We start from the raw sequence: 69234 nt of genomic DNA, 5'->3' as shown, positions 1-69234 counted from the left end.
AGCAGTTTCCCTTTCCATGGGACTCGGAGCCACGTGGAAAGTCACACAGCCGACCGCAAAGCCTCCAAGCTCCCACAAGAAAGGGCTGTTTCGAGCCGGGCGGTGGTGACGCACGCCTTTAATCCCAGCACTCGGGAGGCAGAGGCAGGCAGATCTCTGTGAGTTTGAGGACAGCCTGGTCTATAAGAGCTAGTTCCAGGACAGGCTCTAAAACTATGGATGAAACCTGTCTCGAAAACAAAAACAAAACAAAAAAGAAAGGGCTGTTTCACTGAAGGACTCCCCAGGTCAACTTGAGCCAGTGCACTGAGGCTTTTAGAACTTGTCTGTTTTCTGATCTCAAGAAAGCCAGGAAAATAAAGGGCCTTTTGGGTCTTCCTACCTAAGTCACACCACATGGCTTCCCTCATGGTTCACTGTGGAAATTCTGGTCAGGGCTGTGTGTGGATGAGGAGTCCCCACTCAGCGCCTCCCAGGGCCTGTCTTACCTCATCTTCTTGCACCTGCTCTGGAGGTTCCTCCAGTTGTGGCCGCTCCACCACAGAGGGCTCTGTCCCCGTCCTCCATTCATACACTGTTGAGTTCCCGTGCTTCTTCACGTAGCGCAGCATGGGCAACACCTGCTCTGTGGGGCTTCAACAGAACATGTTAACTGAGCCCTCCTCCCACGAGCACTTGGGAAGTGGGCACAGGCTCCATCCTGCACCACATGGTCCAAGGGGCACATTCTGCACCGCTCCAAGGGTGTGGGACACAGCTGACATGTTATGTGGGAACAATTCGAATGGAAAAGAGAAGAGGGACCAGGGAAAGCAACCCCAGCTCAGGCACTGGAAGTCCTCCTTACCTGTCACACACAAACTCCACACAGGCCTGGTACAGGTCGATGGCCTCCCCCAGGGCCTGAGCTCCTGCTCCTATCTCAGCCAGCTGACTCGGCAGGTCCTTCACCAGGGCCAGGAGCTCTCTCCGGACATTGTCGCCCTAGCATTGAGAGAGGGAAAGGGTTAGGTCACACAAAGAGGGAAGTGGGAATCAGCAGGTCAAAGAAAACATTAAAAGACTGCAGGAAGGTGAGCCAGTGACCCGGGTCGGGCAGAGTCCAGCTGCCCAGGAGCTGCCGGGCCCAGAGACTCTCCCACGGTGATGGCGCACCCACTCACCGTGATGCCGTACTGCTTGCACGAGTGGTAGAACTGCTCACGCATCTCAGCAGCCCCGGCCTGGCCCTCTTCCTCCTTGCGGCTGTATTCCTGCTGCAGCTGCTGGCACTTGGCAATCTGCTTCTTCAGCGAGGGGATCTCATAATTGACATTCCGAACCAGGAGGCTAGAAAGTTCCACTGAGGAGGACCCAGGAAGTTTACTATAGGACACCCTTGCCCTGAGGTACAGACATCACAGCGTGGTGGAGAAGAGGGGGCTGGCTTCTCTACCTCTCCATGCCTAGCTCTGGGACCTGAGACAAGTTACATACCCTCTCCTCTTCCATCCTCAGCTCCCAAACAGGGACTGCAGTGTTTACCATGCAGATCCATATAAAACACCAACCAGAACCCTTTGCACTTGGGTGCTTGGTATAAATCACTTATCACCATTATTTACTACTCAGAGTCACAGTCCAAACTACTACCAGCCATTAGCTGTTCTCTCAGGCTCCCAACATGGCCTCCAGGGCGACCCGCAGCTCTTCTGCCTACTGTGGAAGGAGTGCAGAGAGAGTGGGGCAGTACACGCTACCTCCCCAAGGAAGACAGACAGGCTGGACACCTGCTCGGCTGATCATACCCTGATCATACCCCGACACTTGAGGAGCTGCTCCTCACACCTACAACAGGCAGCACCTGTACTGCGCTCCATTTCCTTCTAGGTGCCCCGTAAGCTCGGTATTTCAGGATCCCAGGAGTGGGCTTCCCTGCGGATGCTAGGGCCACTTTACCTAAGTAGGTGTTGTCCTTTTCATACAGGCCTATGATCTCCTGCCAATCCTGAGAACAGCAGAGAAGGGATGAGTCAGAGGAGCACTCAGCAGCTCCTCACAGCCAATCCCTGCGGAGGAGGCTGCCCCAGGCTTTGTACCAAGCACAAACTCCTCACCTTCCTCCAGCTTTAATGCTGGCTGGACCACCCACGTGATTCTGGGACTGTGAACCTAACAGTGATTCCCAAGAGTCATGTAAGCCCAGGGGACAGGACCACCCACGAGATTCTGGGACTATGATTCCTAACGGTGATTCTGAAAGGCTAAAGGTGAGGACATGTAAGCCCAAGGCACAGGTCTACTTTTGTATACATTTTTGTTTGGTTTTTGTTTTTTTGAGACAGGGTTTTCCTGTGTAACAGTCCTAGCTGTCCTGGAACTAGCTCTTGTAGACCAGGCTGGCCTCGAACTCACAGGGATTCGCCTGCCTCTGCCTCCTGAGTGCTGGGATTAAAGGTGTGCACCACCACCACCTGGCCTACTTTGGTATAAATTATAGGGACAAAGATAGATCAGGAAATATACTATGCAGGCATTTTGACTTGCCTAGGCATTTCGTGAGCCTAGAGGGGCTATAGACTGATGTCCGGAACCGTGCGTTACCAGTCCTCAACCACGCTTACCTTCATCCGCTGTGAAGAGTACCGGCCAAAGATATTTTTGGTGGAGGCCTCAGTACCTTTAAGAAGGTCCACTATTCGTAGGCAATGGAAGTAATGAATGTCTAGAAAGCAAGAATGGGGACTTTCAGACTTCTACCATCCTTCCTCTCTTCCTCTGGCTACTGCACGTGGCTGACCCACTTATTTTAGCATGGAAGAAACCAGCATCTACAAGCCAGGAAACAACCTCTCTCTCTGGGGTCAGCCCTGGTAGCTCAACAAGGGAATGGCTGGGTAGACACACAGGACTCCTGAAAGGAAGGGGCTCCAGGAACATGGCTGCAGATCACTCACAGGATCCAGAGAGCAGCTGGGCAATCTCTTGGCTCTCTGGCATGTCCTGGATGGCTGTGTTGATCTTCTCCCGGATGGTCAGCACCAGACTTTGCCATTTCAGGTTGCAGTGTCGTCTGTCCACTAGCCAATCTGCGTGAGAATCAGCCAGTCGCCACAGCCTGCCCCACCCCCGACCCCCACCGGGAATCCAGTAGTTCAAGCGTCCCACGCTCGATATTGAACAGCAGCTGTTGCCGCATTGGCTAAGGTACCAACCACAGAGAAATGGGAAGATGAAAAGGCAGACGGACTCAGAGAGGTGCTTGGGCTAAACAAGCTCCGGCGCCCTGACTTTATCCCCAGTGTGGGTTTTACAGAGCAATGCCTCAACACCGGGATAAAGAAAACCTTTAAATTGGTCCTGACATGAAAGTGCCACTTTTGACCATTCTAAATTCTCCATAATATTTTGCTTCTGTGGGTAATTATATCTTTCTTGTTGACAGAGGGTGTTGCTCAACTTCCACTTCCTCGGGGCTGGGATTAACCGCAACAATGGCAAACACAAGGTGGCTATGCCAACTACCGGATGAACGAAAACTGCAAAGCCCCTCACACCTACAGAGCCCCAAGGACTGGAGGATGCGAGTTGATGAGCTTGTTTTCATAGAGCCCCAGCTATCCTGGAACTCACTATGTAGATCACACTGCCCTTGAACTCATGGAAAGCCTGCCTCTGCCTCTCCAGTGCTGTGATTAAGGCTGCTGGTCTCTTCTTAATACTGAAGTGCCACTCTGCCACATGACTGCCAATGTAACTGACCCGGTTTTGAAGTCTAAAAGCCATGCTCATTTCTTAAGAAGAGAACTAAGGTGTTACAGTTAGATGGTCCTGGGATCTAATTATCAAGTTTATTTAAAATATAGCTTTTTAAAGACTGTGTATTTGTTATATACACAATGGTCTGTCTGCATGTATGCTGCAGACTAGGAGAGGGCGCCAGACCTCATTACAGAAGGCTATGACCCACCATGTGGTTGCTGGGAACTGAACTCAGGACCTCTGGAAAAGCACTCAATCTGAGCCATCTCTCCAGCCTTTAAAATATTTTATTGCCGGACAGTGGTGGCGCACACCTTTAATCCCAGCACTCGGGAGGCAGAGGCAGGTGGATCTCTGTGAGTTCGAGGCCAGCCTGGGGTACAGAGCAAGTTCCAGGACAGCCAGGGCTATACAAAGAAACCCTGTCTTAAAAATAAAAAGAAAATAAGACAAGTATAAATGGCACCTTGTATGGGGCAAGTGCTCAGGGAACGGTGTGCTGCCGGTTCTTCCATGACTGGAGGACAAGCTCTCACACCAGGGTGGGCACAAGGGTGTTCACACACCATGAATACACAGTGGCTCCTGTCTGTAACCCCAGCACTTAGGACGCTAAGCAGAAGCCTCACTGTTGCCCATCAAAGGACTGAGTGCCCCCCTCATAGTGGTAAATTTACAAAGGTGGCCTTGTTGACAAATCTGTCAACTGGTCAAGTGTCTCAAGCTTCACAGTGTCACCCTCTTGGGGACATGATTAACATTGGGCTGAGGAATCCGAGGCACATTTAAAGTGTTGGGAGCTGTGCACATGTCCAGAGTGACAGAACGAGGAACAAAACAAGACACAGAGATGGCCTGGCCACGAAAAGGTCTTCTTGTCTTTAGGGTCTCTCCGTGTAATCCGGCCGAGCTAGAGTTTGCTATGTAGACAGGCTGGTCTTGCCTCCTGAGTGGTGACACTAATGGCTTTTTTGTCTTTTAGGTGGGGCACTGCTATTACTGCTAAGTGTTCCTGACTAGCCTGGTATCTGCTGCCAGCAATCCTCCTGCCTCAGCCTTCTCAAGTGTCATGGTTACCAGCATGAGCCACCATGCCTGGCATAAAGGGTCTGTATCCGAATCTTAGGTCCCTCTTCTCCATAAATTCAAAGGGGCATTGAAACGTTTCAAATAAGTTGGGAGGGGTTTCCCCATCCCCAAATAATGCAAAAAGCCAGGAAGCCAGAAACAAAGAGCCTGCAGTCCAAATGGACAGACCATCTGGTAACTGGCCATCTTTAACACCAGCCACTTGTCCTGTGTGCCAGAAAAGGACTTGATACTACGTTATCAATGTTAAAAGTAGGAAACAAGGAGCCAGGACAGACTTGCAAATGCAAAGGAAGCAAATGGTTCCCTCAAACAGGCCGGGCCAGAGTAAGGCACCTCGAGCCGGGCTTTCCCAGCTCCTGGCTGCTGGTGACAGTGGGCAATTATCAGGCCTCCCCCGACAGGCGACCGCGCGGGGGCGCCTCTCCTACCGAGCAGCTTGCTGGTCTGGATGTCGATGGGCACGTGCTGATGGTCCTGGTGGGAAATGCGACAGGGAGGGGGGCGTGAACGCGGGAAGGCGGTGTGCCTCGCGCGCGCTCGTCTCGCGAGCCCAACCGCCACCCTGCAGGGCCAGAGCGCCCGGATGAGGGCAGGAAGGATAGAGGAGACAGGACAAGGGTCGCAAAGCAGACCCCAGGTTTTCCAGCACAAGTCCCCACACCTGCATCCTTTCTCCACTTCCGCTTCCGGCCAAGACCCGGCCTAGCACCAATCGTGAGCCGGGGTGCGTGAGCCTCAGTTGAGAAACAAACAGGCCTCCTTAAGCCACGTCGTCGTCTTCCGCCGAGCCAATCCGAGCCCACGCCCCGCCCCCTCTGAAAGCCCCGCCCACCAGGAGGTGCTGAATGGCTGAGTACCGGATGGGCGGGAGAATAGCGGACAGCCAATGGGAGACGAGAGGCGGGCTCGGGCCCCGTGAGCGGCTGGAAGGGCTGTAGCGCTTGCGCAATGGCGGTAGGGGGCGCCCAAGAGCCGGCGTAGGCGGCTTTCTTCCCGGCGGGGCGCAGAGCCCCCTGCTGGAGAACGAACACGTTCGCGGACAGGGTCCTAGCGCCGTCCAGATGGCATTTTCGAAAGTAGTTGAAATTATTTTCTTCCCGTTTTTCCTCCCTTTACCGCCTGTAGAAGATCGTTGCGCTTGTCACACTTTGTCCTCCCCGTTCGTTTATCTGATAGACATGTGTTTTAAGCACCCGATTCTTGTTGGCAGATTAGGGTAGGGAGAGGAAGCAACACCTGGGCATTGAGTGTTAGAAGAAAAGCTGCAGAAGGAAGACATGTGGAAGGGTGTTCCCCTTGGAAGAGACTAGACAAACTTTACAGGCTACAAACTGCAAGAGGAGTTCAGAGCAAAGACAGGCAGGGCAGACTGGCAACAGATGCAGGATTCCTTGTTTAAACATTACCAAAGACTTTAAGAGACACTCCAGGCCTCCTACCTGTGGCTGACCCTTAGGCCCACCTCTGTGCAGTAAAAGGTTTAAGGCATGGAACGATCTGAGAGGAGATTGTAAAATGTAAGGGTCATGTCACAGGGTCATATTAAATAAAGAACTTGGACTTCACCCCTGAAAGGTTTGGGACAAGGAAGGACATGCACATATTGGCTATAAGGATGGGTTATATGGGAGATAAGACTGGAGACAGGTTAACTAGAAGGAGGCTGAAACACAGAGCTTGGGGCCTGACCTAGGGCAGGAGGTGTGGGAGGAAATGGGCAGAGCTTGAAAGATGTTTAGGAAGAAAATGGGCAGAACTTGGCAATAGATTGGCAGAATGGGTGAGGAGAGAGACACCAACAATGACACTCAAGCTGGGCGGTGGTGGCACACGCCTTTAATCCCAGCATTTGAGAGGCAGAGACAGGCGAATCTCCGTGAGTTCAGGACCAGCCTGTCTACAGAGCTAGTCCCAGGACAGCCAGGGCTACACAGAGAAACCTTGTCTCAAAAAAACAGACAAAACAAGATGACGGTCAAGTGTTGAGTGGGGTGCCACCCCCTGACACCGTGATGCAGGAGGCTGAACAAATATTGCAGAGGGGCTTTGAACTCGTGGAGTTGGCACTGATGGGAATCCGTCAAGTGGGAAGTGTGCAGAAGGCATTCGGGTCCGCATCAGGCTGGGAAGGCCACAAACTGAGCTTCAGGCAAGGACATGCTTCAGATTTGGACAAGAAGTGAAGAGAGAGAGGGTGAGGGGATGGTCCCAGGGACACCACAGGTCTGGGTATGGCGTTCCTAAGTGCTATCTTCCTTCTTCACCCACCCCAACACAGCGTGACACCCAGGGCTTCCTAGATTCTGGACTGAACTGCCTGGTCTGGTACAGTAGTGGGTAGACCTAGATTCTGGCCCTGGGAGGTGTTGGACAGTTTCCACACTTCTCCGGTAGCCACAGTTCTCTCAATGGAGAGATAACACTTAGCCTATCTCAGGGTATTTGTGTAGAGGCTTAAATAAATAAACACACTAAAGGTGCAGGACTCAGGGCGAGGGGTGGAGCTTAGTTGGTGGAGTGGTTACCTAGGACACAGGAACTCCTGGGTTCCATCTCCAGCACCACATAGCACCAGAAATGGTGGCACACATCTGTAATCCCAGCACTTGGAAGGTGGAGGCCGGAGGCTCTGACGTTCAAGGTCATCCTGGACTATATAGCAATCTTGAAGCCATACTGGGATATGCAGATTCAGTCTCAAAAAGGGGAGAAAGGAAACGAAAAAAGAAAAAAAATTGGGGGTTGGGGAGATGATTCAGTAGTTAAGAGCACTGGCTGCTCTTCCAAGGACCTGAGTTCAATTCCCAGTAGCCACACTGCCACTCACACCACCTGTAGCCAGTTCCAGGGGTACCTGACACCCTCTTCTGCCCTCCGTGAGCATCACACACACACACACACACACACACGGCACACAGACATACACACAGGCAAACATTCATACATCTAAAATAAAAACAATAAAATATTTTTAGATGTTCATAACTTTTTATGGTTGGAAATATAGTATAGATATGCAATCTCATATTTTGTGAGCTATACATAAATAAAACATTATTCATATATAATCATTATTATTATAGAATAAATCAGCAGGCTTCTCTGGAAGCGGTCCACGGGGGAGAACTAAGGGCCTCTTCAGGGTTCTCACCGGTACTTGGCTCCCATCTCAGACTCCTGACTCAGGCATTGCTAGGACTCCCCTATGACTAAATACACACTTAGCGAGTTCTAATCGTGTGCTGCAAGCTCCCTGGGACATCCCCCAAGAAACCTGGCACTGCCACACCTTCCAAGTATATCTTTCCTCCTTGAACCAACAGGCAGGGCACAGCAGGGCAAGGCCAGTCTGGCAGACCCAGCCCTGGTGAGTTCGTGAAACAGAGCCCACCAGGCCTTCACCCTCACCCACAACTCCCAGAATGACTCATGGGGAGCGCAGGGTGTTGAAGAATGGTTTTGCTTAGTTACTAACCCTGGGGACAACTAGCCCAGAGAACACAGGCAGGCAGTGGGATGTTGGTGCCATTCTGCACTTTTCCAAGATCACAAGGCGCTTGTGGCCTTTGGCAGACTTATTATGACCAGGTTATCCAAGTCAGAGTTAATACTCTGCCAGCTTGGGGGAGGGGGGAGATTTTGGTTGTTTGGATCCCAGCAAGGAGAGGATACGGGAGGTTTCTGATCATGAATCTCTGAGTCCCTGCTTGGCGGAAGCCGTGCAGTCACCCCTGGGAATGACACATAAACGTTTCGCAACGGGGAAGCGCAGAGCCCCACAGTACACCTGCCACGCATGCAGGCTGCCCTGCCCTCCGTTATTGTCAGCCTGATTATGAAGTGATAACCACCTGCCAGTGGAGAGCTAACGTGTCTTGCAAACTGTGCCTAACTTGACCCTTGTAACAACTCATGGTGTGGGTGCTGTTATTAGATCATTACTTATCAACATTGATACAACTGGAGCCGGTGGGGTCGGGATTCAAACCCAGGTCATGTCAGGCTCCTCAGTTTCACTCTTATTCTCTGTGTGACACGCCTGTGCCCTTGCCTGCCCCCCTGGCTCTGTCACCACCACCCTCTAGCTATCCTTCACTGGTCTGCAGACAGATGTCCACTCCCTAGTTGCTGTGTCGGACTCAGTGCTCTCGCTCCTGAAGTCCCTTCTCCCTTACAAAGTCCTTTCTTACCACACCAAGTTTTGGACCAGTGCCCATGGCCTATCTTGAAATCCCATAAAATGAGGCCTTGCCTTTGACACCCAGATGACCTTTATATGATCCTATGTATATTACTTTATTGTTTGGACATTGGGGTGTGGATGAGTGGGAGAGAAAGAGGAGAGAGAGAGAGAGAGAGAGAATGAGAATCTCCTTGGAAACCCTGACTGGACGTCTTACTGGTACTAGTTGGGTGTATCGATCTCTGTGTTGCCATTTTGTTTTCAGTTTACCCCTCAGATGATTTGTGAGCACCCTGCAGAAGATTACAGACTCGTTCATCTCTATAACCCAGCACCCGGCAGGATACCTGCCACGCAGTGACAGTGAGAGTTATACAAAAAGGAAGGATGGACAACGTGCTGTTTACAGGGAGGTGTTTAATGGTGGTTGTGATTCATGTTCTAGGGGAAAGGACTTCAAGGTCGCCAGCTCCATTTCCCCTCCCTTCACAGGTCAGGGTATGGAGCCAACTCCCTGCTGAGGCTGTTGGGGGTCAGCACAGGGGAAATTGGAAAGAAACTTGGCTGTCGGCTTCCCAGGTTAAGCACAGGTCCACGAAGGTCCATAGGCCACACAGCCCCTGTCATCTGTGTTGTGCTCAGAGCTACTGATTACACCCTTGTCTTGGTTGGCCATGCCCTCCATCCCTTCACTTTTTAGCTCTGGGTGGCCTCATGAACTTGGCCCTGTGTATCATCTCTCAGGTAAAACACTGAGTTTACTTCTGCACCTTTGCTGCGGCAGGGGAATGACTCTAATCTACCAAGAGAAAGAAAACTAACTCCATTACTGGGGCATCCTCTGTCAGCCTCCATTCCCATGCAGTCCCATGTCTGCCGAAGATGGTACTGGGGCCCTTGACTCAAAGACACAGTTCTGATGTTAGAAAAAATACGGCGTACGGTGTGATGGGTCTGCCACACCCTGCATCCCATGAAACCTGTCTGGAGACCAGGGCCGTGTTCATCCATCAAAAGTGCTTAAATAACCCCATACAAACCAAGTGGGGTGCATTCTCAGAGCACAAGGGGAGTAGACAACCGAACTCTCACCCAGAGGGCATGATTGTTCATATGCAGAGTGGAGAGAAATGAGGTCGAAGAAGTTGGCAAAGATGGATCCTGAGGAGGAACTGCCAGGCCAGTGGTTGGGCTGAAATTGAATCCTATAGGCAAGTGATCCCACCTAGAGGGCAGCGAGTCCCTGGAAGGCTGTAGATGGTCCAAAAGATCTAACGGTCTCTAAATGAATTTCCCCTCCACCCCCGACACAGTAAGGATTTTCCACATCCAAAAGAGATCACTTCCTTGACGGGTGGTGGTGGTGCACACCTTTAATCCCAGCACTCGGGAGACAGAGGCAGGTGGACCTCTGTGAGTTTGAAGCCAGCCTGGTCTACAGAGTGAGTTCCAGCAGGACAGCTAGGGCTGTTACACAGAGAAAAACTCTGTTAAAAAACAAAAAAAAAAAAAAAAGAAAAAGAAAAGAAAGAAAAGAAAAAGGAAAAAAAGAATCCCTTCCATGAAAACGAAGCCCAAACCAAATGGCCAATAAGTACTCGAGTGAGTTATCCAACCTGACAATAACTGAGAGTATAGTTTTTTTAGATTACCGTAAATCTGAACCCTGAAATCCAGGCAGGTTCTTGGGTAACAATCTGTCAGAGCCTCCCCTGTTTCTGGCAGTGGCCAGAGGGCCTTGCTCCTGGCCTTGAAGAACTGTCAATTCAGGCTCTGTCTTCGTTGTCACACGTGGCAGACTTTCTGTGTCCCTCTGGGTCTCATTTCCCCACAAGGAGCCCAGGCCTTGGATTTAGGGCCTCTCTAATATGCTGTGACTGCATCTTAACTAAAGACACCTGCAAAACCCTGTTTCCAAACAGACTCGCATTCTGGGGTTTGAACACCTGCAAACCCTGTTTCCAAACAGACTCACATTCTGGGGTTCAAGATGAGAGCTCTGGGGACAGGCTTCAATACAAGACCCCTGGGAGATCAAATACCGAAGACACAAAGATGAGTCTTCACTTCCATCATACTGAGAATCAGGTTGTGGCTGTGACACCAATTGTACTCGTCAGAAGCAGGTAGCGTTTTCTCAGGTCATTTTCTGTAAGGGGAGGCAGACAGAAACAGGAATGGACAGAGGGAGAGGTTTTCTTTTTTCACTAATTTTTTTCTCTTTCAGAATTTCTTTTATTTTATTTTATTTTATTTTGGTTTTTGAGACAGGGTTTCCCTGAGTAGTTCCGGTTGTCCTCAAACTCACTCTGCAGACCCTGCTTCCCAGCCCCCCCCCCCCCCCCCCCCGTGTGGCCCATCAGGTATTGATCTTTGTCCTCTGTGCTTGTGACAAGGGCTAGGCTAAGCGACCTCAGGATCCAGTCTTTTCCGCCTTTCTCTGTTGGCCACAGTGGGCCAGGTGCTGCACGACCTCAGAAGCTCCAGTGTCCCAGAAGGGCAATGCTAGGGATATTCCAGCTCCCCGTGTCTCTCTAGCTTATAAAATAGCCCTGGAAACAATTTCTGGCCCCTGGGCAGAGCTCAGGACAGTGGGAAGCCTATGTCTGACTAGGCTAAATTTGCTATCTAATGAGGATCTGTAGCTGTGCCCCCAAAGGATGCTGAGGTCCTCGGTTTTCTCACTGGTGAACCTCAGCCAGCAAGCACACATTTCTGAAAACACACACTGTTATCTGTGAATGGTGCATCGTACTTTAACCTAGTTTTTGAAGACGTGTTTTTAAAGCACCATTTTTTTTTTAACAGAGCAATAAGAGTGCAGTGATGTTTAGAGCTCCAAGACTGAACCTCCCAGTATAAATTTGCTGAAGGCCACAAGTTGGGCCTGACTTTCACGCAGACCTTTCCAGAAGGAAGTGCCTGCCCCTCTCCTCGTGGCATTCAGTAGGGGAGGGCTATAGGCAGGCGGCCACTGCGGTGAGGGTTCTCACGAGGGACTTCGCTGTGGAGCCAAAAGAACAGGGTGCCTGCTGTGCCTCAAACACCACAGCAGAGGCAGGGGGTGAAGACCTTCAGGACAAACCCCCTCTTGTGTGGATGAGAAGTTGTGGGGTGGCTCTGGGAACTGTCCACCGGCCAAAGCACACCTCACCATGGCCCCTCTGGCTTCCCGACTGAACTGTTGTCAGGTTTTAGCCTTGGTTGTCTTCTGGCCCAGGTGACAGCCTGGGAATTCTGAAATTCCATTTAGGAAGCTGTGGTAAGATAATTGAATTGTGTGTGCCTTGCAGTAGAGACAGGGAGGCCTTGCAAAATGCTATCCTTAAACTCCCAACACACACACACATGCACACAGAAGCTAAGCCAAGAGCAAGGCAGCTGGAGCAGCAGAGGTCAATACAGGGACTCTCCTCCGCACATATCCAGATGGTCCAGGGAGAGCAGTGCTGAGCACAGGGCTGCTGGAGATAACAGCCATGATGCTTCCTTTCCCACTACATTACCAGGCCTAGTGGTGCACCTTTAGCCCCAGCACTCGGGAGGCAGAGGCTGGCGGATCTCTGCAAGTTCAAGGCCAGGCTGGTCTGTAGAATGAGTTCCAGGACAATCAAGGCAACACAAATAAATCCTGTCTTGAAAAACCAATAAATAGGGGCTGGAGAGATGGCTCAGTGGTTAAGAGCACTGTCTGCTCTTCCAGAGGTCCTGAGTTCAATTCCCAGCAACCACATGGTGGCTCAAACCATCTGTAAAGAGATCTGGTGCCCTCCGCTGGCGTGTGGGTATAAATGGAGGCAGAAAGTTGTATACATAATAAATAAATCTTTAAAAAAAACAATAAATAAATGAATAATAATAATAACAAGAAAGTCCTACTATGTAGCAGCTGTATTGGTGATATTGGTGATATGTCTTTCTGGGTAAATATCTGATATGTGACCCCCCAAAGGGGTTGTGACTCACGGGCCGAGAGTCACTGCTATAGAGGTTCCCCCCTAAGAGAACCAGGGGTGAGGGGCTCCAGTGTGGGCCATGGCATGGGAAGTCTTCGAAGTCCATCCAAGGGCTGTTTAGGAGTGGCATGGGCTGGGGTATTTAGGTTACAAAGGAATAGGATCCAAGGCAGAAGAAGAAGAAGAAGAAGAAGAAGAAGAAGAAGAAGAAGAAGAAGAAGAAGATATGGGTAAGGCGAGAGTTGGCTAGTTAGAGTCAAACATACCCTGGAGGGAGTCAGGGAAATGGGAACTTTCATGCCTTTTTCTGCCCCAGTACCTTGCTTTGTGTCGAGCACACATACCCAGCCCAGAGAGGAAGGAAGGCAGCTGTGAGTATGTTGGGTAGAGAAGCTTCGAGAACCCTGGACACGCAGCAGCGGTTTCTTACTCTGGAGAGATGCCCATCTGAAGGTCAAGAGCATGCCTCAGGCCTCAGGGCAGCTACCCAACAGCATTCCCCAAGGCCAGCAGCCAGGCAGAGGTGGGTTTGTGGGAGGTGACAGTGTGCCCACATGTTTTGCCTTTCTCCTTGCCTATACCTACCACTTTCTCCTCCTCCTTCCTTCCCTCCCCCTCCTCCTCCACCTCTACCTTTCTCTTTGGGAGTCTGAGAAAAGTTGAGGCTTATGCAGAAACCCTCTGCACACAGGGGATTCTTTGTGTAATTTCCCTAAAGGAGTTCTCTATGTAGCCCAGGCTAGCCACCAACTCATGATTTTTCTGCTTCAGCTTCCTGAGTGCTAGGGTTCCACTGCACCTGGCTTTGGCATATTATCTAAAGCCCCTCCCCCATAACTACCTCTGAGCAAGAGGAGGCTATGCGACCAGTCTAAAGAGACTTGCTCACACACCAGGCTGCCCCTGTTTCCTCTAGTGAGATCTTCGGGAATGGGGGGTCCTCGGGTCAGGAGGGAATCCCAGTCCCCCTGCCCACAGAGGAGCTCTGGGTAGAGGAGAGCTGACAGCCTGGGAACCGGTCTGCCAACCAGTTCAACCAGAGACTGGTTTCAAGTCAGGTAGTTCAAAGGGAGCAGGGATGCCCAGCCTGCTCTGGGAGCAGCGGACCCTTAACCCTTTCTCTGTAGTGCCCTGGCAACATCCGGGTGGCAGCCCATGCTGGAGAGAGGGGTTTAAGCTCCTTGGAAGATAAAATGGGTGTGGGTGGCTTTGGCGATGGTTTCAGAGTGCAACCAGACACTGGGGAGTGGGGGCGGGAGGAAACTAAGGAGGGAGGCTCCCGTGCTCCCCATCCCAGATGTCCCTCGAGATTCGGTCCTCTAGCGTGGTGATCCCAAGAGGATCCTGGCTTCTGGGTGGCTGCAGGGGCCCTGGGATTGGATTTCTGGGCTAATGAATATTCATCAGTTTGAGCCAGCCTCTGCTGCTGTTTACTTAGCTGGGAGGGGCTGGGTTTCAGGTTCACCTTGACTCCAGGAGCGGCTGCGAAGCAAGCTGGTACCTGCTTCTGCACCTGTTTCCCTCACACCTGCCCCGCAGCTGCTCCTACCCACCTCTCCAGGCTGAGTCTGGCCAGCACCCTGGAGACACCCTCGGCTCCTCCAATCTCACCTGCCTGGGCAGCTCCTCCAGTCAGCTCTTCTAGGGAAAGTCTCACCTCCAGCCCAGAGCAGTCCGGATTACAGGTACAGGCAGCAGGGACTGGTGGGTGGAGAAACTCTGACGCAGGCCCCGACCAGGGTACCCACTGCTGCCTCCGTGGGAGACAAGCCCCGCAGACTCTGTCTTCATCCAGTCTCACCCCACTGGCCTCTGGGAGAATGCCCAGGGCTCCAACAGAATTCCCGCTGAGAAAGTTTCACTATTAAACTCTTCTTTTGCTCAAGACTATCCCCTCCGGCCCGCAACCTGGAACGTGTACGTGTCTAGCCGTCTGGTAGAAACATTTCCCGCTAGCTGTCCGGTCTTCTTCAGGGTGGTCAAAGGCCTTCCGGGGCCCTGCAGAAGAAGGGGAGCAGGTTCTACCATGCGGAACCGACACCCTCCTTCCCCTGCCCCTCCACGTCTCACGCAGTCAATGGTTAGCTTGTCCCGTTCAGAAGGAGCTTGGCCCCCCTGGGCAAAGCCCTTCAGATAGTGCTCTAGTTGGGGTGACAGAACTTGTCTTGGATGTTTATGTGCATGCGATGGGGCTAGCCACCCGAGGCAGGAGGTGGCAAGTTGTCCTAATACGGCCTTTCATGGGCCCTGAAGCTACAGAAACAGCGGAGGTGGAGCTGGCATCCTTGGGGCCTGATTTTCTTCATCCCACGATTGCAAGGCCCAGGGCAAGGGCCCAGCCCTTAACCTGACATCTCAGGGTCCTGGGTAAGCAGACAGCTGGTCTCACCGAGTGCTAGATCTGTGTGTCTACCACCCGGTCCCCTTGACTTTCAGGGATCCTGCAAGGCATGTGACTGGAAACATTTTAACGTTTTCCTCTTTACTACTCCTGCCACCTTTTTCTTTCTTTTTCTTTTTGTTTGTTTGTTTCTTTTCTTCTTCTTTTTTTGCTGTTGTTTGGTTGTTCATTTTGTTTATTTTTAAGACAGGGTCTCTCATTCTGGAGACCAGGCTGAAGTAGAACCCTGTTGGGTAGATTAGGCTGGCTTTGGAGTCACTGGGCTGTCTTTCCCGAGTGTGGAGATTGCAAATGTGCATCACCACACCTGCTTCACACCGCCTGCTCTTTGCTGTGGTTTTTTTCTTTTGTTTTTAGACAGTTTCTTTTTTTTCTTTTTCTTTTTTCCTGTTTTTTTGTTTGTTTGTTTTTTGGTTTTCAAGACAGGATTTCTTTGTGTAGCCCTGGGGTCTTGGAACTTACTCTGTAGACTAGGCTAGCCTCAAATTCACAGACTCACCTGCCTCTGTCTCCTGAGTGCTGGGATTAAAGGCGCGCGCCACTACTGCCCAGCTAGACAAGAATATCTTTATGTAGTCCTGACTTTCTGGAGCTCCCGATGTAGAGTAGTCTAACCTTAAACTCACCTCCTGTCTCTGCCTCCTGATGGCTAGGATTAAAAGTGGGTGCCACCATGCTGGACCAGATTCTATATCGTCTTTTATGTGCACTAAAGACTCTCCAGGTTGAGTTATGCAAAACAGAGAATAGTCCATCTCTTTATCTGCTTTAGATATTCAGATTTCCATGTGTTAGGCTTGCCTCAAGGGGCAAACACCTTGTTTGGGTGTTTAGGTGTCTTGGGCAGAGAGGACAGGAAGGCCAGCAAACGTATCCTCAAGAGTCCAGGAGCCGGGCGGTGGTGGCGCACGCCTTTAATCCCAGCACTCGGGAGGCAGAGGCAGGCGGATCTCTGGGAGTTCGAGGCCAGCCTGGTCTACAAGAGCTAGTTCCGGGACGGGCACCAAAGCTACAGAGAAACCTTGTCTCGAAAAAAAAAAAAGAGTCCAGGGTACAAGTCCAGGACACGGGGCACCAACGCAGGCATTAAGAGTCTTCCGAGCATTTCCTCATGACCTGTGCCTGCCTCCTTCAACTTCAAGGCAAAGTAGGCTCCGGAAATGCCGCCCTGATACATAGTACTCGTTGAAATGGGTACATTTTAACTGGCATCAGCAGAAGACTCTCTCCCGCATAGAGCAAGGAAACCAGGTGCCCACGTCTCTGGCAGCTCCAGATGGGCAGTGGTGGGTCGACAAGGCAGCCACTGAGCGGGCACCCTGTCCTTCCTTCCTTGCCCTCCCACAGCTCCTTCCAGTAACCCGTTCTGGAACGCTAAGTTCTGTGCAAGGCTGTGCTAAGCCCAGGAGGGGCACGCTGCCAAGGCAAACCTCTCAGGCTTTCCCGCGGTGCACTCGACTCTCCAGGTGCCTGGAAGTACCCATCCGGCCCTCATCCCCGCTCCCCCTGCACCCCCATGCTCTAAGTGGGGCTGTATAAGATCTTTAACTTTAGTCACTTGGACCCAGCTGAAGGGGTAGAGTCAGCAATATGGGTCTGCTTTGTGGATACAAGAATGGGAAAGAGTATCCTGGGCTGGGTGGCGGCGGGGGAGATATATCTAGAGGGGCAGAAGACACCACTCAAGGGACAGCAGCAAGAGGTGTTCAGCTTGTTTCCGGCCTAGGCCAGGGTCTTGCTTTTGTTTTTCCTGAATCTGATATGCTCCCCTCACCTCAAATACCCATATGCATTATGGAAATTAGAAAGCCAGAAGGGGAGAAAGCAATACCCTATATTTCTTCTACTAAAAAAAAAAAAATCCGCCTGTGCTCGATTTGGATTTTTTTTCTTTCTGGTGATTTTAGAAAATGTAACAAAGTCCATCAAGATTTGGGGGTTTGGGTGCTATGGATTAAACTCAGAGTTTTGGGTATATTAGGCAAAGGATCTACCACCTAGCTATGCTCCCAGCCCCCTCTATCATCAGCTTTTTAAAAATTACATTTCTGGCGCCTTTAATCCCAGCACTCGGGAGGCAGAAGGCAGGCAGATCTCTGTGAGTTGGAGGCCAGCCTGGTCTACAGAGTGGGTTCCAGGACAGCTGGGGCGACACAGAGAAACCCTGTCTTGAAAAACAAAAACAAAAAACTATTTTGGGTGTACATAAGGAGGGTATGCCATGGTTCATTTTTGGAAGTCAGTGGACTTCTGAGCATCAATTTTCTTCTTCTACCACGTAGGCCCTAGAGGTGGAACTCAGGTCATCAGGTTTGGTGGCAGGTGCATTGCCTGCGGCCCATCTCACAAGTCCCTCCGTCGGCTTTAAGGGAGGTGACAAACGCAGGTCTGGGCCGCCTGGCCATCTCTCTTCCTGGCGTCTGTTAGCTTCTGCCCCCTGCTTCCCCAGGATTCTTCCAGTCTATGCCCAGGGTCATAAGACCAGACCTCCAGCCTCTCTGGGCCCAGAGATGATCTTGACTACGTCGTTCAGCTCCCTCATAAAATTTAATTCCTCCAGGCTTCTGTCCCCTCCAGACTGCAAGCATCAGCCATGGCCAGAGAGCTTCATTCCCAGGCCTTCCTCTAGCTCATATGCATCTTTGTGGAAATTAATAAAAGGTCAGGTCTGGGCAGAGGCGGCTCCGTGTCAGGGCACACAGCTTGCGAGCTGTGAAGCTCGGATTTCAACCCAAATCCCACCCAAGACCCTTATAGATGGGTCCGTACAGAACAGCCCGTGATCATGGCACCTCCCAGGCTCCAGCTGACTGCCTTGCAAATTTTTAACTCTCCTTCAAACACCCGTCCTGTGGCAGCTTGCTGGGGAAAAGAACAGTCTGCTAATGATTACTCCGTCTCCTGAGTTTTACTCCGTAAAGCTGATGTAACCATATAGACAGGCCGTCATGGTGGGGCTGAGTGTTAGGCCTGGATGGGACAGATAAGGACCCTGAGGCCCAGAGAAGTAACTTGGTCGAAGTCAGATCTTCTCAAGACTGCGGCTCCCGGGCTTCTCCTCAGGAAAGGCGTATGCTCGTCACTGTTGGGAATGACAAACGGCTAGAACTATCACAAATTCTATTTAATTTTGTCCTGAGTTCCAAGCAAATCACAGGGTGTTTCTGCAAGCGTGGCCTGTCAGTGGTCTGCCAACACTGGGCAGGGTGGGAAGGACTTGGTCATGGTGCCACAGACCAAGATATGCGTGTCTAGGTAAGGGGTTTCCCTAGCCTGTAGCCTGAAGGCTTGGAAGGAAGGACCTCAGAGCTCTCTCCACAGCTTTGTGAGGCGGTGGGGTAGGGTTGTCCCTCTGTCCCATCGCCTGGCTCAGTGTCTTTCCCATTGATGGCGGCCCTGGAGGCTCTTTTCCCAACCCTTCAGTCCTACCTTCAACCCTTCAATTCTTTCTTTCTTTCTTTTTTTTTTTTTTTGAGTCAGGGCCTCACTATGTAGCCCAGGTTGGCCTCCAATTTCCAGCCCTTCCAGCTCAGCCTCTGTGCTACAGTTCTAGGCATTAACCAGAACACCTGACAGTTCTTGACAGCCAATAACTGTGTATGAACCCTAGTCCAAGTGCCCATCCCCTCCATCCAGTGACCTTTGTCTCTCCTGCTTGGTCCTGCAGAAAACCCTGCCTGGGCCCCGGGACCGCCATGACTGAAGTCGGTTGGTGGAAGCTGACTTTCCTCCGGAAGAAGAAGTCCACGCCCAAAGTGCTCTATGAAATCCCTGACTCCTACGCCCAAACGGAGGGAGGTGCGGAGCCCCCGAGCCCTGACGCCGGAAGTCCTCACAGCGACTTTAACACCCGCCTGGAGAAGATTGTGGACAAGAACACCAAAGGCAAGCACGTCAAAGTCTCCAACTCAGGCCGCTTTAAGGAAAAGAAGAAAGTCCGGGCCATGTTGGCAGAGAACCCCAACCTCTTTGACGACAGGGAGGACAAAGGACAATGAAGGCAGCCGAGGAGGACACTAGCGCCTCCCTGCCCCCTGCCACTGGTGGGGTCTGAGGCAGGAGCTTGCCACGCTGGCCTCTTTGGTCATAGCTGATGCCATGGTGGCAGGTGATACCTGCTGGCAGGAGCACCTGGTTCTTAGGTTTGTATTTATGTGCCCCAGATTTACGAAGGGCCTGGGAGATCCCAAGGCCCTGCTCCCCGTGATCACAAACAAAGGCACTCCGGTCTAGGATGAAAAATGGCCGCCTACAAGTACAGCTGTCCTTGGCAAAGCAGCTTGGCTCACAGGGAGGCGGCAAGGCAGAGAGTAGACAGGGAGCCTGGCAGACTCCACCCCCTCCCTGGGCACAGGGTCAGGGGTGAGTTTGGATCGCCGCTCCCTCTACTTTCTCTACCTGTGACTTGTTCCCCCCCGGACCAATCCTAGAAGAGCAGAGTTTCCAGAAGTCACGTGATAAGAGGTTTCCTTGGTGCCAGAGGCGGAGCTGTTGAACTTGAGATCACCTCTGAATTCAAGGAGTAAACCTCCTGGAACTTCGCTCCTCAGAGTGGAGCAGCACTCCCTGGGGTGCTACAGAAGGCCAAATCAGAAAAAATCCCCGAGTTATTGCCTTGACCAGCACGTGTGTGGGTGCTGAATTAACTACCCCGAAAGAGAAGCCTCACTGGTCCAAGGGTCCAAACTAGAGGAATGGATGGGTTTCCTCTACTCCTTCCCCGATAGTATTTAAGATGGATCCGCCCCAGAACTCAATCCTGGAGCCTTGAATTTTGTTGGAAAAGTCGTGGTAGGCTTTACCTAGTAATAAACAGTGCTGAGAAACCAGAGGTATCTATGCTTTTATCTCACGTGTCTGGGGATGGCCACGTCCCTACTTTCATGTGGGCTCTTCAAACTTCAGGAAGGGACCCCAAGTGTGACAGTGTAGAAGCTGTGTCAGTAATTCCACCATCAAGCTAGGCTTCATATGCCAGGGGAGAAAGGAAGGAGACAGACACCCCCTGGACAACGAGAAGTTGTGGGGGCTCTAAGAGAGTGGGTTTGAACTTCAGCAACCAGCCCCAAGACTCTGTAGTTCTCAGTGGTTCAGCTTGGGACCAAGGTTTAAATTCTGGTGCCACCGAGTAGCCTGCTGAGTCTGGGGACATTTTATAGAGAGACTTATCTGTAAAGCCAGGTGTGAGGGCAAATCTCAACTCTTGCTGAGGCAGGGGGATTGCAGTTCAAAGGTCAGCCTGGGTTATACTGGAAGGCCCCATCTCAGGAAATGCGACAAAGCCTCCTCAGAGTCTCAGGTGGTTTCCTTCCTCTTCCTTCTCTTACAGAATGCCACCATCCCCACTGCTTTAGTTAAAGAAGCAGGGGAGAGTTCTCACCCTGTCATGTCAAGTCTGGTTCTTACCCAAGCCACGGGACCTGAGAACTAAAGAAAAAAAAAATCAGTCAAATCCCTGGAGCTCACGGTGGGAAAGACCAAGGTGGCCACTCAGCTATGTGGTTCAACAGCTTCGAGGTCAGTGCCTCAAAGTCTGCAGGGCCACCCCACCCTAGGGAGCTGTTGCTGAGGAAGTCTATTGCCAAAACAAACAGACCTATACAAGGAGACCTTTGTCAGGTGCCTCGCCCAGGCCAGGGGAACTCAGGGGATAAGGGAGGCAGAGCAGGAGCTGAACAGAAAATAGACTGAGGGGCCCTGCCTTTACCTCAGCCTTTTGTACCCCCCTTCTTCCCAGAACTTTCTAGGTCTGTTACTCAATTCATAAAGTCTCCCACAAAGAGCTGAGATGCCCTCCAACCTTGCAACCTTGCTGTTAGCTTACCACACACACTGCTCATAGCAGGCTGTCTCCCTAGTCCTCCCTGCCCCCATCATGTAGACGGGTACTGCTGTCAGCTCCATTTTCTGATGGAGTTATCGGAGGGTGAGAGAGGTTAGTTAAGCTACCAGCCCTTGGCCAGGCACTTGGTTAAAGGGAGAGCTGGTCTGTCTGTGTGACCCATGATGCCCCACACCCCAGCACCTTCCATTCTTGAACCTCTTCTAATTGTGTGCTGGGGTGGCAGGGGCAGGAACAGCTGCCCTCTGCAGAATGCCATGGGAGATGAGACAGGACAGCGTTTAGGTCTTAGGCCACTGGGAGGTGACAGCCGCCAAGGGGAATGTAAAAGCTCTGGAACCCATGGGAGAGTCAACCCGTGAGCCTAGAGTCCGGGTAGCCTCTAAGAGCCATCCTGAAGGGAGTACCTAATTCCAGACAGGAAATGAAGATGAGTACTGGGTATAGACTCGTGTTTGGTTTTGCTTTTTAGAGACAGGCGCTCACAGTGCAGCCCAAGTTGGCTTGGAACTCACTATGCAGCCCAGGCTGACCTCAAACTCATTACAATCCTCCTGTCCTAGCCTCCCAAGAACTGGGATTAGAGGCATGAACTTGGTTTATGCCCCCTCCTCTCTGCCAGACACAATGCTGAGGATTGAATGTACACATGCTAGACAAACATGCTACTGCTGAACTTCCTTCCATGGGGTCTCTGTGTTTCACATGCCCTAGAATGATCTCTGCAGGAATCCTCCAAGGAGACAGTACATGTCACCCTAAGCTGAAGGCCTGGTTGGCTCCAGAGACCCAGCTGCCCCAGGGAGTCCCAAGCAAGGCAGCTGCAAGCTTGCAGGAGCTGTTAGGAGGAGGAGGAAGAGGAGGAGGAGGAGGAGGAGGAGGAACCGAGAGTGCAAACACGTGCAGCACCCGGGAGAGGCCATGGTTATCAACCACAGTTTCACTGGGAAGCCACCCAAGCGGAGGAAGGGGGAGGAAGAAGAGGCCGCCTGGAACTGGCCTCCACTGCCCAGTAAGGGTCAACTCTAGCCAGTGGGCTCCCCCTGCTGGACCCAATCTGTCTGGCCAGAAGCTAGGAGGGAGGAAAGTCTTGTACATCCATTTGCTCCCCAGCTTTCCTGTCTGCTGAGGTACCTCCTCCTGGGACCGACAAAAGGCAGGGAACCCTGATTGCTCTTTGAGCTGATGAGGGAGGGGGACTTGATTGGGGGAGGGGGAGGTAAATGGGAGGCGGTGGCGGGGAAGAGACAGAAATCTTTAATAAATAAATAAATTAATTAATTAAAAAAATGTCAGGTCAAGCATTAATGTCACGCACGGCCGACAAGTTTTTATTATACACTTGCATGTTGGAAATGACAGCTGAGATCAGGCTAAAAACTGGGGACATATACAACCCCCTAAAAGAGGTGGGGTACAGCAAGGTGTTCTCTGCAACAACTCATGTGCACGTACTAACAAAGTCACAGTTCACGGCACAACAGCAAAAGGGGTGAGGGAGGGGAGGGTACCTGGTGGGCAGCCACAGGGTCAATGTCCTTCTGGACCCAGGTTTAAGTAGGGGGATCAACGCAGAAGAGGAACCCTTGTCAGTGACAGAGGCTGACGCACACACCCATAAACGTCAAAAGAAGTACAGCGTCCAGAGTAACAAGTTCATGGCCAGCCAGAACAAATCGTAGTTCTCTGATCCTGGCTGAGCCACAGAAAACACGGATTGGCCCAGTCTCCTTTCTGTGGTCAGTGAGCCATGCACGTTGGCAGCCTGATGATTCTGTTGCTGGAAACGGAGTCATACCAGCTGCTGCCCCCTCGATGGGCTTTTCCAAAACCCACAAACAAAGCCAAGGGAGATAATTATGAGATTCTTTGCCATTCGTGACTCTCTATGACAGGATCACTCTCTGCTCCGGCTGAGTTCGAAGGAGCTCAGGAGTTCGAGTCCTAGAGAGACTTTTGACATAAAGGATGGATAGGAAGGGAAATGGACTTAGTTTAAAAACAAGGACTAGAGCTGGGCCTGGTGGCACTGGCCTGTAATCACTGCTCCTCAAAAGACTGCGGCAAGAGGAACTTAAGGCCAAGACTTGACTGGGGTACACACACAGTGAGTTCAAGGCCAGCCGAGGCGACTTAGTCTCCAAATAAAAGGTTAAGAAAAAAATATTGGGACTATAGCTCAGCGGTAGTGTTACCTAGAATGAGCAAGGTCCTAGGGTTTAAGCCCAAGCGCCCCCCAAAACAGAGAGAAATGTAGACCTGGCTCCCAGTCCTTCGCCCTCTTAGCAGCTCTCCCCCACTCTCTTTCAGCTGATTTCAGACGATTCCCCAACATTCTGAGTCCCGAGTCACGGTGCAAGTCTCTCATACACCCAGTCTTCTTCCCCGTGGTGGGTCATGGGTCCCAAGGGGGCATCTCCTGCTGTCAGGCCTCGCCGGAAGACAATGCGGTCATGCAGGCGGTTGGTTTGGCCTTGCCAGAACTCTATCACCTGGGGGTACAGGATGTAGCCACCCCTACGGGAGAAGCAGAGTTTTATTGTGCCCGCCTCCTCTCTCATCCTAAACTCTCTTGCAGGAAGCTCCTGGGATGAGCTGGCGAGGGTTTCCCAGAGAAGGAGATCTGCCCAACCCCCACCCCCCTGCCCCACCACCGTGTCCCTTTTGGATGTCCATCAGGACAGGTGTCAATTACCAGTATTCCGGCTTAGGCACCTCTTGTTCCTGGTAGAGCTGCCCCAATTCCTCATTTTTCTTTCTCAGGTACTGTTCAGGGAAGACAGAGTAGGAGCCAGGCATGGGTGATGATCCACTTAAGGACTTATGAACATAGGTTCTGGGGCAGGACCCCGGCCAGGTACGGGAGACAGAGGGGAGCGAGGGGTTCTGGGGCAGTGGTCAACAGGAGAGCCAGACAGAGGAGGCCTGTTTTCAGTCTTCCCACTCTTCTCCCCAGGGACAGCATCGTCTTTTTCTCTCTGCTAGATTGACAGGGCCCTGGCATCTCCTGGAGACAGTCCCTGAGGATGTGCCCAGAGCCTCAGGAATCAAGAGGATCATGCTGAAACCCCACTCACCTCCCGATCGGGGATCACAGAACTTTGCCGACTGACCACAGCCCCAATCTGGCTGCTCTTGGGGCGGGAATGGAAGTAGTTCTCGGCGTCCTTCTCAGGCAGCTTCTTCACAGGGCCCTCCACACGTACCTGCATGTGGATGACCCTGGCTAGGCGATGCTGGGTCCTACCAATCCCTCTCACCGGTACACGCCCTGTTGCTGTTTTCTCTATCTGCTGCCCCACCACTCAGCTCCAACCAGACCGTCTGAGAGTGCGTGAGAGGCAGAATAATGTGCCTGGTCTGGGGACCCTCCCTGCAATCGTTTATAAATTGACCCCTGCCCACACAGTCCACAGGAAGTTGTCTTGGAGATGCTCACTCACCTGCCTGTTCAGGGGCTCCCAGTAGAAGACAAGAGAGGCAAAGGGATTCGAGTCCTGAAACAAGAGGGAAGTCATAGATACCACTGACACAGGAAAGCGATGCTCCCTGCGCGGAGGAGGAAGGCAGGAGATGGAGGAGACTTTCGACAGATGCATTCACTGTTCCATCTCATTTAAACTCTCAAAGGCGAGCCTCCTGTTTCAGTTCTGAAGACAGGCTCTCAGGGCAGAGTGACATGAAGTTCACACAGCCGGTGCTAGAGCCGGGTTTAAGCCGGCTTAACTCCGGAGTGAGGCTTGGCCTCTCCAACCACCAGAGTTGTGGCGTTAGATATGTTTGTTATTGTTTGTTTTGTTCTCATTGTTGTTTTTGAGATAGAGCCCTACTCTGTGGCCTGTGCCAATCCTCCTGCCTCAGCCTCCACACCCAGCTCACCCATAGAGCTTTGGGAGGTGCCGTGAAATGAACCCCAAGGTGGGCATGACTAAATACAAATGAAACGCCAACTCCTGCGCCCCTTAGAGCAGGTGCTGGAGACAAAACAGATTATATAAAAAGCGGCAAGCTCTACTCCACAGAGATTACTGGGGAGCAAATATCCATCGTGTAACCACATAAACAAATGCACATCAGAGGCTGAAAAGAAATGACAAAGTAAAGCTGCAAGGTGCCCTGTGGGCAAACAGTGCCATGTGCCAGGGGCTGACTCAGTGTTGGGCAAGGAAGGGTTCCCTAATGAGGGACCATGTGGCTGAGACCCACAGGAATGGCAGCTGATTGGGTAGTGGTGATGGAGTGGGGGGTGTGGGTCATTCATTCAGAGTACCAAGGTCCTGAAGCAGGAGGGAGCCTGAGCAGAGACAGGATGAAGTAGGGGAGTGGCAAGAAGACCTTGTAAACAGGGTGGAGGCTGGCCCTGCCAGCCCTGACCCTCACCAGCTCTTTTCCCTTCCGGCTCTCGTAGTTAGTGAAGAAGCGGAAGCCATCCTTGCCAAAGCCCTTCAGCAGCAGCATGCGGGCAGAGGGTTTTCCATCTCTAGGGCACACAGCAGAGCATCAGGTCAGAAACCAGTCCAGCGTTCTCACCCCTGAGCAACCCCTTCAGCTACGCCCCTTAGGGAGGCAAATATCAATCGTGTAATACATAGCCACAAACTGGGGGGTGGGGGGGGGAGAGGGGTCAGAAAGCCAAGCTGTGGGGTCCAGTGCCATCAAACAATGCCCTTGGGAATTTTGCTGGAGGTACAAGTGTGATTCCACTGTCTGGGGCTCCTCGTGGAGCAAACAGCGTCTCCCTAAGGGATGTATGGCATACAGCATCCCTGACAGCCACTTGCTCTTGAACTTCTAGCCTCCAGAAGTGTAAAAAGTAAACTTTTATTGCCTAAGCTACCCAGTCCATGGCACCTTCCTGTGAGACTGGAAGAGAAAGGATCAACACCAAAGCGTGGAGCCAACTGAGCACTCAAAAAGTGGCAGTGATGGACGGACCTCTGCTCAGAGCTCTGGGTGATAACCCAGAGGGTGGTGTCAAAGCCCTGCCTCCAAGCCTGGTGCTTTAGTGAGAAGGGAAAAGAGCAACTGAGTAGGAGGCTAACAGAGATCTCTCGCCTGGTGATGGTGGCACAAGCCTTTGATCCCAGCACTTGGGAGGCAGAGGGAGGAAATAATCTCTGAGTCTGAGGCCAGTCTGGTCTACACAGAGAAATCCTGTCTCAAAAAACCAGAGACAGCCGGGCGGTGGTGGCGCACGCCTTTAATCCCAGCACTCGGGAGGCAGAGGCAGGCGGATCTCTGTGAGTCGAGACCAGCCTGGTCTACGAGAGCTAGTTCCAGGACAGGCTCCAAAACCACAGAGAAACCCTGTCTCGAAAAACCAAAAAAAAAAAAAAAAAAAAAAAAAAAACAGAGACAGACAGACAGATTTCTCACAGGGTAGGACTGATTGGCAAGTCCTATGCCAGGTTTCAGGAGAGGGAAAGGGCCTCGGAAGCAGTCCCAGGAGATGAAGGGCGATAGGGCTTGGGCAGATACGAGCATAAGGGAAGTCAAGAGCGTGAGTAGACACATCAAGGATCAAGATGTATAAGGAGCTGCATTTTATCGCTGAAGAGCATTTAATGATCTGGCTTTTTGGTTTACCAGCTAAGGACTGGTTTCCTGGGGCTCAGAGAAGATCGGTAACTCAGCTGGGGCTCTTTTAGTAGAACTGCAGACATACAGTCGAGTGCCCTTAGTTTAGGCCTTCCTAAGTCTCAGCCATCTGGACCCACCCACACAGGGGCCCACGGCTGTACCTACCTGGTGCAGGTAGCCAGACACATAGCATTGGCTTCCCCTATGTCCGGACACTGAATGGCCTCCTCAAACCAGGAAGCGAACTGCTTCATGGGGTCCAGAGAGGTCAGATGAGACTCCTCAAATGCCTAGAAAGAGAGACTGACTCATTTAGTGAACACATAATGCTTTTTTGTGTGCCTGGTATGAAGTACTTTTCTTTTTTTTTTAATATTTTTATGCTTTATTTAACTTTATTTTATGTGCATTGGTGTGAAGGTGTCAGATCCCCTGCAACTGGATCTTCAGACAGTTGTGAGCTGCCATGTGGGTGCTGGGAATTGAACCCAGGTCCTCTGGAAGAGCAGTCAGTGCTCTTAACCACTGAGCCATATCTCCAGCCCCTGAAGTACTTTTCAAGTGTAAATGCATTTAGTTTTCTAAACAACCTTGAAACAAACTGGGCATGGGGGGGGCACATGCCTTTAATCCCAGTACTCAGGAGGCAGAGAAAGGGGGATCTCTGTGAGTTCGAGGCCAGCCTGGTCTACAGAGTGAGTTCCATCCAGGACAGGCTCCAAAGCTACAGAGAAACGCTGTCTTGAAAAACCAAACCAAACAAACAAAAACACCTTGAAATAAAAGTACTACCAGGAAGTAGATTCTGTGCCCATTTATAGGAGATGAAACAGGTATAAAATGACCCAGTAAGTTTCTAAGTCTCCTAACCAGGAAGGGATGAACCAGGGTTTGAGAGTGCCGAAGTTCCCGCAGGCCACCTCATCATTTCTCATGGGTTAGCTCTAAGCTTCACGAAGACCTATGTTTTAGACAAGCACTTCTGGAAATGTTCACACACAGTCACGCTTAGCAGATGCAGCTCTAGATCTCACATCCAAAATTGACCTCTTGGTCCCTGAGCTAAGGAGGGAAAAGGAAACCCAGCAGGTACTGAGGGAGGTAAAAACTAAGCTACCATGTTAGCCTTGAACTCATTGTGCAGCAGACAGATGACCCTGAACTTTGGAGCCACCACGCCTAGTTTATTTGGCTATAAGGACAAAATCCAGAACCTTTGTGCACACACACTGGGCGAGAACTCCACCAACTGAGCTACAGACCCACCCTCCACCCCTTTCTTGTTTTATACCGTGTTTTGTGACTTGTTTTGTTTTGTCTTTGTTTTTCGAGACAGGGTTTTTCTGTGTTACTGTCCCAGCTGTCCTGGAACTAGCTCTTGTAGACCAGGCTGGCCTCAGACTCACAGAGATCCACCTGCGTCTGCGTGCTGGGATTAAAGGCGTGCGCCACCACGGGCCAGGGTTTTGGGACTGTATAGGTACTTTGCAAATGCCTGAATACAGGTTGGTGAGATGGCTCAGCCAGTAAAGGAATCTGCCACCAAGCCTGATGACTTGAGCTCAATCCTGGGTGACCTACATGATGGAAGAAAAAAACCAATTCTTGAAAAACTGTCCTCTGGCCTATACACCACACACACACTAAATGAATAAAAACGTAAAAATTAGAAAAACCCTAGACCCACAGACCCTTGTAAAGTCGGTATTATCACTTTATGGATTAGTAAACTGAGGCCCAGATAGGATAAATTGCCCAAGGTGATATGGTGGGGGAAAAAAAGCTGGGTTCCAACCCAGGTGGTTTCTGAAGTCAGTACCCTTCACAACGGCCTATGACACATCTTTTTCCCACGTTTTCCTCCCTAGTTGTCTCTGAAACAACCTTCTGCCATCAGAGTGATCCCTAAATCCTGTTGCCCCATGAGTGGTCCCTGAAGCCCCAAGGCGCTCCTCCAACCCCTTGGAAGATGACTCAGGAACACCCCCTTTTCGTGCCCCGGCGTCAGCGGCTGCACCTCTCGGTCCCCGCGGTAACTCTTGCGCATCGGTCCCAGGTCCATGACAGCACCCCGACAGCACAGGTGACGGAGGTAGCCTGGCCACTTCGAAGGTCTCCTGAACGTCACGCTGACGCTCAGCAGCCCGTACGTCATGTAGGCAGCCGGCCACGTGACCCGGCCTCGCCTGATCCTGGGTTCCTCTGGGTTCGGAACCAATTGCTTAGCCTGGGTGTCTAGCCTGGGAAGAATTAGCTAGCAGCCCAGACAAGCTAACAAGTTCTAAATTCTCGGAACCAAGGTGCCAGGACAGCCAATAGCTGTCCAGGATCAGAGCTTGGAGACGGAAGCGGAGAACTCATTGGTTTGAGTTTCCTGAAGCGAGACCAATTAGAACGAGAACAGAGGAAGTCAGCAGCCAATGGAAAGCGCCTCCAGGGAAGGGAGCAGAGACAAGGAAATGCTGTCACTGCCGTTAACACGCACGTGGAGGGTTGTTAAAGGTATAGGGACCGCTGCAGCAGAGGCGGGGGCGGGGCGGAGTCTCGGGAGCTGGAGAGGAGTGGTCTGCATTAAGAGCCTAGGGCAGGAAGCACCTCCTGGAAGCCGAGGTTGGTAGACTGGGGAAGGAAACAAGGCATTAGGGCCGGACTCTGAAGCAAGGTGATGGGACATGGAGAAAAACGGGGTAGTCTGGTGGAGGGAAAAGACTGTGGCTTGAGAGTAGCAAAGGTAGAAATGGATTGTGGACCATATAGGACAAGTGTTGAGGGCCTTGAGGGTGGGGTGGTACTCTGGGGATTGGGAAGATGCTCTGGTGTCATGGGGAAGACTGCGAGGTGAGAAGGGAGGCAGCTGAATAGAAAGAAGAGGGAAAATTGCGATCAGGCTACCCCTGACCGGAGTGGTATTCCCCTATGCCTTGGAATCCACTCCTGCCTCGTTTCCCTTAGGGGTGGGCTGGGCTCAGCGCATCCTATCCCTGGGCAGTGGATAAAACATACTAGCCGCTGCGCTAACAGATGGAAGGGCTGCCCCTCTCCCAGGCCTCTTGCATCTTGGTTATTTCCCCCTTTTCACATTTTTTTCCTTCCTAGGTAGTGGGGAGGCATAGTTCATGGTCAGTGCCAGCAATAGCCAGCTGAGGATACAGAGGACGGGAGCCTGCAAAATGATTTCAGGCTGTAGATGTAGGACTGAGAAGCAGGTGTGGTGGAGATGACTGTAGCCCTGGTGTCTGTCAGCATCTGGAATGGGAACCACAGGAACAAGCCATCTAGACAGGCACCTAGACCTGTGTCAGGTAAGGAACTTCTTGGCAGGCTTACGTCATCCAATGTTCAGAGCTTGAATCAACGGAATCTGCTGCCCAGAAACAAGACGAAGCTTGCTGGGCATAGTGGTGTGTGTCTATACATAATCTCTGCACTCAGTTGAAGGCCAGCCTTGGCTACATAGCAAGTGTGAGGCTAGCTTGGACCCCATAAAATCCCGTCTCGAAAAAGACAAAGCTCAGTTGTATGAGTCTGTGGGTTCTCCACCGGTTGGCATTTTGGGGGCTATCATTGTTTCTCCCGTGAACATGATGGAGACTGCAGTTGACCTAAGTAGTCGTTAGTGTTCCTTGGACAGCTCCACTCTGGGCTACATGTTCATTGGCGCTAGAGTTTTATAGGCTAAGACCGTAAAGTCGAGAGTGTGAGCTGCCTGTGGTGCCACACACCTGTGACTCCAGCCCTTGGGAGACTGAGGTGAAAGGATCATGAGATCCAACTTGACTACATAGTGACCCCTGCCTTTAAAAAAAAATCTCGTGAAGCCTGTGGTGGTGGCGCACACCTTTAATCCCAGCACTCGGAAGGCAGAGGCAGGCGTGTCTCTGTGAGTTCGAGGCCAGCCTGGTCTACAAAGCATCTCAAAAACCAAAAAATCCCACGAGATGTGTATTTTTGTATCCTACCCATCTGATAACCCTGTGCTATAGACTATCTTTGGGCCAGACGTTGAGTGAGGTCTTCCTGTTACCAAAGTGACGGCAACAGCATGGTTCCTGTCCACAGTGGGGCAGACCTATGAGCCAAAGAGAATCGCAGGTGGTAACATGTTTCTGTTAGGCAAAGGGAAACGGAATCAGTGGGGACAGCCAGTCCAGACAGGCTTCAGCGGAGGCACTGACAATAGATTTGTCTCAAGGAGTATTTGTCAGATGGGCCTTGGGACAGGTGTCAGGAAGAGGGAAAGTGGCCGGTAGTAGAAGAAGATATACCTGGGGAGGCAGAGGCAGGCAGATCTCTGAGTATAATGCCAGCCTGGTCTACAGAAAAAACAGAAAAAAAGGAAGAAAGACTTCATTCAGGGCTGGATAGGTAGCTCAGTGGCAAAATGCTTTCCTTCCACCACCATAAAAACAAATGCAAACCGGGAGTGGGGGGATCGCTGGGTTTGCCAGCCTCTCCCTTCCTTGGCATTTATCTAGGAAGTTTGCTGTGAGCTCCTCTGTTTTCCCTTTGTCTCGAGTTAACAAACAGGCCTGTGTTGTGCGTTTCTGCTTGGTGGGATTTGGGGTCTGAACCACAAAGCTGCCCTGCGGTTGTGTAACCAGCAGCAGAACAGCCATGACTGGCGCTTCCTTTAGTCTTTTTTGGAACGGGCACTGCATTTTCGTATTGGTACTGCGTGCAACTTTTTAGTGTTCTTCTTTTCTTGAGAGAGGCCTAACTCAAGCCAAGCAATGTCTTGCAAAATTGCATTGCGTTTCACAGAGAACTACGCTGCTCTCTCAGGATGAAACTGAGAAGTTTGGGGTTCAGGGGCTGTTTCCTGACTGTTTGCTTCCAAAGTCCACCCCCCCCTTTTTTTTTTTTTTTTTTGGTTTTTTCGAGACAAGGTTTCTCTGTGGTTTTGGAGCCTGTCCTGGAACTAGCTCTTGTAGACCAGGCTGGTCTCGAACTCACAGAGATCCGCCTGCCTCTGCCTCCCGAGTGCTGGGATTACAGGCGTGCGCCACCACCGCCCGGCTTCCCCCTTTTTTTTTTTAAGATTTATTTATTTATTATGTATACAACATTCTGCCTCCATGTATGCCCACATGCCAGAAGAGGGCGCCAGATTTCATTACAGATGTGGTTGCCGGGAATTGAACTCATGACCTCTGGAAGAGCAGTCAGTGCTCTTAACCACTGAGCCATCTCTCCAGCCCCACCCCCCTTTTTTTAAAGGCAAGACAGTTTATCACTATGTAACTCTGACTATTCTGGAACTTGCTGTCTTGCTGTGTAAATCAGGCTGACTACAAACTCCTGCCTCTTGTCTCTTTAGTACTGGATTAAAGTCATGCATCACTTTTATTTGTTTTTTAAACTACTTTTTCATTCAATTGTCTGATGAGATTATTGCTTCTTTCTTTCATTTTCTTTTTTCCTTCAAGACTGAGTCTCACTATTTTACTCTTGTTTGTTGTTGTCCTGGGACTCATTCTGTAAACCAGGCTGGTCTTGAACTCACAAAGATCCTCTTGCCTCTGCCTTCCAAATGCTGATATTAAAGGTATGCACCACTATACCTGCTGTTTTGGTTTTTTTTTTTTTTTTTTTTTTTTTTTTTTTTTTTTGCTTTTTGAGACTACATTTCTCTTTGTAACCCTGGCTATCCTGGAACTGCCCCAGTAAACTAGGCTGGCCTCAAACTCAGAGATTCTCTCCTGCCTCTGCCTCCCTTAAATCCTGAGTGCTGGGATTAAAGGTGTGCGCCACCACTGCATGATACTGGTTTTTCTTTTTAATTTTAGCGATCGGATTTGTATTTTGGAACCCTGCTCTGGTGACCAAGTGGATGACAAGGAAGGGAGGGTAAGACCAGTGGCAGGAAGCGTCTGGGAACAGCTGTAGTATTTAGTGTTATTCAAATGGAAGCTGGAGGGGAGGGGTGGGGGAGCAGTGTGGCTAATGCATAAGTATTGAGAGGGAGTGTGGAGAGGGGATCAGCTCACCAGGACTGACTCTAGGCTGTATGTGGGTGCTGCTGCTACTTATCAGTGGTAGAAGTTTGGGGGGCAGATGAATCCATCAGCAGAGCTGTCGAGGGTTTATGGGACACTTGTGTTTGGCCCGGATGGAAAATGGAAGCTGGAGCCTAGAAGGTCATGAGCCTCCAAAATGACACGCTGAATGAACGCTGAAGCTGTATGAGAAGAGTGGCTTGGAATTTGGGACGATTGTGAAATGAGGCTGTCATGGTACCACCTCTAGCGCTGCAGGAGGGAGCAGGGCAGGGTCTGTTCCCGAACAGTGGGGTGGGCTGGGGACTGAGCTCAGGAATTCTCAGCCTAGGTGAATTCAGCCTAGAGCCACAAGGCAGACAGAAAAGTGAAGGTTGGCTTCCCGCCAGAGCAGTTTATCACCCCTGCTGCGCCTGAGCTCTTAGGGGCTTGCTGTGGGTGGAACTTGGGGAGGCCCCACCTTATCAGTGCCCTGCCTGTGGGGCTGTGTGGCTAAGCCCTTCCTCCTGCCCCGAGATGGCTTCCCTACCTGGTCTGTGGTCTTCATCCAGTGTGGCTGGTGTTGTCCATGAGCCTGGGAGCTTCTCTGAGGTGGGGTGAGGGAGATTACGTGGCTTCTGTGGCTCCATCTAAAAATCTTAGCCCACAGACATGCTCAGGAAATGCTCATCTGTAGTGAAAAAGGACGCGTCCAGGTTTAGTGAGAGACCCTGTCTCAAGGGAAGAGGACATCCGGTGTTCTCTGACCTCTGTGTGCAGTTGCCACCTGTCCTGTGATTGCTACCGTTCCTTTAACCCCAAAGATTTTCCGCCAAGGGCTAGAGAGGTAGCCCAGCCCTGAGGGCTCCTTGGGCTGGTGAAGGAAACCATCCTGTCCTTGGAGGACAATGTATAAGTTGCGCAGCCTGAGAGGAACTGGAGTGGGCACTGCAGTGAGTACCTCCAAGACCTTTTGCTTGAGGGAGGATGGATGGAGCCCTTCTGACCCTGCAGCCTTCAAGATTAGGAATGAAGAAGCACAATGAGACCGGGAACAGAATGGTGCCCAACATGTGGACAAGTACATCCACAGAAAGCCTGAGAGAGCCTGGGAGCAGAGTTAAGCATGGCTTCTTGGTAGCAGCGATTTCTCAAGATTTGCTCTGCTTGCTAGAGGCAAGCACATCTCATTTAAGAGAGGCTTCCTGACTCAGCTTCAGCTGCAAAACCTTGAAGCTTTTTTAAGAAGTCCTGCCACAAAACACTTAAATGGTGTTGATGAAAAGCTGACTGCATGCTTTTTGGTGGTGGCAGGGACCTTGAAACACCATAGAGTTGTGGCAATAAACATGACTCCACCATGAGGCTGGAATCTCAGAAAGCTAAAGAATGGGCTGGATCCAGCCATCAAACCCAGCCATATTGCTTGACAAATTAAAGACTTGTGTGGTCAGAAGAAAGAGAGATAAATAGTAAAGATAGATTCAGATGAAGAAAACCTCTAAATGGTTTCAGTGTGTTTAAAAAAAAAATATAAGCTTGGGAGAAAAAAGAAAATAGGATAAAGTCCTTAAAGAAAGAGAGTAGTTGGGTGTGGTGGCACACACCTTTAATCCCTGCACTCTGGAGGCAGAGGCAGGCAGATCTCTGTGAGTTTGAGGCCAGCCTGGTCTACAGAGTGAGCTCCAGGGCAGCCAGGTCTACACAGAGAAACCCTGGCTCAAAATAAATAAATAAATAAATATATATATATATATATATATATATATATATATATATATAACCAACCCCCCCCCACACACACACAAAAGATATTTGGCAGAGGAAATTTTAAGATAAACATAACATACTACTCTTGGTCAGAAATATATGAAAAAAATGTTCAGTTTCTTGAAAAAAAGGAGATGTTTAAAATTGTGAATGGGGCAGATGCAGAGAAAGGAGAAAGCAGTTGTTCCATGAACTAGATAAACTGATGATTTGAATCAGAATGGTCTCTATAAGCTTATATATTTGAATGTTTGGGCCCCAGTTAGTGGAAGTGTTTGGGAAGGATTGTGGGTGTGACCTTGTTAGGGGAAGTGTGCCACTAGGGTGGGATTCGAAAGCCCAGTGTCTCTCTCTGCCTGTTGCAGATCAGGCAGATGAGGATGGCAAGCTCTTTGCTACTACTCCAAAGACATGCTTGTCTGCTTCCTGCTGTGATGGACTAATCCCTCTCCAAGCATAAACCAGCCCCCAGCTAAATGCTTTCTGTTCTGGCTTTTGTGGGCACTGCATGCATGTGGTGCAGATACATATATGTAGACAGAATGCTCATGCACATAAAAATAAAAAATTTGTTTTTTTTTTTAAAAAAAAGAGGAGGCTGAGCAGTGGTAGCATATGCCCTTAATCCCAGCACTCGGGGTGTAGAGGCAGGAGGATCTCTGTGAGTTCAAGGCCAATGTGGTCTACAGAGCAAGTTCCAGGACAGCCAGGGGCTGTTACACAGAGAAACCCTGTCTAAGAAAACAAAAAGAAAGAAAAAGGGGGGGGGGTGGGCCAAAACAAATCCCCTATGTGTAGTGGTACATGCCTAGAGAACCCACACTCAGGAGGCTGAGGTTGGAGAATCTTGAGTTCAGGGCTCCCTTGAGTGCTATGTAGTAAGATTGTCTCAGAAAGTCAAAAGAAAATGAAGCAGTTCATTGCTTGGGTTTGCCTTCAAGAAGTGGGTCTTTCCTACCCTTGTCCAGGAAGTAAGCCTGGAGTCTGGGCTGAAGAGCTGCAGTGTTGCCTGCGAGGGGAGTGGAGAGGCAAGGAGGAGCTCCGGTACAGATGACCTAAGAAAGGAACTCGCAAAGCAGCAACCACACTCAGGTTGTAGGGGCCCCTAAACCTCTGAGCGTGGCTGTACCTAGTCGTCAAGAGCCCCTTCAAGTGTCTGGTGGAGGTCCCTTGCTCAGAGAATGGGCACCAACAGCCTTGGCCACTGCAGCTCTCAGATACAGGATGGCTTAAAGCCAGACAAGGCCCCTTTGCCAGTGAACCCTTGGTTTGTGTGTGTGTGCTCATGTGCTTGCACGTGTGTGCCCATGTGCTTGCACAAGTGTGTGCTCATGTGCTTGCACAAGTGCAAAAATACTCAGGTCAGGGGTCACCTTTGGATGTTTTTACTTAGGAGACATCCACCTTGGTTTTTGAGACAGGTTCTCTTTCTTGGACCGATTAGGCTAGACTGGGTTGGCTGATTAGCCAGTCCCAGAGACCTGCCTATCTCTGAATCTCCCAGGACTGAGATGATAAACATACCACCAGGATTTGCTTTTTTTAAAATGATTTATTTTTTATTTATGTGCATTGGTGTCTTGCCTATATGTGTGTCTGCGTGAGGGTATGTCTGAACTGGAGTTATAGACAGTTGTGAGCTGCCATGTGGGTGCTGGGAATTGAAAGGGGGTCCTCTGTAAGAGCAACCAATACAAGTTAACCACTGAACCCTCCTGGGCTGGCTTTTTATGTAGGCTCGAACTCAGGTCAGGTCCTTATGCTAGCATAGCAAACACTTTACCCACTGAGCCATCTTCCCAGGTAGGAGCCTTTCTACTCCTTGATCTCGTGCTAGGTAGGACATGTTCTCTTCCTTTTAAAACTCGGGCATCCAGGGGCTGGAGAGTTGGCCCAATGGTTTAGAGCTCTCCCAGAGGACACGGGTTCGGTTTACGTGTGGACTCAACTTGTCTGCGCCTCAAGCTCCAGGGGATGCGAGGCCTCTGGCCTCTGAGGACACCTACCCACATGGGTGCATGCTCTCATGCACACACACACACCACCCCCCCATGGATAATTTAAATAATAAATTTTTAACAAACAAAACATTCCAGGCATCCCACAAGAGACGGGGTAGAATGCCACAGCCTGTATATCTGCATTGTCTCCCCGAGAAGGGAACTCCCATATACCAGCCTGCTCCTTCCAGCTGTGCGGTGACATCATTTGTTTGGTTTTTGGTTTTTGTTTGTTTTTTTGAGGCAGGGTTTCTCAGTGTAGCCTTGGCTACACTCGGTAGACCAGGCTGGCCTCTCAAACTCACAGAGAACCACCCGCCTCTGTCTCCTGAATTCTGGGATTAAAGGCGTGCGCCACCATGCCCTGCTAACACCATCCTGTTCACAAAGGAGGCCAAGGGGTCAGCTGGAGGTAAAGCAGACCTTGAAGTCCCCAGGTAACCTGTGCCTGAGGTAGTGTGTGGCAGAAAGTGGTCAGCTGGGTTTTTTTGCACTACCCAGGATTCAGAGCACAGCAAGACCCTTCCCCAGCCTCCAGGGCTACGCTGAGATGCAGGCTGATGGGCTAATAAGGCTTCTGTGCCAGGGTTTATCCAGCTGTTGGTCTAATAATGCCCCAAGGGCTTGAGAATAGGCAGCACGGGGCACCCTCTGCTGACAGGAGCGATTAAGGGCAGAGAGCCCAGATCCAACTGTGATTCTTGTTCTTTTTACTTTTCAGCTATGTGGGGGTTGACTGGCCCTGGGGAAAGGCTGTTGGCTACTGCAGGTGGCTGGCGACAAGGCTGGAGTGCAAGGGAAAGAAAGGCCAACGCAGAAGTCTCGGCACACAGAGCTGCGGTCCTGGCTGGTCTGAGGGTAAGTACAAAGTGTCCAGTTGTCTAAGTGTCTGAGGCAGACTAGCTTCCTCTTTCAGGCTTACACACGAACGCATTTCAAAGCTGACTAAATCACAACCTATGACTTCTGTGTAGTCCAGTCAAGATGAAAAAGTCCTGAACACAACAGGCATGGCCAACGGGTTGTCCTCTCTGAGGGGCTGGGTCTGGGGACAGAAGAGAAGCAGAACCCAGAGCTGGTCAGGGTCTTCTCTCAGAGAGAAGCTGGGCCTCTAGCTGCTGACCCTGGAAAGAGCTCTCACCCGATGGGAACTGTGTTTGGTGTAAACCCAACCTTATAAGCCAAGTTGGTTTTTTTTTCCTCCAAAGATTTATTATATATACAGTGTTCTGCCTACAGGCCAGAAGAGGGTACCAGATCTCATTACAGGTGGTTGTGAGCCACCATATGGTTGCTGGGAATTGAACTCAGGACCTTTGGAAGACCAGGTTGTGCTCTTAACCTCTGAGCCATTTCTCCAGGCCCAAGCCAAGGTTCTTAACTCCTCTGCTAGCTTTTAATGGACTAAGAGGCAACCGCCTTCCTCCAGGGCTGGAGCAGGATAGAGGAGTTAGTCCACCAGCTCAGGAAGTCCCTTCTAGGATTTGTCTCTGTGTCTGATGCAAGACTGGTTAGTGGAGAAGGAAAAACAGACATCTGCATTAATCTCTGGGCTCCGTGAAGTCCAGCTCCGGAAGTCCCCAGAGGTGCTCCAAGCACTCCTCTCCTTTGGGGCCATGGTTTGGACTTGCTAGGGCTAGGAGGGTAAGTAGAGAGTGCGGGGCTCCCTCCTCAGGAGTCCCTACTGTGGACTCTGAAGGAACAGACAAAGGGAGCCCAACCGCCGAGAGCAGACTTTGCCGCGGGCAACTAAATTTATTAGTGAGAGAAATTTTTGTTAGCCCAGCACTGACCAACAAAATACATCATTAATAAAGGATAACAAATCTGTCACTTAATTAATAAAACATCCTCAAGCAGTTACAACAAAAAATAAAGTTGGATTTTTGTTTAATTTAAAAGCCTCAAAAATAACAAGCAATATGTTTTTTTTAAAACATGTCGTAGACACAATCGTCTATTATACAATATACACTGTACACAATAGAGCTCAGGCAGGTAAGGTGACGAGATGAAAGGGTGTGGAGGGAGTCAGAATGGAAGTTGTTTCCATGTGAGTCCAGATCTGAGTTGAAATGTGTCATTTAGAAAAGAATTGTTAGTGAGAAAAAAACTCCTATGCTCAGCATTGCCCCGGAAACCCTAAACTGAACGCAGGTGAGGGGCAGCAGCTAGTAAAGAAAGGAAGAAGGGAGCAATTAAATAAAATGTCTTTAAAGCACACACATACACAGTGTTCATCATCTGAAGTCCGAGAATAAGGCAACGTTCTCCATAGAAAAAGGAGTGGGAGGAGTCCGCCGGCATCTGACCTTTCAAATAGGAAGTTGGAATGTCTGGAGGAGAGCCATGGCAGGGGCTGGGCAGTGGAGTGGAGGCAGCCTCCCAGCCCTCCCCAGAGGTGGGAGTCAGTGGGAGGCTGGGTACAGGGCCCCGGGGTGTCCCTAGTGGCCAGGGGAGGTAATTGAGGGGGACAAGAAGGCAGAGGATTGGGGGGCATGGCACAATGGGACTCCGGCAGTGTTGGGGCAGGGCATGTGTTAGGATAGGGGGCTCACTTTGCTCCTCGACGGAGTGAAATGCATGTTTTTCCTTTGGAAATAAGGGTCCCTACGCGTCCTGGTTTAGAACGTCTCATTGGGCATGGCCAGTGTGCGTAGCCTGGGCAGGCCAGGAGCTCCTGATGAGAAGGGAAGGGCCTTTGGAAAGAGGGGAGCACAGGAGGAAAGCCCCTCCCTGTGGGGACACAGCCACAGAACAGGAGTGGGGTGAGGGCCGCCCAGGGCAGTTGTGGGCACCTGTCCACCACAGACCCAGGCCAATTAGATGGGGATTCCATCTTCAGGGCCTTTTGCTTCAGCTGGCCTTACAAGTTCTTCGTGACTAGGTGGGTCTTGTAATGTTTGGTGAGGTGGTCACTCCTCATGAAGCGCTTCTGACACTGGGCGCACTCGAAGCGCTTGTCCCCTGGAAGAGGAAATAACTGTTACCAAAGAGCCCACGTACAGACACTGCCACGGTCCCAGAAAGGAGAAGCACGCTGAGAGCCCCGGGAAAAGCTGACCTGGCCTCATCTCCGTGTGCCACTAACAGGGTCCTCCTGTCATCTCTGAGCTCATCTCTCTGCCCCAGCTGTCCCTTCTAATCCACCTCGTTCCAATGAGTTCCTTGTTCCCTGCCCAGACTGTTCCCTTGAGCCTCTGTGTACCTGCTTTATTCTGGACTGTGTGCCTAGGAGTTTAAACTTTGATCGACATCCTCCTTTCAGGAAGACATGCTCACCCAACAAGTCTGGACCGCACTGTCAGGGTATTTATACTTCTGCCTCTGAGGGGGTCTGATCCAGCTAGAAGCTGTAACTTTGGGTCACATGTCCCCTGACTCCAGTCTCTGCTCAGCAGGGCACCATTCACTACTTTGTGGACACTGGGCACCTTCTATAGGGTGCTCTGTATTTGTGAGTGCATTAAAGCAAGGACTGTGATAGCAACCTTGACACCAACCCTAGCAGGCCTGGAATACCAGCATTCAGGAGACAGGAGGACCACCAGAGTTTAAGGAAGACCAAGGATACACAACAAAATCTTGTCTTAAAAAAAAAAAAAAAGCTGGGTATGTTGATTTACACCTGTAATCCCAATGCTTGGAAAGCTGAGACAAGACAAAAGAGAGGACTGGCTTAGTTCACGAAGATTCGTGCCTGCCTGTATCCCAAGCGCAGAGGGCTGAGTCAGAAGGGGTCAAGTCCTAAGACAAACTGGTACATCACAAGAACCTATCTCAAAAAAAGGGGGGTGGGCTTGAGAGTCTGAGGGCTTGAACTGGACCCCAGCTTGCCCACCACAAGCCACTCCTCCAAGCGTCTCCAAGGCCTTCCTGGGATTAACTGAAGTTAGCTGAAAATGCAAACCACAGTGCCTGGCAAACCTCTTCAGTGCTTGGTGGGATTTTTCTGATTTATTTTTACTTGTGACACAGTCTCTCATGTTACCCAGGCTGGCTGTGAATTCTTGATTCTCCTGCCTCAGTCTCTCTGACAGGATGATAGCTGCCCAGCTCAGAGCTTGTTTTTTTTTCCAGTGCTCTTAACCTCTGAGCCATCTCTCCAGCCCCAGCTCAGAGCTTGTTAAGCAGCTCTGCAGAAATGACAAAAGGTGACCATGCTGTGGAGTTCAGCCATCCGACTCTGGGCAACAGCTCAGGGCCTTGGAGGAGCTCCATGGCGGTCTGCATGGCTGGGGACGCTCCTGAGCAGCCAGGGTGGCGGTGCACAAAGGGTAGCTGAAGGGCACAAGGAGACTGACCTGTGTGGGTCCGAGCATGTCGCTGGAGCTCATCACTCCGTGTGAACCTCTTCCCACAAAAGAACCAGTTGCAGACAAAGGGTCGCTCGCCAGTGTGCAGACGGACATGGGCCCGAAGCAAGGATGTCTTCCGGAAAGTCTTTCCGCAGTCTGGGATGTGGCATACGTGCTTCTTCTTGCCCTGCTCCCCAGACCTGAGGGGGTTGGGTTGACAGTGGGGAGGAAATGGGAATAGGGAGGGGAGAGAACGAAGAGAAGCATAGGAGTCAGGTCAGAGAGCTCAGGAGAGCTGGGAGGCAGAGTTGGGAGCTGCCACCTGTCCACAGAGCAACTGTGGAGCAGGGCGTGTGTCAGGCTGTGGGTTTGGCCCTGGGTGTCTGTTACCTTTTCTCCCCATCCTTGCAGTTGGGACACGTGCAGGCCATACGCCGCCTCTTCTCCCCTGGCTGGGCCTCTCCAGCTAGGGCCTGCTCCATCTGCAGCTGGATCTGGGTGGGGCTCAGCCCACTGATGGTCAAGTTGTTTCCAGAAACATTCTGCACTGTCAGCTGCTGCTGCCCTATGGAAGAGAGAAGGACGCGGTTCAGGAAAGGAAGCCCAGGCCAGACCTTCTTCCTCTGCCTCCTGCACAGGTTAAGGATGAGTCATGGCAGCTAAGACTTTGGAGAGCAGTGAGAGCCAGGACCTCTCCGAGATTCTAATGCTTTTGGCAGGAAACTCTCCTAAGAACTTTTTATTAATGACCTTTGGGAAAATCACTCTAGGCTACCTTGTCCTCCCTCTTAGTGTCTCCTAAAAGTGGACAAACCAAATGCATAAAATGCAAGATAGAAATTCAGTAGGGAGGAAGAAAGTCGTGACCTCAACCTGGACAGCTGCCCTACTCCCATGCAGAATGAAGACCACCTCTGATAGGCAGCTCAGCTCACCCTCTTCCCTAGGTTTTTTAAAGATCTACTTACATATTTTATGCATATGGGTGTTTTGCATCTATATACCAGAAGAGGGCATCAGATGCTATGGGACTAGTTCCAGACTGTCGTGAGCCAGCATGTGGGTGCTGGGATTTAAACCCCGGCTCTGGAAGAACAGCCAGTGCTCTTAACCACAGAGCCATCTGTCCCTGTCCCTCTTATTTTCAAGACTGCATTCACAGCATTTATCCTCATTGAACTCGTGTGCAGCACAAGCTGGTCCTACTGTCCAGGACACCCTTCTCTGCCACTAAACCTCAGTACCAGCCTTTCTCTTTAAGAAGCCTTCCTTAGCAGAGAGTTGGTGGCACACGACTTTGAGCTCAGCACTTGGGAGCAGAGGCATGAGTCCAAGTCCAGCCTGGTCTACAGTGTGAGTTTCATGACAGCCAGAGCTACACAGAGAAACCCTGTCTCGAAATGGCTCAGGATTCCCACATGCTGAATACAAAGCCAACACCCTGGCTGCAGGACTTTCCCTTACCGCCAGTGTTGGTGATGGTGACAGGCACACCCTGGACTTGGACTCCATTGATGTTGATGGTCTGCATGGCCTGAGCAGCTGCCGCCAACTGTGCAGCATTCAGACTGATGATGCTCCCAGCAGGTGCAATCTTTGGCAGGGGTCGCTCTTTTCGGAGAATTGCAGCTGAATGCTTTTTGCTGGTGCCACTCAGTTGGGGAGCTCGGGGTGCAGGGCTGTTACAAGTGGTGGTTGAGGTGGTTGCAGTTGTTGTTGAGGGGCTGTCCTGGACGAGGACTGTCTGCACCTCACCAGAAGGTGTGCGAATATAAACCTGAGGGACCAGAGAGGAGAGAGTCCTGAGAGACACGGCACCGGCACCTTCACACAGCCTTCCTTGTCCAGGGGCAAACTGGACACCTCCGTCATCCCGTCCTCCAACCAGCCCAAACATGTATTCAGACAATACTGATGTTCAACAGGACACTAGACTGGCATAAACAGTTACTGACCTGCGACCAAACCTTTAATTTCCTTAGTATGGAAAAATGTAACTACTAAATCTCAAAATTGGAAAATTTAAAAAATTTTAAAAAAGCACAACACCCAGGCCAGCCTAACCTACATAGCAAAACCACTTTGAAGGGGGAGGGGGGCTCCGTGTTTAGGAGCATCGGCTGCTCTTCCAGAGGACCCAGGTTCCTCTTATCCACATGGCAGCTCGCAATCATCCGTAACTCCAGTTCCAGAGGATCTGATGCCCTCTTCTGACCTGGGGCACCAGACATTGACAGAGTACACATACATACACACAGGCAAAACACTCATACACAGAAAAGATAATACATCTAAAAATTTTCTTTTTTTTTTTTTTTTTTTTTAGTTTTTCGAGACAGGGTTTCTCTGTGGCTTTGGAGCTTGTCCTAGCACTAGCTCTTGTAGACCAGGCTGGTCTCGAACTCACAGAGATCCGCCCGCCTCTGCCTCCCGAGTGCTGGGATTAAAGGCGTGCGCCACCACCACCCGGCACATCTAAAAATTTTCAAAGAGAAACAGGATATTTGTCTTATCTGAAAATATCATCACTCTTCAAAATACTAATGAAATACAAAGAGGAAGAAAATAATTTTTATCTCGTGTGTGTTTATGTGTGCATGTGTGCTAAAGCACACTTGTGGAAGTCACAGGACAACTTTGGGTGTGAATCCTTGCCTTCTACCTGTGTGAGGCAGGGTCTTGTTCATGCCTGGATGCCCAGCTGGCTGGCTCACAGAGTTTCTGGTAGCTCTGTCTCCTCCCACGTGTGAGCACTGCAAGGGCAGGTGCAAGCTACTGCATCCGCTTTATGTGGCTTCTCACTCTGGTCCCCACACTTGCATAGCATGCGTTTCACCCTCTGAGTGGTGGGAGATGTCTCCAGACACACAGAAAAGTTAACTATTAAAGTGCACATTGACACCGTAACCACCCCAGCAATGGGACAGCAGAATCCGGCACACATCCACTCTGTGACACTGTACTAAAAGCATGCCACAGCCTGCACCTGCTCATGCGGGAAACATCACGCGAACACACAGTAGCCCACCTGTGGCCTTTGAGGTAGCAGGGTCATGCCAGTCAAGTTAAAAAGGAAGCAGAGCACTTGCCTAGGATCCAGAGTCCTGAGTTTAGTTCCCAGCCCCATAGAGTGGGGTGTGAGGAAGTGTCTCAGATAAGAGACTTGACAACCACGTGTAAGGTGGACAAAGTCCTTAGGTCAAGTCCTTAAGAATTATTAACTGGAACACGCAGTGAAGCCTAAATGGAGCCTCCGAATTACACCAGCATCTCACTACTGATTTCATGAGGTTTTTTTTTAAGCTTTATTTATTTATTATGTACACTGTGTTCTGCCTGCATGTTATGCCTACAAGCCAGAAGAGGGCACCGTATCTCTTTCTATATGGTTGTGAGCCACCATGTGGTTGCTGGGAACTGAACTCAGGACCTCTGGAAAAGCAGCCAGTGCTCTTACTTGCTGAGCCATCTCTCGAGCCACTTGGCATCTAAAGAAAAGACAGAGTTGAACAGCTGGCACAACTACTTAACAGCTGCAAAAGAGGGGAAGTAGAAGACGCGACAGCAGCAGATGCAGAAACAGCTGTGAAAGCCTTCTGGATGCTGGCCTGACCAAGAGGCGAGGGCACAGTGTGATGAGAACAGCCAGAATGAGGCGTCATCATGTTAAGTGAAATACAGCAGGCTCGGAGAAACCTCACGTGGGATCTAGACTAGAAGGCACACACACACACTCCCACATGCACACACACAAATGAAGCACAAGAGAAACCATGTCGGGGTGAGGGGAGAAGAGGGTGAGCACAGGTGGAAAGCAGCAAGTATGGCGGCTCACACCTGTGATCCCAGCATTGACGCTGAAAAAGGACTTCAAGTTTGAGGCCAGCCTGGGCCACGCAGTGAGGTGAAGGCCAATCTGAGATATACAGTGGGGCGCTGCCTCAGAAAAGGAAAAAGCCTAACTGTCCTACCTGTGATCTTCCTTGTCATTAACAGTAGGCAGCGGTTTGTCCTCGTGAACTTTCCTACTTTACTGTGGTTCTGACCTCAGTTCTCATTCTTGCTGTTGTATGTAATTTTATGATAAAAACATTTTATTACAAAAGTATTCATATCTACCCCACAGTCATGCCCAGAGCTACCCCACAATGAAGGAACACAACAGACCAGATATCCCTGTCCCATCTCATTTCTACAGATCCAAGCCCCGAAGAGACCCCAGGGCAGGAAGTCATTCCCTGCCCACCCAAATGATGGTGACTCCAACTTCCCATCAGATCTGGCGATGATCTGCCTCAGTTTCCAAAGCAAGCCAAAGGGTGAGCAGAGGAGAGGGATGCGGGGCAGAGGGACTATGGTACCTGGGTTGGCGCAGACTCCGTTGTCTGGATCTGAAAGTTCTGGGAGGGCTTCTGGGGAACGGTGGGGAGGGTTGCAGAGGCAGCCTGCACCACCCGCAGTGCCTGCTGGGGGATCTGCACCACCTGCTGCTGCTCAGCCTTGGGGGGCACCACTTGGACTTGCTGGACCACAGCTGGCTGGCCCCCACCAGGGCTTTGGACAATCAGCAGGTTATTTCCTGCCTGGATGATGTTGTCTGCGGTGGTCTCAATCAGCACCGTCTCCACCTGCTCAGCCACAGCCACTGATGGCTGCGAGACAGGAAGGCTCTTCTTCCTGGCTTTTTTGTTAGTCTTAGACAGTGGGGTGGGGGGGCTCTCAGTGAGGAGCTGAGCGGGGGCCCCAGCATCACTGGTGTTCACCAGGTTGTTGACCGGCAGGGTAAGTGTTACATTGCCGCCCCCACCTGTCAGCTTCACCACGTTGGCCCCACTCTGCACAGGGGTGGTAGTTGTATTTGACTTCTGGACAGGAGCTGGCTTGATGGGCACAGGCTTATGGCCGGATGATGAGGGAGCGATGATGGCTTGGTTGGTGCCTGGGATGATCTGGATCTGGTTGGTGAGATTGGGCTGCATCTGGATGGTCTGGGAACTGTTCCCTTGAATCTGCGGGACTGCTTGGTACTGTATGTTTGCATTTGATCGGCTCCCTTTGTTGATCACAGTGGGGTTCTGGATGGCAAACACCAACTGCCCTCCAGGATAGGAGGCACTCAACTGAGAGCCCTGAATCTGAAGTATATTTCCTTTAGATGACAAGATGCCAAAGCTGTTCTTGCTGGGACTGAGCGGAAGAGGGGCTGGTTTAATAGGGACCAGTTTCCGTGGGGCCGGCTGTGGGGGAGCAGGAGGTGTCACTGCAGCTTCAACAGCTGGTGGGCCAATTTTGCTACATGTCGCAGCAAGCAGGGCCAAGGGAGACGGCTGGGAGTCCTGCAAGAACCAGCAGGGGACAGGAGTGAGATGGGAAGACACCCTTCTGCCACAGTGATCCCAGCAGCTCTGAGAGCTCCTCCCCACCCATTCCAGGCCATCACCATATCCCCATGGCCCCTTGCTATGGTTCCCACTCCATAAAGTGAAGGAAAAAGACAGGGAAGGTTTCTCAGGGTGAAACCCCTCCCCTCCCCACCAGAAGTGGCCCTGGCCATGGCAGACCAACAGCATGAGATGCTTTCCTACTGGTCTCGCTGGCCTAGTGCTAAGGAAAATGACACATCCTGGATCTCAGATAGGGTTTTATTTTTGGTCTTTTGAGACAAGGTTTCTCTGTAGCTTTGGAGCCAGTACTGAAAACTAGCTCTTGTAGCCCAGGCTGGCCTCGAACTCACAGAGATCCGCCTGCCTCTGCCTCCTGAGTGCTGCGATTAAAGTCATGTGCCACCACCACCTGGCTTTCCCCCCCTTTTTTCTTTAAAGATTTATTTGTTTATTATGTATACAGTGTTCTATCTGCAAACCAGAAGAGGGCACAGATGGTTGTGATCGCTGAGAATTGAACTCAGGACCTCTGGAAGAGCAGTCAGTACTCTTAACCTTTGAGCCATCTCTCCAACCCCCTAATGTAAGAATTTAACATTACACTACTCTCGGCCTTGTCTTTATTATTTACTTTATGAATCTGAGTGTTTTGCCTATAAGTATGTCTGTGTATCACTCAAGTGCCTGATGGTCTAGAGGCCAGAAAGGTGTCAGATCCCCTTTGACTGGAACATGGAGAGTTGTGAGCTGCCATATGAGTTCAAGGAAATCAAACCTGGGTCCTCTGGAAGAGCAGCCAGTGCTCTTATCCACTGAGCATCTCTCCAGCTCTTTCACCTTATTCACTTTTTAAATTCTAAATGATTTATTTTTATTTTACATACAATGGTGTTTTGTCTGCATATATGTCTGTGTGAGGATGTTGGATCCCTTGAACTGGAGTTGCTGACAGTTGTGAGCTGTGGGTACAGGGAATTGAACCCAGGTCCTCTGAAAAAACAGTGCTCTTAATCGCAAGGTCTCCCACCGAATCTGAAGCTCACTGAGCAAGACCAGGTGGCCAGTGGACTATAGGCATGCCCAGCTTTTTACATGGGAACCTGGAATTGAACTCAGGTACCCACGCATGTGCAGCAGGGACTTACTAACAGCCTAGCCTCAGGAACGCCAAGTTTAATACTGCTCTTTCTGCACAGCTTTGACACCTTAGCCAAGTGGTTGTGTCTCACTTCAGAGAATGAGGATACGTGGATCTTCCTGGGTGTTTGCAGGCAGAGTAAGGTGGAAAATCCACCTCACTGTTCCGCCAGCCTCTGGCCCCTGCCCTCAGAGCCCACTGTGCACTTGCCTGGGTAGCAGCGGTAGCAGGCTGCAGGTAGTCACTAGGACTGACAGCAGCGGTAGCGGCCATGCTCATCTGTGGATCTGCTGGGAGAAAGATGGAGCAATAGGTAAGACACCTGAAGAGAACCCAGGGCTCCTTGCCTCAGCTTTTCATTTTGCCTCTCTCGCTGCTTCTCTGAGAGGTTAACAGCTTTTCCTACATGGGCCCAGTTCGAGCATCACAGCCCATGCTTGTCAGGGGTAACCATCTCCTTTGCTCACACTCATCTATTCGGGCCAGGCCTGCCTTCATCACATTGGGAGACTCTGGGACAGGCCGCTGTTTCAAGACTGGCTATGGTGGTTCTGGAGCACCCCCTGCTGGACAACTCTAAATCTCTCCATTAGGGGTAAAGTCTTGTACTAACTGAAGCTACCAGCTCAATCCAGCTGAAGCTAGATGCAAACCAGTTTGGGGGTTGAAGAAAGGCTAGGCCAGCACTCCTGAATAGGACACCCCTGTCCTTTTCTAAATAAGCTGCAAGCTCAGCCTTCACACAAAGACACAAGGGCCCCACGAATCAGTAGATGGCAGCTGGGTAATTCCTTTATGTGAATTTTACACCTTTACACTGGACAATTGATATAACCCATAGGGAAGAAGAATGAACACTGAGTAAATTCTATTGTGCATAGATAACTATATATATATATATATATATATATATATAATATATAGTTATATCTCTAACAGATTTTTCTCAATTCACTGTATTTTCTCATTTTCCCACAATGATGAGCCTCCATAGCCACAGGTTCTATATTCACATATTCAACCACCATGCACCAAAAAACGCTGACTCTAATCTGCAGATGATTTAAAGTATATAGGTGTGTAGCTTATGTGTAAATTCTACAAATTATATAAAAAACTCTTAAACATTTATGGATTCTGGTATCTCCAGGGCTCCTGGAACCAATCCCCTGTGGGTGCTGGGGGACCACTGTATCCTCTTGTAATTTTTAAATTTTATTTTTACTTTATTTGAGACAGGGGTCTTATACCATACCCCAGGCCCAGCCACTTATTTTCAATAAGGGAGGAACTAATAAATGAAGTATCTACCTTGCACTGAAGTTTTATTTAAAAGGTAAACAAGCCAGGGGAGGTTGCACACTCCTTTAATCCGGGGGGGGGGGTTCTCCTTAATATCAGCCACTAATGTTTCAGTTCCTACAGAAAGGGACTGAAGGTTATGATCCAAATCAGCTGTTCCCTCTTCCATAGTAATGAATTTCTCCTTAACATCAGCCTGTACCTTTTTTAAATTTTGCTCAGTTGATCGAGTCATGTTAAACAAAGATCTGTTCTCTTCCTGGAGAACTTCAAACTGATTCTTGAGAAGATTGTTGTCATTCTCAATTGTTTTTAAGCGTTCAATCTCTGCCTTAAGAATCCTGGATTCGTCTCGTAAAGACTTTATCATATTTCTATTATCAAACCATTTAGTGCCAATGAAAACTACGAATCCCAGAAGGATCCATAGATGTGGAGTGATAGACACCTCTTGTAAAATCTCCCACATGGTACAATTAAAAAAACTGTTAAATTCTTGAATAGTAACGTGTTCAGACATTTTATTTATAAAAGAAAAATTTTTTACCTGCAATGATCGGTTCCTGCCAGTGGTGGTCTCTGTGTTTTTGGAGCCTGTCTTGGAACTAGCTCTTGTAGACCAGGCTGGCCTCAAACTCACAGAGATCCGCCTGTCTCTGCCTCCCGAGTGCTGGGATTAAAGGCGTGCACCACCACCACCTGGCAGGCCTCGAACTCACAGAGATCCGCCTGCCTCTGCTTCCCAAGTGCTGGGATTAAAGGCGTGTGCCACCACCGCCAGGCCAAGTCACTTTGTATCAGACCAAATCTGCTGCTGTGGCGGCTTTTGTTGCAAAACCGCAGGTACTTGAGCTTCTGCTAATTCAGGCAGTGGGGTTCCGCTGCAAACTTAGCCAAGGCAGGCAGGGAGGGGTTAATTGCTCTGGCGAGCAGGCGGGGCAGAATGGGCCTGTGTGGCCTAGTGTGTCTCAGACTCGGCACTGGGGCCCGAGTCATGAACTAAAAAACCCGCTAGCGTGCTGTGTTAGCTAGCGGGCTACGCGCTTGAGTCGGGGGCAAAATGAGTTCAAGGCCAGCCTGGCTTCCAGAGCAGGCTCCAAAGCTACAGAGAAACTCTGTCTGGGGGTGGCGGGAGGAAGGTAAACAAGACTGGAGCTGGAGAGACACTCAGTGGTTAAGAGCACTGGCTGTTCTTCCAGAAGACCCAGAGTTCCAGAAACCATGTGGTGGCTCATAATCTCTGTAGAGATATGATGACATCTTCTAGCCTCCAGCGCATATTGTACACACTCATGTTGTATAAAGCATACGTGCAGGAAAAACAGATACACATAAAATTTTAAGTAAATAAAAGGTAAAACAAGAGGCTAGGTGTGGTGGTGCACACCTTTAATCTTAGCACATGGGAAGAGGCAAGTGGATCTCTAAGTTTAAAGCCAACCTGGTCTACACCTTGACTACAACCTTGGTCTACAACCTTGGCTGGTTCCAGGCCAGCCAAGGGCTACACACTGAGACCATCTCCAAGAGCATGAGGTAAAAGACTGCCATCCCAGAGTTCATAAACCACCAAGGCAAGGCACTGGGGCAGAGTCAGGCGGATCCCAGACATTTGGAAAGCAAATTCCAGGAATCAGAGAGACGGGGGAGGAGGGGACACGGGCAGGGAGGGGGGGATGACTGCTTAGAAGACTCAAGGGGCAAAGGCTCAGTAACTGAACCCATGTCAGGAATCTAGTGAGGACAGAGGTCAGGGAGAAAACACAACCATTCAGTTTCTTCAGGCATCTAAGGGAACATGATGCTGGTCAGAAAGCAACACAGGCTATCAGCAGTCACGTCCGTGAGAATGCTGCAGATGCTGCCAACTGTGAAGAGCCAGAGTACAGTTCTGGGCAGAGGACGTGTAGATCCCAGGACAGCACAGACACAGCTGACTGCAAAATCCGTGCACAGATAAAAGCATGCAGTTGCAAAAAGCAGTCCTGTGAGCCCAGCCCAGCTGCTTTTAAAGGTTCTAGATGGAGAAGGTTCTAGATGGAGACGTCAATAAAGAGCACACACCACTGACACTGAACGAGCAGGGTGGCAACGGCGGCTCAGGACGTGAGCTCAGGGCCAGGGCCCACGGGCATCTCCGGCCTTTTCACTGTCCTTTTCTTTAAGTCAAGTACTTACTTACAGAGTCTTACACTAGTCTAGCCTTTGCCTCCTAAGGGCTAAGATTTAAGACATGGGTCACCATACCCAGATAACAAAAACTTTTTTTTCTTTTGTTTTTTGAGAGAAAGGTTCTACGTGTAGCCCTGGCTGTCCTAGAATTCCCTCTGTAGATCTGCCTGCCTCTGCCTCCCTAGTGCTGGGATTAAAGGTGTGCTCCTCCACTACTGCCCAACACAAAAAAACTATTTTTTTTCCTGTTTTTGGTTTTTTGAGACAAAAGCTTTTATTTAAAAAAAAAATCTAAAAAAACTCAATTGTAGGACAAGAAAAACAGTATTTCCTATGTATTATTATACATGCTGGGTTCTGTCTGGAGCGTTGGCCCCATTCTAAGGGACATTCCAATGAGGTTCTGACCAGGGTACTTACTCTGTATATAAGTTTAAACCAAGTCACTTGTGTGAATGTTCAAAAAGCCAGATTTCCGTTTAATTCGAAGAAGCCTTTAGAAGACAGAACCAAGGGCTGGAGAGATGGCTCAGAGGTTAAGAGCACTGACTGCTCTTCCAGAGGTCCAGAGTTCAATTCCCAGTAACCACATCACAACCATCTGTAATGAGATCTGGTGCCCTCTTCTGGCCTGCAGCATACATGCAGACAGAATACTGTATGCATAATTAATAAATAAATCTTTTTTTTTGGGGGGGGGGGTTCGAGACAGGGTTTCTCTGTAGTTTTGGAGCCTGTCCTGGAACTAGCTCTTGTAGACCAGGCTGGTCTCAAACTCACAGAGATCCGCCTGCCTCTGCCTCCCGAGTGCTGGGATTAAAGGCTTGCGCCACCACTGCCCAGCTAATAAATAAATCTTAACTAATAAATCTTACCCAAAAAAAAGGACAGAAGCGCCAGGCGGTGGTGATGCACGCCTTTAATCCCAGCACTCGGGAGGCAGAGGCAGGTAGATCTTTGTGAGTTCGAGGCCAGCCTGGTCTACAACAGCTAGTTCCAGGACAGGAACCAAAAAAAAGCTACAGAGAAACCCTGTCTCGAAAATCAAAAAAAAAAAAAAAAAAAAAAAAAGACAGAACCAATTGCCTCTGGGGGTGATAGTCCCCTTTCTTTGAAACTGTTTAACCAGAGGCAAGATGTTTATTCTGTTGAAGATGGGATGAAAAGTTGAGGTAAATTTTCTTTCCAGTGTTTATCCTTTTTGAGGTACAAGGGTGTCATCAGTGGGAGACTTTGCCTAGCATGTACAGGCCCAAATCAGTAAAACAACGTTTCTTAGATCATGTTGTGTTGATAAAAACACAAGATGAAGCCAGGCGATGGTGGCACATGCTTTTAATCCCAGCACTTGGGAGGCAGAGGCAGGCGGGTGTTTATGAGTTTAAGGCCAGCCTGGTCTATAGAGTGAGTTCCAGGATAGCCAGAGGTACACAGAGAAACCTTGTCTTTTGGTGGGGGAGGGACCACAAGATGAATGAGTTACTGGCAGGCCTGGGAAAGCAGGCAGTGGGTCTCCTAGGAGTCTCTCAAGGGTTCATGTTCTTATCTTAACCCCTGGCGAATGACAGCCTTCCTGTTAGAAAACACAGGGACACTGCAGCAGGGCAGAGTGCAAAGGAAGTGAAATGAAGATGGTCCAGCATGTCCTAGCCACTTCTCTCTTCCTCTGTAGTCACTGACCCTGGACTCAAACTGACTGGGCTCCTGGTACTTATTCAGTTAAAACAATGGTTCTCAACTTGGGGGTCAAACGACCCTTTTACAGAGGCCGCATATCAGGTAGCCCAGAAATCAGATGTTTACATTATTATTAATTACAGTAGCAAAATTAGTTATGAAGTAGCAATGAAAATAATGTTGTCAATGAGGTCACCATAATAAGAGGAACTGTATTAAAGGGTCATAGGGTTAGGAAGTAGAGACCCACGGAGTGAGAGGTTAAAGCAGAGCCTACAATATAGGCTCAGTGCTCCTGGTTGCACCATTCAGTTTGGTTTCATTTTCCTCTCCAGCTGGCACTTGAAATACTTCTTTGGTCTAAAACCACCATAAGTGTGTCTCCTATTATCACTGAGAGCTTCATGTGGCCCCTGGGCTGCAGACCTGGGCGATCAAAACAGAGAGCCATTTCTCTGCCACTCCAGAACTGGAAAGAGAGAGCTACAGAAAAGAGAAGCACTTCCAGTTGCTGTGTGGGAAGGAAAGCGGTTAGGAGAGGAGTGCACAAACGTCACCATAGCTCTGTGAGCAGGCTCATTTAACTTGCAGCCGTATGTTTAAAATGTGTGATGTGGATGGAGTCATGCTTAACTTCCCTCCATCCTAGTCAAAGCACCGCTAAGAGGGGTGTGAAGCCACAGAGGGACTCTTAGAATTCTACACCACTTCCAGAATTTCACACCACTTCCACCATGCTACAGTTTTGTTTTTGTGCTAGGTGTTGGACCAGGGCCTCACACGTGACGGGCAAATGCTCTGCCCCGAGCTATCTCCAGGACATCCAGCACGGTAACAGTACCACTGGCCTGTAATAGCAGTTTATAGCTGGTCACTGAAACCTACATTTATTTAGCAATACAGGCAATAGGGATCGCTGCATATTCCTTCTTTCTACATTTATTTTGTATGTGTTTGTTCACATACAGGCATGCACAGTGGCATGTGAAGTTAGAGAACAATGTGGGAGTAGTTGCCTTGGTCATCAGGCACGGCAGCAATCACCTCATCCACATCATAACCCTTACCAAATATTCCTGAAAGAAAAAAGTGCATGACTCTCAATGGCATCATTGATCTTATCATTAATTCACTTCAGCTAGAACTTCTGACATGATCAATGACGCAAGCACAGTGACCGAACACCTCAGTCCTGAGGAAAAGCCCTGAGGGGGTTGAACAAGGCAGCAAGGAGGAAGGAGCATAGGGTGCAGAAGGACCATAACAGAACCCCAAGACTGACAGACAGAAAAGCACCGAGCTTCTAGACTCCCACCATTGGTCTCCACCCTCCTTGGCCAAACTCGGTCCCCTCCAGGCCACCATCCACACCCAGGTCACCACAGACCTCTTTGCACAGACCTCTCTTGTTGGTCGCCTCCCCCTGCAGATTCCCGCAGGCTCCTCTTCCTTGCCACTACTTAAATACTGGCATTCTTCAACAAGTGTCCTTCTCACCCAAGACCCCTTCCATGGGGGGCTGTGACCATTCACAGGGCTTCAGACACCTTTGCAGAGGCCGACAGTCCCAGGTCTGGGCCGGCCCCGCCCCCTGTGGGCCTTCACTGGGCCAGCCAGACACTCCCAACCTGAGCATTCCCTCGGGGCTTTCTCCTCCCCAGCTTCCACAGGCCTGCTTTCCGTGCTTATCTTCACTGCCCTTCCCTCACTTCGGGCTTTTCTGTGTTTCAACGGAATGCTTACACCTTTAGACCAGCTTTCATTTTCCTCCTCAGCAAAATTTATGGCCAGCCATTTTGTAACAGGTATATCATGTTCTTGGGGTCCTTCCTCTGCTAGCATTCAGCACCCACTGCCGTGATCATGGGTCTCAGGTATGGGATGGGTGTAAGGACTGGCTCTTCAGTGAGCTATGTCTGCACTGAATTGCTGACCCCAGACCTGCTTCCCACTACAGGGACAGCTGCGGTTCCTGGGGAGATGGGTGAGCATACAGGAATCTTTGGAATGTAGCTTCTTTCTGGTAGTTCTAATCACAGCAGATCTGTGAGCAGCACCCTCCTGATAGATAACTAGCTCCTCACGATTCCCCTTGTAGAAGTGTCCTTCCTACTTACTAGTCCCATAGCTCTGGTCCTTGCTTAAATCACCCTCACTCAGCCTGAACTCCCACCCACAGCCTCCAGAGCAGCTTCCAGCCTCCAGCCCGTGTGCTCCCGGAAGACTACCTTTGTAAAACCTAGAATCCTAACCAGCCACTCCCCGGGCTACACCCTTCCATAGTTTCCAAAAGCTCTTTTGATTAGTTTAGAGAAAGCACTGAGCCTCCTCCCCATCCCCCCCCCTCCTCTCCCATTCTTTCTCTTCCGGGAGCCTAAAGTCTGAGCTCTCCCTCTGGCCATTTATGATCTCTGGGTGTCTCTCACTTACTCTCTAGAAGCAGCTAGAAGCAGATGACCTTGCTGGGTGCCAGTGAACACTCCCTGGAGCACCCTTGGCAACGCTGGCCTCACCACAGGGTAGAGAGCAGAGCTCTGTCCTGGGGGCGGGGGTGTCTTTCTCTGGTAGACTGGCTTGGGACTGCATGGTTTAACAGGAAGGACCCTAGCCTGGTTATCAAGCTGTTCTAGGCTAGAAGGGCTCAAAGTTCACAACCAGACCCTAGGCTATTGGGTTTTTTTTTTTTTTAACTTTGCAGCTATGGCTTCCTTGGCCCCCCACTATGGCATTTCCCCAGCAGGGAAATTTTACTCTGTGCAAGCTGCCCTTCTGGTGGCTATTTTGGTCAGTATGACTGGGCCAGAAGCCAGTAAAGCAGTTTCTAAGGCCAGGCTTTCCCAATTGCCTAGCCTGGAAGAATTCAGAGCTGGTGAGGGAAAAGCAAACCATGGCTGGTTTTAAAGAAGAAAACTGGCCCTCCAGGGAAACTGGTGAATCAGTGTGGATGAAGAAGGGTGGAGCGAGCAAGCTGGGCTGTGGCAGACTCCACACTGCCTGGACAACTGAACACCCAGCAACCACAATACAGGAAGATGACGCTCACACGCCTTCCATTGCAGAACGCTCTGCTAAGGCCACAGGCCAAGGGAGAGAACAGAGATCTTCTCCACCCTCAGCTCTGACCCCAAGGGAGCCACGACCCTGAGACTTACACTTCCTTAATGAGCTGTGATTCCCAACCTCTCCTCTCAAACAAAACTCCTCATTCACCTGTTCAGATAGTTCCTCCTATGGTTCAACTTCATTTTTTTTGTTTTGTTTTGTTTTTTTGAGACAGGGTTTCTCTGTAGCTTTGGAGCCTGTCCTGGAACTAGCTCTTGTAGACCAGGCTGGCCTCGAACTCACAGAGATCCGCCTGCCTCTGCCTCCCGAGTGCTGGGATTAGAGGCGTGTGCCACCACCGCCCGGCCAACTTCATTTTTTTCACATTTCAATCATATTTTATTTGTATATGCATGTGTGCTTATTTGTGCATGGCTACATACATGCCGTGACTAACATGCGGAGGTTCTTTCTTCCATCATGGGAGTCCTGGGGATTGAACTCGGGTTGTCAGACTAATCCTGATATGACAGGCACTGGGCAAACAGCTCCAAGCACTGAGCTAACCTGCAGGCCTCCAACTTAACTTTTCAGTGCTATAGAGTATACGAAAGAATACTCATAGTTATGTTTTCTACTTTTAGTACAGTATTCAGTATCAACATTTTACTAAAAAAATACTTTTGTGAGCTGGGCAGTAGTGGCACATGCCTTTAGTCCCAGCACTCAGGAGGCAGAGGCAGGTGAATCTCCATGTGTTTGAGGCCAGTCTGGTCTACAGAGAGCATTCCAGGACAGGCTCCACAGACACAGAGAAACCCTGTCTCAAAAAACTTAAATAAAGCCGGGCGGTGGTGGCGCACGCCTTTAATCCCAGCACTCGGGAGGCAGAGGCAGGCGGATCTCTGTGAGTTTGAGACCAGCCTGGTCTACAAGAGCTAGTTCCAGGACAGGCTCCAAAACCACAGAGAAACCCTGTCTCGAAAAACCAAAAAAAAAACAAACAAAAAAAAAAAACAAAAAAAAACACATAAAGAAAGAAAGAACGAAAGAAAGAAAGCAAGCAAGCAAAACTTTGTGGTAAATGATTTTGTCCAACTCTCAGCAAACCTAAGAGGTCTCTGTTTTTGAGTCCACGTTGGGCTCACAATCACTACAGAACCAGGGATGACCTTGAGTTCCTGATCCTCCGGTCTCCACCTCTGGAATGCTATGAATACAGATATGTATCACTATGTCTAGTATTCTTTATTTCTTTCTGTTTGGGTGAAAGCTTCACCTCAGTCCCGGGCACTCCTACATCTAAAGAGTCTGTAATGTTTGGGTGGAAAGTTCCACCCCAAGCCCCCTCCTCTGGGAGTTGCCTCAGTCCAGATACCTCCAAGAACGCCCGCCAAACGGTGACCCCTCCCCAGAGAGGCTCAAGACTACTCCCACAGGATATTTAAATTATCTCCCAGAGAACAAACGTGTGGTTTCCTAGTTTTCCTTCCCATCTCCTCTCTGAGGGCCTGGAAGCCAGAAGCGCTAGTATCCATTAAACCTGGGCTTTCTCTAATTTGGTTTGATTTATTCTGATCTGGATTATTGCATCAGTGGAGAGGTTTATTGGGGCGCAAAAACTTTTCACTTTTTTATTTGTTTGTTTGTTTTCAAGACAGGGTTTCTCTGTGTAGCCTTGGCTGTCCTGGAACTAGTGAGAGATCAACCTGCCTCGGCCTCCCAAGTGCTGGGATTAAAGGCGTGCACCACCACTACCCAACACGCCTGGATTTCAAACCCAGGGCTACATTCAAGCTAGACAAGCATTCTTCCAATGAAACTACAGCCCCCCCCCCCCATCAGGCAGTAGCAGCGCTTGCCTTTAAACCCAGCACTTGAGAGGGGAACCTCTGTGAGTTCAAGGTCAGCCTGGTCTACAAGAGTCAGTTCCAGGACAGGCTCCGAAGCTACAGAGAAATCCTGTCTCAAAACGAAAGGAAGGAAAGAAGGGAGGAAGAAAGGGAGGGAGGGAGGGAGGGAAGAAAGAAGGAAAGAAAAACACCCCACACACACTATAACATTTAGAAGGTTGGGTATATTAAAATGCATGTTTGACTTCTAATCTTTTCAACTCACTACAAATTTATCCAACAAACAGCCCAAGTAGAGGAGGGTCTGTTCTTGCTGATCCTAATTACTCCCAATAGTCATTCTTGAACTTGACTCCAACCACATTGTACCACCCTCATGCTACTCAAATTGCTAATGTTACCAGACCTCGTGTTACTGAATCTAATTGCCAACTCCTAGACCTGAGCCCTCATCTTTTGATCTAACAGTTCTTGCTCCTGGAAACACTCTTTAGTTGATTCCCAAGACAGCTACTTCTAAGTCTCTGATGGTCCTCCCCTTTCAAATTTTCGGCAGCTAGGCCATCCAGATTTCAGGACTTGTATTCTTCCTGTCTATACCTATTTTCTGGGCAATTTCATTTACTCTCATGGCTTTCAAAACCGATGCCACATAGATACTATATAATGATGGTGGCCTGAGTTTTGTCTGCAGACTTTGCCCCCTGTGAGCTGCTCCCTTCACTTGGACGTATTAGAGGGTGTCTTGACTCCAGCCAGCACTACACTGTGTGTCTGACAGCTTCCATTTCCATGCTTCCTGCAAACATTCCCCACCGCAGAGAGTGCTAACTCCGTCCTTCCAGCTGCTCAGCCTTGAATTATCCTTTTGTTTTTCTCACATGTGAGAGCAAACACTTCTAGCTCCAACTTCTGAACACATTCCAAATATCACTGCTCTGCCATCACCTTGACCCATGTGTGTACCTAGCCAACCCAGAAGGCCACGAAGCTGTCCTTCCAACCTTGACCCTGTCAGTCTGTTCCCAACACGAGACGTAAACAGAACCACATCACTCTTCTATTCAGAGGCCCTCACCAGCATCCCATCAGAGTCAAAGTACCAACCATCTCACAGAGGCCTGTAGCCTGACTGCCTACCCTTCCTCCCTCACTGCTTTCCTCGTGCTGTCTCCCCTAAGGTCCTGGTGCTTGCTCCCACATCGGCTTGAGTTTACCCTCCCCTCACTCTAGACAGAACTGGTTCAACCCCTTCCACTATTTGAGGGCTTCATGAAGTCACTTTCTCACCAAGAAGACGTCCCTAAACATCCTATGTAAACTGCCTCTCCCACACATTTTCCCTACCTCCCTCTCTTCTTCTATTTTTATCCTTGGACTTATCACTTTCCAACAAGTACTTATTAGTTACTTAATTACTGTCTCTTTACGAATGCAAATTTGCTGGGTGGTGGTGGCGCACGCCTTTAATCTCAGCACTTGGGGGGCAGATCTCTGTGAGTTTGAGGTCAGCCTGGTCTACAGAGCTAGTTCCAGGACAGCTAGGGCTACACAGAAAAACCCTGTCTCAGAAAACAAACAAAACCAAAAAAGAACCAAAGGGGGAGCCAGCAGTGGCGGCGCATGCCTTTAATCCCAGCACTCTGGAGACAGAGGCAGGCGGATATTTGAGTTCAATAGCCTGGTCTACAAAACAAGTTCCAGAACAGCCAAGGCTTAACAGAGGAACCACATCTCGAAAGCAAAACAAACAAACAAAAAAAAAAAAAACAGCAGAAGAACCAAAGGAGGGCTGGGATGTGGTTCAGTTTCACCAAGCTGGGGTTCCATCCCCAGTACCCAATAAAACAAATGTGGTGGTGCCTGTGTGAGCTGGAGCAGGTCAAACACTTCAGTGCAAGCAACTCAACCGCACAGCCTGCACTACAGCTCCAGGCTACACTTTGATACCCTTTCCAGGTAGCACATACATGGGGGACATTAGCTAGGACCGTGAGAGCATCTGAATGTGAACACTTCTGGTTTGTCCCGTGCTCAATTCTTTTCCGCCACACCTGACTGTTGCTACTCCAAGTTTGCTTGCGGCCTGGGCATCAATGTGGGGGCAGTAGGGAATGATAGGAACATTTCGGCATGATGGAAGCGTCCCAGGAAACCATGTAAAGCTTTTCTGCTTAAGAATACTAGGACTCTGGGTTGAAGAGATGGCTCAGACGTTAAGAGCACTGGCTGCTCTTCCAGAGGTCCTGAGTTCAGTTCCAGCAACCACATGGTAGATCACAAGCATCTACAATGAAATCTGGTTCCTTCTTATGGCATGCAGGCAGAACACTGTATAGATAATAAGTAAATCTTAAGAAAAAATACTGGGACTCAGAATTCTGTTGTACAAAGAGGAGAAATAAAAGCAAGCGTTGCCCCCACACACCAAGAATCTCCTTATGCATGGACATGTTGCCCTCTCTGCTTTGGCACTGTGTGAGTCACGCTCTGCGCTCTCCCAGCTTCTGAAATGAGTAGTGACTTCATTTCCCTGGAGAAGGGAGGGAGGCTGCTTGCTGTTCTGAAGCCTGGGAAATGTCTTCATCTGGTTTTGGTTTTTCATTCTCTAATTTCCAAATTAAATATAAACCAGAGGCAGAAATATTTCACTTCCAATCACATGATCCTGCTAGCTGTCTCAGAAGCCACTAAGGGATTTTACAAACTCCCACGAGAGGTGACAACCCCAGTGAGGAAGTTTGGAGAGACATTTGGAAACGTGCAGTGCCTGCCGACTCTTCCTGAGCCACTATCACCCTGTGGCTGAAGACGAATGACACCTGAAGGGCCTAAATCACCACACAGAGGCAAAGTGGCACCTCAGAGGACTTAGCCTTGGCCACCCAAGCTAAACCTCTGCACTATGAATGACTTTGAGGCACCTTAGCACTACTGCACCCCCCTTCCTGGGAACCAGGACCCTGGTAACCAACCATGCGTGCACGGGAGCTTTGAGTACTTTCCATCCCCACTGTAGTCTTTCTTCAATAGACCCGGACCCTGGAACTGGGGTGAGACGACCCTGCAGGTGTTCCTCCTTGTAACCGCCATAACATTGATCAAGTAGAGTTAGCTGACCATTGTATGAACTAGTCAAAATAGTTGAAAAATGATTTTTGGACTTTCCCTTTGATTCTGTACTACCCCCTCCCTGATTTTGTGGTTTTTTCCTTTAAAAGAGCTTGTAATAGACAAAGCAGGCGTCCTTCTCCTCTCGAGACTGAGGGACCTCTGCCGTGGCAGAATAAAAATTCCTCTTGCTATTGCATCAACCGTGCTGTGAGTGTCTCTTGGGGTGACCTCCTCCTTGGTGGGGCTTTAGGGCCCAACACACTACATGCAACAGCTGCTGGCTGGACACAGCAAGCAGTCCTGATGCTGAAACAAAAGGCTGCTAAGGCAAAGAGACGCCCATCAGCCAACTCCAAAGGCTGTCTAACAAGCATGCTTGTGTTGAAGGGACAGCCTTGACATCTCAACACTACTCGGAGCTCTCTCCAGCCACAATGAGAATCACCAAGATGGAGGCTCTGCTCAATCACAGTCCCTGTGCTGAGCAAGGGCTCATCTCACGAGAGCGTGCTGCCCCGAGCACTCAGAGGAAAGGCGCGGTGACTGGTGACGCTGACAGCACACTCCCAATGCTCCCAATCGTGTACCAGGAGGTCTGGCTGCCCCGAGACTCTGGGGCCCACTCGGAGCTTGCTCCGATGCTGGCTTTGTGCTTTCCTTCAGGATCCCATGAAGCAGCAGAAACATTTTCTATTTCACCATTTGTCAACTGGAACAAATCCACCATGACATGGGGGGGGGGGGCATCTCCTCAAGAATGACCCCAATCCCATTCCTCTTTAGCCCATCATACTTTCACCCTCTTTTTCCTTCCCATCAGGCTCCTCAGGAAAGCTGCTCCTGAAGATACTGTTGGTTACGGAGATCACACCTTAAGAGACAGACCTATAACTACAGCTGAAAAACTGGCTGTGGAGGGGAAGGGAGAAAGACCCACAGGAGGTAGATGAGCAATGAGGAATATTCACGGGAAAAGCCACCAACAGCCTGTGTGACACCACCTTTCTCAACCTGGAAACACTTATTTGCCCACCCTCTGGGTAAAATTTCCTTGTTTTCATTTTTACTTTTTTTTTTTTTTTTTTTCGAGATAGGGTTTCTCTGTGGCTTTGGAGCCTGTCCTGGAACTAGCTCTGTAGACCAGGCTGGTCTCGAACTCACAGAGATCCGCCTACCTCTGCCTCCCGAGTGCTGGGATTAAAGGCGTGCACCACCATCGCCCGGCTCATTTTTACTTTTTAAAGACAAGGTCTTGCTTGCTATGTAGCCCAGGCTAACCTGCAACTCACTAAGTAGCCTTGGGTGGACTCAAACTCTCAATCTTCCGGTCTCAGCCTATGTGGTAGGATTAGGTGCATCACCACACCTAGCCTAGGTCCTGGGTTTAGAAAAACTGGGAAGCAGCTCACAAATTCTTCAAGTCACCCAAAAAGACAGTTCAGACACACTACCCAATAAATGTACAAGGAAGTGGATGACCTTCTCCAAACAGATGACCCCAAGTTCACAGCCCACAATACCGCAAATGAGGCTCCATAATCCTATCAACGCAGACGCGCTTACTTAGAAATACTCCATACAACCTTTACCGTCCCTGCCTCTTTCCCTCTGGTCATCATGTACTTGACCCAGAATAATGACTACTATTTTCAGTGTCTGGAAGCAGAGTTTCTGAGTGTAGAATAAAGGCAACTTATTTAAAAATGGCCCATTTCTAGCACAGAAACGGGGGAGTCAGGGTCTAGAAAACTGCTGAGCCCAGATCAATGCCAGCAGAGTCTACTGGCTGGCTGCAAGAAGCTTTAAGCGTCATTAGAAGGGCCATAGTCGGGCAATACTTGCTTAGAGTAAGCTTGCCACATACCTATGGTCAAGGACTCGTCACTGCTTAGTACAAGCGACTATAACTTATCCAAAACAATTAACTACAACAACAACTAAGATGTTCAAGACCCAAATACTAACTTCCCTACCTGCTGGAAAGGCTTGGGCTTTTCTACCCAGACATCTGCCATAATCTTTTTACTGTTCATCTCCTCTTTGACAGGCTTTCGCAGGCCCAAACTTCTTTATATTTATTTGGTTGACTCACTCGCTCGTGTTCTCTCTCTCTCTCTCTGAGGGTGGGGACAGACAAGGCAATGTGGAAGTTCTTTCTCTCCTTCCTCTAGGTGGGACCCAAGGATTGAACTCAGATAACCAGACTTGGCAGCAAGTGTCTTTACCCACTGAACCATCTCTGACCCAGGCCCAAACTTTAAATCAAATCTAGGGCGAGCCAGCCTATGTGGTGTTCACAGGGATGCCAAACTCTTCCTCTCAGAGCCAGCTGGGTGCCCAGGGAAAGATCCAGTTATGAGGGGCTGGAGAGATGGCTCAGAGGTTAAGAGCATTGCCTGCTCTTCCAAAGGTCCTGAGTTCAATTCCCAGCAACCACATGGTGGTTCACAACCGTCTGTAATAAGGTCTGGTGCTCTCTTCTGGCCTGCAGGAATACATGCAGACAGAATATTGTATACATAATAAATAAATAAATATTTAAAAAAAAAGATCCAGTTATGAGCAAACCCTAGATAGTTGTCTTTGGTAACAATCTTTGTCTTTAGCATCTAGCTCAGGGCTCATAATGGTGTCAGAGCAGCTTATTTTCTCTGTTGCTGTTGCTTTTAACCAAAGAGGGAAGTCTCTGTAGAATCGAGTAGAAGAACTAGAATTAGAAAACCCAGCAACCACCTCAGCCAAAGATAATTCATACTAATGGGGCTTGATGTTTGTTTGGTCACTGGCCTATAATTCCAGAACTCGGAAGGCTGAGGCATGAGGATCTCAAATTCAAGGCTTACACAGATTACAATACGAATACAAACCTGGCCAGGGTTTTAGAGTGAGGTCATGTTTCAACACCCCACCCCCCAAAAAGAAGCCACTGGAACACTGACAACAGCCCCATTGACTGGTTTTGACTGCTCCTTTCACTGTCATCAAGAATTTAAATGAATCAATAAAAAAAAAATTTTAAAAAAAAGAAAAAAAATAACAATAAAATAAAAATTAATATCAAAAAAAAAGGAATTTAAATGAAAACAAGACACTGATGACCCCATCACTTCAGACAATGGATTCCTTTTGGTCGGTAATGGGAGTTGCTACTGTGATCTGAGCTCCGGCATTCCCTCTGCTAATTCACTGTGTGCTGGTTAACACCCTAACCATTCTAGCCTTAAAAATCCTATCCAAAGCAGCTCTGGGCTGAAGATACAGCTCAATGGGGGGAGGAGGAGGTGCTTGCCTAGCGTTTGTGAGGGTCTACATTCAGCCTCCAGCACAACAGGGGGTAGGGTCAACTCAGGGCTTGGCCATCCTCTGTAATGCCCAGTGCCTGGCAGGGCACAGCATGTAACAGCTGTAGACAGCGCATACCAGTCCACACTGCAACATCAACCGCCTTTCTACAATGAAATCTGTGTAAGGGGGATCTGGGGTCAATTCCTGGCTCACGGATCACTGGCCTTTTCCCCACGAAGCAACAAATAAATGATCCAATAACCTCCTAAAAAGGGAAAAGTTCAGGAGAAAAGCCAAACGACGTCAAGTTAATTATGAAACAATTAAACATGACAGACTATTGGAATCAAAACCAAGGAATGTAGTGAGGACAGGTTTCTCAATTGCCCAAGGCAGAAGAAACACTTCCTTTTGTACTAAAATTAGAAAGGCACTGGGAAAGAAACCTAAGAAGGACGGGAGGAAGCGAAGCACCATTAAGTCAGCAACGAGGATGGAGGGAGAAAGCGAGTATCTATTTTATTTCTTAGGTCATCTCTTAAGAACGATTGCGCCTACGCTTTTCCTTGGCATTTCAGTGCATTTTTGCCCCCGCGCGGGGCATCGGGCAATAGTCTGGGAGCTCGGCGAACAAGTTCTCAAACTTCTCAGAATTCCAAGAGTTTGCAGCTACCTAGTCGCAGGCTCAAGGGCCAAGGTACAAACAGTAAGATTCGGTTTTCACTCGGCAGTCATCTGCCTAGGGAGTGCCTAACACCGTCTGGGACTGCGGGGCAGCAGGCTGCAACCTAAGCCAGTCTGATGGGCACCACTTGGCTCTCAAGCGTTGCCTGCCCGCAGGGAGAGCCGGGGCGGGCATCGGCCGCCTGCATGGAGCAGACTCGGACACAGTCTTGACGGTCCCGCACCACCTAGCTAAGGGGGCGAAGGGGGGGTTCCAAAATCGACTAGCTGCCCGCACCGCGAGCCAGGCCCGGAAGCGCCTCCCGCCCGCCCGGGGCTCCGAGGGGCGGGGAGTCTAACGCCCCCTTCCGGGTGCCTCCGCCCGGCCGGCCAGCCGCGCTCCTCCTCCGGGCGGGAATCCTTCCTCCCCCGCCCCTCCCGTAGCCGGGCCCCGGCGCCAGGCCCAGTCCCAGGGGGGCGCCCCCGATTCCGGCTCCCCCTCCCCGAGGCCTCTGCCCATCTTCCCAACCCTTGAGGGCCGGGAAGACCCCACCGGCAAAGGCCAGGACCCACCGCTCATTACGACATCTTCCTCCCTGGCCTCCGCCGCCTCCGCCGCCACCGAGAGCCTGACACCGCCCGCCTAGCACCCGCCAATCCCGGAGCCCGCCACCGCCCGAGCGACGGCAGCGCTCACCAATAGGCGCCCGATACATTGGGGACCGACAGCATTTTTAACCAATCATTGGGAAGCATCTAGAGTGACGTTGGTCTGGCCAATAGAGCTGCGAAACGACACTGATCGACGGTGGTAGTCACCAACCGGAAGTCAACTGAGGAATGAACGACGTGTCCGCTAGCCAACTGGCAGGAGGCAAAGTCCCGCCTGCTAGGAGGTTGATGGACAGCAACAGGAAGCGGGATGGGGAGGGGCTTAGCTGAGAAGTGCTTCTGTATTGGTCGTGGTTGACCTTCCACCCACCTCTAACCCAGAAGATGAGTGATAGATCTGCCCTGAAGCCAATCAGAAGTGCTTAGTGTGAGGCCGAGAAATGCCACATAAAGAGCTTATACATCGTTGTAGGTACAGTCAGGCGTGGAGAGGGTCAGGTAACTCCTGGTGCCCGGCCCCGTATGAGCATAGCCTTCCCCTCAGCCCTCGGCCCCTAGCCCGCTGTCGCTTGGTTCCCTGATCATGAGATTATCAAATCATTTCAAGGCCTTGTTCATCTTCACCAATGTGTCGCAGAGCCGCCCTGATCCTCGCGGCTCTAGACGGGCGCATCGGAATCGCCTAAGCCGTTTCCAAAAGCAGATTCCCAGGGTCGTCCCTAGTCACATTTGCTCCTCCTCGGGCATGCCTAGGATCTGCATTTTAACCTGCGCCTCTGGTGGGCAGAATTGCACACTGGAATCTTAGCGACCATGTTTGGTCGCTGCCTCATTTCCTCCCGAAGGAGGTACTGCTCTTGGTAGGCTTCGCAGGTAGGTTTATCTTTCTCTCCCAAGCCCTCCTCTGCGTGCGACTTAACTTGGGCAAGCAGGTGAGGCGGCATGACATTGAGAGGGAATTTCATGCGTGGGCCGGAAACTACACACCCCCTACACTGGAAACTTAAACTCCTGTTAAAGCCAGACTGCTCACACCTACTTGGGAGACTGATCTCTGAGTTCGAGGCCAGCCTGGTCTACAAAGTGAGTTCCAGGACTGTTTCACAGAGAAACTCTGAACTGAAAAAACAAAAAACTAGCATACGAGAGTATATATATAATAAAGCTCACAAAATCAACACTTGAGCGACTGATTATAGGTAGATACAACATGCATTGCTGGGGTCTCATCTGGACCTTTTGTGATGCTGAGGATGAATCCCAAACACTTAGAATAAACTTTATTATTGAGCTATACCCCCAGGTCTCAATACATTTTCTCTTCTATCTTCCTTCTTCCTATCACTGTGAAGGAGAGCTTTGCTGAGATAAAATGACACAAAATTGCTTAGAACGGGGTACTTTTTTTTTTTTTTTTTTTAGAACGGGGTACTTTTGAATTACCTCTGTGGTTAGCTTTTGAAAAACAAAACATTAGGGGCTGGAGAGATGGCTCAGTGGTTAAGAGCATTGCCTGCTCTTCCAAAGGTCCTGAGTTCAATTCCCAGCAACCACATGGTGGCTCACAACCATCTGTAAAGAGGTCTGGTGCCCTCTTCTGGCCTTCAGGCATACAGACAGAATATTGTATACATAATAAATAAACAAACAAACAAATAAATACTAGAAAAACAAAACATTAGATGCTGTCACTCCTGGAGCTAAAATCCTTCACTGGGGGTTGGGAAGATGTCACTTGCTGCTCAAGCATGAGAGACCTGAGTTCACATCCCCAGAACCCATGTAAAAGGAGTCCAGCATCTGAAACTCCATCATTCGCTGTGAGGTTTGCACACAGACTGGAGGGCGGCAGGAGTTGGCTGGTGCCACCCTAGCTCCCGGCTTTCAGAGACACAGCAGCGGAACAAGACATCCAGTGTCCTGCTCTGGACTCCGTGTGTACATGTATGTTCCTTCACTGGAACTCTATGCCACTTACAAGGTCATAAGCTTTCAACTTCAACCAGGTCCTTCCCACTCGCGCCACCACGCCTCACACCCTCCACACCTTTGCTTCTCGTCCCTAAACACATCGGTCTCTTCCTGACTAGATCCCTTTCCTCTTAGGTAGTGAGCCTTTCCTTTGTAAGGGCCCTGATCAAAATCTGTTCTCTTCATCCCCGCCCAGCCGAGCTTTGTCTTGTTCGTGCTGCCCTGGCTGGATTGTTGCTGGGACAAAGAAAGGGCTTCCCTCTCGGACTCTTCTACTTCGGTTTGTTTGTGTCTGTGCTAGGGATCGAGGCCCGAGGCCATCTTCCACAGGCTCCATCCTCCTTCCTGACAGCCCTAAGAGGCTGAGCATCTATACCAGCCGATCAGGAAATGGATTCAGAGTTCTAGAATGACTGCATACACTTAGATCTGCGTAAGACTTGTTTAGCCCATACATTCTGTTCCCAGGCCAGTTTCCAGTTTGGCTTGCTTCATTGTGTAGCCAGGGACTCCACCTGGGCTCAGTGACTCAGCCGCACTAGGGTGCAGGGGTTTTGGTGGGGAGGTGGGGTTGACTATCCTGCTGGGTGGCTGTCAGATCTCTTCTATGACAGAAAAAGGCCCTGTGAGGAAGAGGAAGTAAAGAATGTGGGTGGGGGACATGAGAAGACCTAGAATTCACTGGTGACTGGTGGGTTGTTTTCTTTTTTTCAAGACAGAGTTTCTCTGTGTAGCTTTTAGAGCCTATCCTGGAACTTGTGTTGTAGACCAGGCTGACCTCAAACTCAGAGAGATTCTCCTTCCTCTGTCTCCCGATCACTGGGATTAAAGGCATGTGCTACCATTGCCCAGTTTGGTTGGTGTTTTCTTTTTGAGACAGGGTCTCAGGTAAGCCAGCCTTGCCTGAAATTCATGATCCTCCTGCCTCCACCTCCCAAGTGCTGGGATTCTAGGCATGGACCATCAGACCCAGCCTGCACCGGTTGTTTTGAACTAAGTGATTGCCTGTCAGTTTTTGGTTTGGTTTGGTTTGGTTTGTCTCATGTGATTACTGGGGATTGAATCCAGGGCCTCCTGCATGCTAAAGCAGCTCTCCGCTGAACCATACCAATGGAGTCTTTGAAATTCATTCATGAGCCCCTCAGACTACCGCACAAATTCTTTTCTCACAGACCTCTTTTTCCAAGTTGTCCCCTCTCTTCCACAGGAGGGAAGAAGAGGCTAGGCTCCAAAGTGCCTGATTTCTCCCTGACCACATTGATTTTTGCCATGCCGGGGATCGAACACAGGGCCTTGCACTTGAGACTCAGCAGAAAGCCTTTTGCCAGTTCTGAAGTCGGGCTCCTGTCCTGTCCTAGGAAGTCAGTCCCTAGGATGGAAGCAGGCATCTGTATGAAGAAGATTCTAAGATAATTCATGTGTAAGCTAGGCACCAAAGACCTTCAGCCCACCCACTCCTGCCCTTCCATCCCTGACTATCTCTTGTCCCGCCCTACCTGCAGTGGTATTTGAAGAGCAAAGATGGCTAGGTAGCTCCAGCTGGGTCTTCTCGCATCACCCAGGGCTCCATCTTGTCCCTGGTGGGTCTGGAGGCAAGTTCTGTCATTGCTGGTCTCCTTCGTGCTGCCAACTGCTTACAGTCTCTTCCTAGTCCAAGTTGTCACTGTCCCCATTTCTAGTGTGCAAAGTTACTTGCTCTCCACCACTCACCGTCCCGTGTTCATCCCATTCCCCGCTGTACACCCTCCACGCCCAGCCCGGTGCCTGATGGCAGGTGCACAGCTGGTGGCTCTCCTTGACACTTCTCACAGCCTTACCCACTGCCCGTTCAGGCTCGGCTTCCTCTGCGTCCACTTAACTCCTTTCCTGGCCATGGCTTCCTGTTAAGCCCCCTCCACACTTTGCTGCTTTCCAACCCTCCTCGTCTGTTTCTGTTTGTGGCCGCCCTTGTCTCGCCAGAGTCCCCGAGGATGCTGAGCACACTGAAGGAGACACATGGAGCCATGGTCTCTGTCCCCAGGAAGCTGCAGATAGCTTCAGGAGCGTCTTACAGAAAGAGCCACAGGCTCAACAAGGCTCCTGGCCTACAGTCTAGAAGCATAGGGCAGCCTTGGGCGCCATACTGGCTCACACTCCCTTCTATGACCCCCAACTTGACGGGATAATTCTTCAAACAGTTACAG

General features: G+C 50.1%; 4 protein-coding genes across 5 annotated transcripts in view; 1 reads left to right on the top strand and 3 right to left on the bottom strand.

The window, feature by feature from the left end:
- Positions 1-5604, bottom strand: part of Cdk5rap3 (CDK5 regulatory subunit associated protein 3) — a 9274-nt gene extending 3670 nt beyond the window's left edge. The window contains exons 1-8 of the mRNA XM_041665315.1: positions 5495-5604; positions 5262-5307; positions 2937-3068; positions 2604-2704; positions 1939-1987; positions 1164-1342; positions 848-984; positions 489-633 (exon numbers count right to left, since the gene is read on the bottom strand). Coding sequence (XP_041521249.1) covers positions 489-633; positions 848-984; positions 1164-1342; positions 1939-1987; positions 2604-2704; positions 2937-3068; positions 5262-5307; positions 5495-5500 — 795 coding nt within the window. The 5' untranslated portion in view covers positions 5501-5604. The remainder of the gene's footprint in view (positions 1-488; positions 634-847; positions 985-1163; positions 1343-1938; positions 1988-2603; positions 2705-2936; positions 3069-5261; positions 5308-5494) is intronic.
- An 8818-nt stretch (positions 5605-14422) lies between these two features.
- On the top strand, positions 14423-20199 carry Prr15l (proline rich 15 like). Its single transcript, XM_041664812.1, has 2 exons — positions 14423-14657; positions 19041-20199. The coding sequence occupies exon 2, from the start codon at positions 19069-19071 to the stop codon at positions 19369-19371; it is 303 nt and encodes a 100-aa protein (XP_041520746.1). The 5' UTR covers positions 14423-14657; positions 19041-19068; the 3' UTR covers positions 19372-20199.
- Positions 20200-22525: 2326 nt separating this feature from the next.
- On the bottom strand, positions 22526-29081 carry Pnpo (pyridoxamine 5'-phosphate oxidase). The gene is made up of 7 exons (XM_041664702.1): positions 28813-29081; positions 26961-27085; positions 25596-25695; positions 24659-24712; positions 24293-24421; positions 23911-23981; positions 22526-23732 (listed from the first exon to the last, which is right to left on the bottom strand). Exons 1-7 carry the CDS (start codon positions 28948-28950, stop codon positions 23564-23566), a joined length of 786 nt encoding a protein of 261 aa, XP_041520636.1. The 5' UTR covers positions 28951-29081; the 3' UTR covers positions 22526-23563.
- Positions 29082-38413: 9332 nt separating this feature from the next.
- Sp2 (Sp2 transcription factor) lies at positions 38414-65103 on the bottom strand. 2 transcript variants are annotated; one of them, XM_041665034.1, is made up of 7 exons: positions 65042-65103; positions 47571-47650; positions 45200-46174; positions 42303-42615; positions 41229-41403; positions 40845-41038; positions 38414-39507 (listed from the first exon to the last, which is right to left on the bottom strand). In XM_041665034.1, exons 1-7 carry the CDS (start codon positions 65046-65048, stop codon positions 39407-39409), a joined length of 1845 nt encoding a protein of 614 aa, XP_041520968.1. In that variant the 5' UTR covers positions 65049-65103; the 3' UTR covers positions 38414-39406. The 2 variants fall into 2 exon arrangements, with proteins under 2 accessions (XP_041520968.1, XP_041520970.1); XM_041665036.1 differs by having other exon boundaries at positions 47571-47647.
- Positions 65104-69234: the final 4131 nt, after the last annotated feature.

The sequence above is a fragment of the Microtus oregoni genome, unplaced genomic scaffold, assembly GCF_018167655.1.
Source record: "Microtus oregoni isolate MIOR12 unplaced genomic scaffold, Mior012 000015F_ref0000493, whole genome shotgun sequence".
NCBI lineage: Eukaryota > Metazoa > Chordata > Mammalia > Rodentia > Cricetidae > Microtus > Microtus oregoni.
The sequence above is the reverse complement of the archived record's forward strand: the minus strand, read 5'-3'. Positions and strand labels throughout refer to the sequence as shown.

Bases quoted from the DNA above. Each gene is read 5' to 3' on its own strand.
- Prr15l (XM_041664812.1), top strand. From the start codon at position 19,069: ATGACTGAAGTCGGTTGGTGGAAGCTGACTTTCCTCCGGAAGAAGAAG.
- Pnpo (XM_041664702.1), bottom strand. From the start codon at position 28,950: ATGACGTACGGGCTGCTGAGCGTCAGCGTGACGTTCAGGAGACCTTCG. The intron at 27,086-28,812 runs GTGCAGCCGCTG...CTCTCTTTCTAG, and splicing joins GTTACCGCGGGGACCGAGAG to GCATTTGAGGAGTCTCATCT. The intron at 24,422-24,658 runs GTGAGTGAGCAT...ATCCACATGCAG, and splicing joins GGGAGCCCCTGAACAGGCAG to GTACGTGTGGAGGGCCCTGT.
- Sp2 (XM_041665034.1), bottom strand. The intron at 41,404-42,302 runs GTAAGGGAAAGT...TCTCTTCCATAG, and splicing joins CACCATCACCAACACTGGCG to GGCAGCAGCAGCTGACAGTG. The intron at 41,039-41,228 runs GTAACAGACACC...CAACCCCCTCAG, and splicing joins TGCAAGGATGGGGAGAAAAG to GTCTGGGGAGCAGGGCAAGA.